Here is a 72,089-nt window from a genome sequence, read left to right as displayed (position 1 = left end):
AAAGAGGAATTTACAAAAAGGCCTTCTGGGGCCTCACTACCTTCTTAATTAGTCCAAGAAGTTGTCTAAGATTTTTGAAGTGACTCCAAAAATATCCAAGCAGGATATGTCACTCTGGATTTGGTCAGAAAACAGGGTCACTACCAGTATTAAGAAATAAGGAGTTTAACATAGGAATTCAAGTCTGCAGCTAGAAAAGAAGGAAACAGTCACTGACAACCTTACAGGCACGGAGGAGGGGGTTGGGGGGAGCGGGTCTCCCAGGGAAGCCCCAAAACTTGCACCTGCCATCACACCTGCCCAGGGGGAGCTCTGGGGAGACCTGCAAAGCGGCTATCTGTGGTTGCCATAACTTCCTGTGAATGATGGCTTTTGCTTCCACTTCCACCCTCCAAATCTCAAAGTCTCTCTCTATTGTCCAATTCTAACTCAGAACCATCCCTTGAGTCACTTTTACCTTCTAGTTTCTCCTTCTCAGTCTCTTTGAATGGTTCTTCTTCATCTCTCAGAGATCAGTCCCCGGGATGTCCTTTCTTATTTCATCCAGTCTCATGACTTTAAACAGCATCTCTGTTCTGATGATGGACCCAAACATATATCTCCAGCTCAGACCCTGCCCCAAGCTCTTGACTCGTGTCTTCAGGTGCCCTCTTGATTTCTCTGCCCAAATGTCTCATAGCACAAACCAAACCCTTGATTTCCCCTAAGAAAAACGTCTCCCTCAGTCTTCCCCATCGCAATAAATAGCAAGTCTGTGCGGGGGTTTTTCGAGTTGCTTAAATCAAGTCATCTTGATTTTTCTCTTTCATCCTAAATCTAATTCATTGCCAAATCCTAGCAGCCCTATGTTTAAAATATTTTCAAGTACATGTACCATATCTTTCTACCTTTCATTACCTCCACCTCTGTACCCTGTGCAAGCTTCCATCTGGATTTCTGAAATGGTTTCTTTGCCCAACACACCCCAAGTTTATTTCCAATACCATTAAGCAGAGGGATCCAGCTGAAATGTAAGTTAGATCACATCACTCCACTCTCAGGATTCTACAGTAACGCTCCATTTCACTCAGAGTAAAGCCAAATATTTTATAATGTCACATTATCAGAAAGACCTGTCCTGATAACCTTATATAAAATGGCAATCCCATACATACTCTCCTCTATTGACTTCATTTTTCTCCATAGTGCATATCACTGTCTGACTATTATGTAATTACTAGTGGTCCAGTGCACAAAATTCATGCACGGGGGTGGAGGGGTATCCCTCAGCCTGGCCTGCACCCTCTCCAATCTGGGACCCCTCAGGGGATATCCAACTGCCAGTTTAGGCTCGATCCTGGATTGGGCCTAAACCGGCAGACAGACATCCCTCCCACAGTCTGGGACGGCTGGCTCCTAACCACTCACCTGCCTGCCTGCCTGATCACCCCTAACCACTCTGCCTGCCGACCTGCTCACCCCCAACTGTCCCCCCTTGCTGGCCTGCTCGCCCCCAACTGCCCTCCCCTCCTGGCCTGATCACCCCTAACTGCCTCTGCCTCAGCCCTGCCACCATGGCTTTGTCCGGAAGGACATCCAGAAGGTCTCCTGGAAGGTCTCCCAGTCTAATTAGCATATTTCTCTTTTATTAGTATAGATTTAATATTCTATGTAGAGCCTGCTATAGACCAAACTGTGTTCCTCCAAATTCATCCATTGAAGTCCTAGCCCCCAATGTGACGATATTTGGAGATGGGAGGTACTTAGGTTGAGATGAGTGTGGGGTCCTCATAATGGGATTCATACTCTTATAAGAAGAGACACCAGCCCGGCTAGTATGGCTCAGTGGTTGAGCATCGACCCATGGTTCAATTTCCGGTGGGGGCACATGCTGGGGTTTCGGGCTCCATCCCTTGTAGGGGGCATTCAAGAGGCAGTGGATCGACCTCTCTCCTTCCTCTCTCTCTCTCTAAAAAATTAATTTAAAAAATATTTTTTGAAAAAAAAGGAAGAAGAAGAAACACCAGAGAGTTTGCTTTTTCTCTCCACCATGTGAGGTCCTGGCTTTAACACTAAGGCAATGCTTTCCTCGTTCCCTGAGAAGAAGGGCTGTCTACAAGCCAGAAACCTCATCAGGAACCAAACCTGCCGGTACCTTGATCTTGAATTTCCCAATCTCCAGAACTCTGAGGCTAGCTGATAACTACAAAAAGAAGTGGGAATAAGCATTCTATCCCAATTGCGTGCATCTAATTTGCAAATGACAATTTAAGCAACCCATCTTAAATATTCTGTAACATTCAGAAAACACAAGTACAAATTCTGCCTCTCTGGTTTTCTCCTGGTTGAAGGGAGTGGTCATCTGTTTGAGAAAGCCTCATAGCATATCTATCCTGCCACAGGCTTCATCTGGTGAACAGCATTTAGGGATTCAGAAAGCACAGCATTAAATTCCACTCCCCACCCAAACCACAAAAATGTGTTCCTTTCTTAAAAACTATTGCAGGGCTAACTCTCAGTATAAGGGCCAACCAACACACTTGAGGTCCTGACTTTGAAACCAAGGCAGTCCTTTCTTCATTCTCCAAGGCGGAGTACATGTTGTTACAGAAACATAATTCATGATGTGAATTAGCTTTTGATAGTCATTCATCCGGTTCCACCAACACAGAAAGCTCAAAGCCACTCACACACGTTTCCTTCAACTGCTGAAATGAGAGTCCTTTCCAAGCCATAAATAGTAATTGTCTCTGAAAACCAAAGCCAAATGGGCCAGAAATGAGAAGCAGTTTGTAAATCCTGAGTTTGGACCTACCAGAGCCAATTACTCTAACAGGGGCGATTTTGGTGTCTTTATTTGAACGATTGAGATAGCCTGCTTACGGCAAGGTAAATGAATTGATGTGCTCTGACTGTGTAATTGAAGAAAAGCCTGTTGGATCACAAATTCACCCAGTGATTACTTGAGGATTCCTCTGAGAAGGTGCTTACATAATTTCCTTTGTATGGGTTTTCCAGGAGGACATATGTCTCCTATCCAGTGTTCTCGAGACCACAAATGTACCCCATTGATTTTCTCAGTCTACAGTGTGCTGATTTTCAGCCCATAGTGTGTAAGGTAAAAGGAAACAATAACTGTATATAGAAAATATTGATCTGCAACCATTGATTGAAGGCCCCATGTTGTCAAAAGATTAGTTACCTTTAAAAGAAGTACTAAAGGTGACTTTCAACTACTTTTTATTGACTAACACAGACCAGATAAACCCTTCTATTCAAAGCCATAGACTCTTCTCCAGAAGCCGTAATGAATAAACCATTTTATTCCCTTGCTTGTGATCTAAATAATACTGTCTACGTATTTTCCAAGTACATACAGACATATGCATGTGCTGTTACCAAATGTCAGACAGATAGATGGACATAGAGCTTCTCTTTTATAGTAATCAAAGGTATGAATACTGGTTTGTACCATCTTTTCTTATCACAACAAAATAGCTTAGAGATAATTCCATATGAGCACATTACTTTAAAAGGTTGCTTGATATTCTATGGTTGGGGATACTATAATTCATCTAAGCTACCTGTTAGCAATGATCATTTCATTAACTAGTTTTTTGTTACAATAGGCAATGCTGCAACAACAACAAAAAAATCCTCTGAAATAGAAAATACACAATAGTTCCTGCATTAATCAGGATGCATCATCCGCGCGTTACAGCCTCCCTCCTTAATCACCGCTTTCCACCATCTCAGTCCAGAAGTGGCTTCATAGCTCTTAGCCAGAACTAGGATTCAGCTGCTCCCTCCCAACTGAAAAGAGGCTTAAAAATGTAGGTGAATAAAATGAAATATTTGATGAGTGTTATGACTATCTCTTCCACACTTCAATCACATAAATAGAAATAATTTCCTTATTACAGATGAATTCAAAGTTTGCCAATTATTTATGGAAAGCTTCTTAACTCTCAAGTGGTTATATTTAATTCAACAAATATTTATATCATTCCTACTTCATGCTGAGTGCAAGAACATGGTAGGCATTTGATACATGTTTGCTAAATAAACAAAGGAATGAACCCTAATTATACTAGTAATTGCTGCCATTTCTCCCAGAGCAATCCAACAACTAGAAATGGGTAGAAAGAGCAAATAAGAAAAGACTTCTGTCTTCCCTCCTAGTCACTTGGCTTGAGCCCAAATTACCTAACTTCCGGTTTGAGTTCAAATCTTGACCGGCCGGAGAACCAGGAATCTTAGTGAGCTGTAAACTATGATCATTGCCCAATTCAAAATTCTCATTGTTTCAAGCTCAGTCTACAAGCCTCGGATGGCACTTAAACATTTCAGCCTACAGCTCGCATTTGCATTTTGTGCAAATATTATGCAGGGGTAAAAGAAGAGAATTCGATGCAGCCCAATCCAATGGCTAATTAGCAACACCTGCACCGAGGCACTCTTCAAATCTTGCTGGTAGGTTACCGGTTGCATTAAAGGATAAGTGATTATGCCTGTCAAATGATGACAGGACTTGCTTCGTTTTTTCAGTGCATGTATAAATTAAAAGCCATATTTTTAAATATCCCACATTTTAAAATGACATTGCTAGTTTTGATTTTCAGTTAACAGATTTCAAACGTCAGTGACAGAATTATAATTCAATTCCTATAAAATTAGAAAGTTGTATTTACATGCACAAGCATATCCATTTAATCATCAGCATCAGAGTACCTTCTCTACTTGGTTTGATGTTCATCATTTTATCCCTATGCCTAGCAGAACACCCAGGATGGGTAGATACTCAATACGTATTTGCTGAAATAATTCAATTTCTGCCTCAATGTTGATGACTCCCAAATCTCTCTAGCTCCAGGCTGCTATTCACTAAATATCTTTCAATATGTCACCATTCTAAAGACAGCACACGCTCTACTACAATAAACATTTACATTATTTTCTAAATGTACAGTCATTCAAATCAAGGTTAAAAAATGCAGTGTTCCTTGCCCACAAATGAGAAAAATCTTTCTTCCTCTAGTCCTGGGGGGCAGTGTCATCGTGGGAAATGGGCATTAGCCCAGCAGTCCTAGCCTGGGACCACAGAGAGTCCTGTGGAAATCCAGGAATCCCCTAAGATTCACACAAAATTAGTGTCATGTGGATTTTCTCTCCCTCTGGGAAGGAGCAGGGTGGCTGCAGGCTGACGTGTGTCTGCAGCATTGACACGACGGCAACCCCAGGTACAGTAGAACCTCTTTGTGTGTCAATGTGGTGACAGTGGTGGTTGTTCCAGATCCACATGAATGGTGTCCGTGTAGGATCTGTGGCAGGTGCTATAAGACTTAGTGTGTCACCCGGCCGGTGTGGCTCAGTAGTTGAGCATCGACCTATGAACCAGGAGGTCAGGGTTCAATTCCCGGTCAGGGAACATGTCCGGGTTGCGGGCTCGATCCCCAGTGTGAGTGTGCAATAGGAAGCCATCGATGATTCTCTCTCATCATTGATGTTTCTATCTTTCTCCCTCTCCCTTCCTTTCTGAAATGAATAAAAAATATATTTTTTAAAAAGTGTGCAGTCAGGGCTGGCCACATAATTTGCAGGACCAGGACAAAATGAAAATGTGTATCCCCTCATTCAAAACTTACCTAGATGAGGGAGGTGTAGGGGGAGTAATGGGGGGATAAGGACAGATATGTAACACCGTAATCAATAAAGAAATTTAAAAAAAAAAAAAAGAAGGTACCCACCCGAGAAAAAAAACAAAACTTACCTAGAATTTCAAAATGCTGACAGCGGGAACTAAAGCAAGTGTGGGCCCTTCTGAGCCCAGGGCCCCATGCAACTGCCCAGGTTCCAGGCCCACGGAGCAGGCGCTGGGCAGTGGCAACATGGTGATGATGGTGGCTGCTATGAGTCCACGTTTGTTATGTCAGCAGGTATCAGGCACTGCTGCTGCAGGACCAAGTTTGTAGGGTTGATGTGGTGGCAGCAGAGGTTTCAACAGCACTGAATCCCAGAAACAGCAGTGCCAGCGGTAGCTTCTAGTGTTTGAGTCCTCACATGAACTTCCACGGGGTGGGCTTGGCATTTTTCCCTGGCTGACGAATGTCATTCCTGGTCCTACAGCAGTCCCAGGGACTCAATGGGCTACCAAGATCTCAAGAACATAAAGCCTCCCCACCTATTTCAAAACCACATTTGCTTCTGTAGCTTATCACAAAGAACTCCAACTGATTTGTGGCCTATGTGCATTTCCTGGGAAGGGAGCTATGCCTTTTACCAGTCTTTCCCAGGGGCTCTCTGCCTTAGACACAAGCCTAATTGAGTCTCAATCCCAACTCTGACTGTCCCATGCCTCATGACGTACTTTCCTCTTCTATAAAGCAGGAGTAATAAAATCTACTTTGCAGTATTGTCATGAGGAATAGGCAATAATGCAGAGGACTGCCTGTCATTCATGTACTTAAGTTTAATCCCCATTTGTAGACTCCCTCAAATTATAAATAAAACTTAAGTTTCACTTTAAGAAATGCGGTTGTAAGGTGAGTTAATAAACAAGGATTGGGGACGACTTAGATGTGTTTAATATTTGTAAAAAAAAATCAAGTATTCTATGTTTACTAGGGATGTTTTGAAAACATAAATCAAATCTACAGAAAACTGAGATAAGATAGAGGATTCTATAACAATACAGGGAAAGACAATGGAAAAGCTGGATGTAAGGATTAAATGCCATTGTAGTTTAAGATCAACACAGGTGCTGCATTCCTGGGACTGACAGGCCAAGGGAAGGCCCTGTGTCCAATATTTCTGAATTTCAGGATGGCATCTGGCAGGGCTTCACGCTATTTCATGGTGCCCTGTGGACATGAAGAGATGAGAGGTGTGTGCTGGGAGTGACTGAGCACAGGGGGCCCATAACCGATTAAATGACCACAGCCTAAAACACACATTATGGATTGAGGGAGCAGGGTTTCAGAGTTTACATCATGGGACAATTTCCTTGGTCCTGTACACAGGCTTACTGTTACTTGGTGAAGCCAATTAGCTCATCTAGTTATTTATTCGAAAATAATAATTAAATAAATAAATGTATATACTATATGCTATATATACTATAGGCACTGAAGATAACGGCTGAAAAAATATATATTCCTACATTCGAGGATCTTATAGATTAGTGAGCCAAAGAAACCAAGACTAGACCATGAATATTGTGGTTTGATAAATGCTAGGACTGAGTAGTATGGCAGCTCAGAAGTGAGCTAACTTGCCCAGTAGTAAGAGTCCTCGAAATGTCAGTCGAACCTTGAAGAATAAGAAAGAGTTTGCAGATTTACAAAAGAAAGAAAAAAGAAAAAAGAGGAAAGAGGGGATAAATGGTGATGGATGGAGACTTGACTTGGGGTGGTGAACACACAATACAATGTACAGATGGTGTGTCGTGGAATTGTACACCTGAAACCCATATAAAGTGTCACGGAACAATACGTGCCATGACCCACCTTGAGATAAAGCGTGGACTGTTCCAAGAATTATATTTCTGGCTGTGTGTATGGAGCAGAGTGTGTGAGGTGGGAGCAATGAGAGGTGAGAATGGAGGTGACATAAAGTGGTTGAGAGGATCACTAGTGACACTGTATTATGTAAGAACCCATAAAGATCCTGGTAAGCCAAATGATGGGCTAAATACAAGAAATTTAATAGGGAGAAGTGCAAGCTTCCAGATCTAACTACCGAAGAACAGGGTGGAGCATGTGAAAAAGACAATCGGATTTTAGTTGATTACAGGATCAATATGATTCAAATGAGTAAGGGGGTAACCCATAAAACAAGCTTCTTCTAAATTCAAGTCCTAAAAGGGAGACGTCAGAGTCGGACTTCGTGGTGCAGTGCTCGCCATAAATTTTGTGTCATTGTATTTACCTTCAAATGTCCAAAGCGCTTTAGATATGGAAGAAGCATCAGACTTGTCCTGGGAGGCCTCAGAGGACAGACTGGGCCTGGGGAAGTGAGAGCACATGTTCACTCGGGAGAAGAAGAAGCCTCCACTTGTCAAAACCGACACAGACTCACTCACACGTGTGGTGGGGAGTTATTGTGTCGAAACATGTTCAAGCAGAGGCTTGTCTGTCTGTGATCATTTGGATAAATGTCTCCAAAGACCTTCATCCCGCTCTGACGAGGTGAGAAGGTAAAAAATGAATAAGCAATGCCTGCCTTCTAGGCACTCCCAACAATACCATGCCCTACATTCAGAGGTATATGCAAATTAACAAGCATATTAAAATTATACTTTCACTTGAAACTGTTCTATTTTTGAGAGGTTATTTCCCCTAAATATTAGCTTTTACACCTTCTTGTGTATAAAAAGAAATCTATATCACCAAAATATCTTGTATTCCATTGTGATTTACAACATAACATAAGCAAAACCACACTCTGACCGTAAAGATTAAAAAGCTATTCTCCGGGTGGGCCACCCTGGGAACCCATCCAATAATCCAGGCTCCACGCTTTCTGTGAAATAGACTCGGATTTTGCCCCCAGCTGTATAATATAGAACCCTGTAGACAATATTTTTAAATTTACCATTAAAAGTCTAAGAACGTTTTCCAGACCCTACAGAAAACTACTCTTTGAGACGATGGGAGTCACTTTTTTCATAGCACTAAACTGAAAAAGGCATGGTAGGTCAAAGTCTTTATACTCAGAGAACACACCTACTAATTTATTTCCACTTCTATATGAGAATGAACCACAGCAGTGGTGACCTACAATTTCTTACAGACAGATTTATCCTGAAAAGATGCAAAATGGCCTTTCTACTCAGCATGCAGTATCTACTCTTCTACTGGGAGACCTTCATTTTGGATGCATATTTTCTTCAGGTCATGGATATTCTTTGCAACATTCACTTGACTTTGACCACCAATTTGACAATTTAGCCTCTATTGCAGAAAGTAGTCTCCAGTTTAGAAATATAGTCTTAAATAGAAAACTAGTAGATTAGTCAAAGCAAGGCAATTTTTATCTATTTTAGAATCTTTATAGACTGTTAAGAATAGAAAATAGTTTTCCAACCTTCTCTTTTATATCAGGGAATTAGAGAAGTAGGGGAGGGAAGAAATAAAGCACAACAATATTTAATATTTCTCATGAATGGAGTGAGAAGCAAAAACATAGTTTTCAAAACAAATGATATCCACACTTCAGAAATTAGACAAAGTATCATCTATAGGGTTTGGAAGTTTTACTCTGTCATGCTGAATCTATGAAATGTCTTTAATTCTATATCATATAAATCATCAAACACTATTAAAATGAAATATAATTTGAAATTAATGATGCAACGAATTTATTTCGGTTATCATTTAATCAAACTACTTTCATAATTTAGCGATTCACCTTGGCTTCTTAGAAACTAATGAAGTACTAGTAACTTACCAAATGATGGGGGGATGGACTTTTGGATCTGCTCTTTACCACATGACTACCGCTATAACCTTGGACAAGTCACTTCACCGCCCTGGGCCCAAGTTCTCATCTGAAAATACGCAAAATAATACCTGCAGCATAGATTACATTCATCTATATGGCAAATACTTCTCAAGTGCTCACAAGGATCTAGTCTCATAGATACTAGAAATTCAATGAAAAACCATGTAGGGTCCCTATTCTTATGAATTTACATTTTAGTGGAATAGGAAAATAAGACAGCACACAAATAATTACATGTCATGATGACCACATCTAATATTCGGACTCTGATCCTACCTCCCTCTGATCACCAACTCTGCACCCAATTCCAACATGGGGAAGGGGGTTTCTCCACACCACCAAGAAATTCTCCAATACCAACTGGGTGTCCTACAGTTCAACTCAGTTCTGATACGATCTACCCTGAGATAGCATCCGATCCCACAGGTTAAGGATTCAGTCCTACATGACCACCCCTCCCTCTTCAGATGCCAATCAAAAACCCAGGTTGTCATTTGTGCTGTCAGCAGCTATGGACTGGAGGTTCCAATGACCCCCTCATGGGTTCCATTAGTTTGCTAGAGCAGCTCACAGAACTTAGAGAAACATTTCACTTACTACATGACTGGTTATTATAAAAGGATGTAACTCAGGAGCAGCCAGCTGGAAGAGATGCCTGGGCAAAGCGTGGGGAAAGGGCGCAGACCTTCCACGCCCTGTCTAGGTATGCCACTCTTTCCAAATCTCCACACGTTCACCAACACAGAAGCTCTTTGAACCACATCCTTTTGGGTTTTTATGGAGACTTCATCTCAAAGGCATAATTAATTAAATCTTTGGAGATCCGCAAGTGATTCTACCTTCAGCCCCTCTCCCCTCCCCAGATGTCAAGGGGAGTGGGAATGAAAGTTCAAACCTCTAACCCCTGATTGGTTCTCCTAGCAGCCAGCCTCATCCTTAGGTAGGGTCCAAATGTCACCTCATTAACATAACAAAAGACACTTTTTAACACTCTCAACGCTTAGGAAATTCCAAGGGTTTTAGGAGCTCAATTGGGATATATATATATATATACACACATTTATTTATTAAATATATATATTTTACTAGGGGCCCAGTGCATGAATTTGTGCACCTTGAAAGGAACTGTGGGCTGCGAGGCTGCAGTGGGTACAGGGGCAGGTCTCCGTCCATCCTCCACGCCCCGCCCAGCCCCTCCTGCCATGCACCCGGTCCCCTGTCTGCCAGCAGCCCTGCTCCAGCTGCTGCTGCTCCCATGCACTGATGGCGCCAGCCCCCCTTACATGCACTGACATTGCCAAGTGATCAGGACTGGTGCCCAGTGCCAGCAAGGGGTGTGAGCAGCAGTTCCAGTGCTGGCTGCAGGTGCAAGCGCCAGGGACCACAGTGCTCGGGAGCAAAGAATTTTCAGTAACCACCAGAGGCTCACCCCAATGACAGCAACAAGCACCCTGCCTTGGTCTGGCACCCCTACTCACCTGCTCCACCATCCCGCTGCGGCCAGCACCCGCCCACCATGTTCCACACTCTACAACCTGCTGCCAACGCCCCCCTATGTTCCGCGTGCACCCCTTGGTGGTCAGCGCACATCATAGTGACCGGTTGTTTGGTCACTATGTGCCATTCGGTCTATTTGCATATTAGCCTTTTATTATATAGGATTATAAATCACAATATCACACCACTATATAGGATACACACAGGGTAAATACAGAGACTAACAGGGTCCTATTTATATAGAGTGATTAGTGTTACAGTAAAGATAACAATAAAGTAGAATCACAGATATAAAGCACTTGGCACAGAACACCGGTCCCCAGTTGGCGCAAACACGTGGATTCAGAGGAGCTCTACACTCCACCACGGAAAGGTCAGATTTCACCTGGAATAAGGAGAGAGAGAACTACATAACCAGAGAAGAGAGACCATGGGGAGACAAAGAAACAGCCCGCATATGAAAGAAAAGCAGGCATCACCAGAAAAGGAAGTGAACGAAATGGAGACAAAAAACCTGCCAGAGAAAGAATTCAGAGAAATAGTCATAAGGTGGCTGGAAAGAATGGAAGACAAATTCGACAATATGAATAAGAACCAAGAGGAAATGAAGAAGAACCAAGAAGAAATGAAAAATGACATCGCTGCTGTAAAGAACTCAGTAGAAAGCATCAAGAGTAGACTAGAAGAAGCAGAGGACCGCATCAGTGAGCTAGAAGACAAGGTAGGAAAAAATACCCAAGTAGACCAGCTTCTAGAAAAAAAAATTAAAAAGCAGGAGGAGAGCCTAAGGGAACTTTGGGACAACACGAAACAAAACAAAATCCACATAATAGGGTTCCAGAAGGAAAGGAAGCTGAGCAAGGGATAGAAAACCTGTTTCAAGAAATAATGACAGAAAACTTCCCTGATATAGGGAAGAAAAAACCCACACAAATCCAAGAAGCTCACAGTGTCCCAAGCAAAATGAACCCCAAAAGACCGATGCCAAGGCACATTATAATTAAATTGGCAAACACCAACGACAAAGTAAGAATCTTAAAAGCGGCAAGAGAGAGACAGAAAGTTACCTACAAAGGAACCCCCATCAGACTAGCAACTGATTTCTCAACAGAAACTCATCAGGCCAGAAGGGAATGGAATGAAATATACAAAGTCATGCAAAGGAAGGGTCTGAATCCAAGAATACTGTACCCAACAAGGCTATCAATCAAAATTGAAGGTGAAATCAGGAGCGTCGCAGACAAAAAAGTACTAAGGGAATTTATTACCACCAACCCAGCAATGCAAGAAATGCTAAAGGGTCTGCTGTAAAAAAAAAAAAAAAAGAAATAGGAAGCGAAGAAGGAACACAGGGGTAAAGAATAGGAATGGCGACAAATAAGTACCTATCAATAATAACTTTAAATGTAAATGGATTAAATGCCCCAATCAAAAGACATAGGGTAATGGATTAGATAAGAAAACAAGACCCATATATCTGCTGTCTACAAGAAACCCACCTCAGAAAAAAAGACACACACAGACTGAGGGTGAAGGGATGGAAAAAGGTTTTCCAGGCAAATGGAACTGAAAAAAAAAGCTGGGGTAGCAATACTTATATCTGACAAATTAGATCTCAAAGTGAAGGACATAACAAGAGATAAGGAAGGCCACTTCATAATACTAAAGGGAGCAATACAAGAAGAAATAACTCTGGTAAACATATATGCACCCGATACAGGAGCACCCAAATACATAAAAAAAACTCCTGGAGGATATCAAGGGAGAGATTGACAGCAATACAATCATAGTGGGAGACTTTAATACCCCACTATCACCATTGGACAAATCCTCTAAACAAAAAATCAGCAAAGAAACAACAATCCTAAAAGACTCACTAGACCAGATGGAATTAATTGACATCTTCAGAACATTTCACCCCAAAGCCACAGAATATACATTCTTCTAAAGTGCACATGGGTCTTTTTCAAAGATAGACCATATGTTGGGACATAGGCAAAGTCTCTTCAAATTCAAGAAGATAGAAATCATATCAAGCATCTTCTCAGACCACAGTGGCATAAAACTGGAAATCAACTACAATAAAAACAACCCAAAGAAATCAAACACATGGAGACTAAACAGCATGCTATTAAACAATGACTGGGTTACCAGAGCAATCAAGGAAGAAATAAAAAACACCATGGCAACAAATGACAATGAAAACACAACAATCCAAAATCTATGGGACACAGCGAAAGCAGTCTTGAGAGGGAAGTTCATAGCTCTACAAGCCTACTGCAAAAAACAAGAAACAATGCTAATAAATTACCTAACCCTACAACTCAAAGAGTTAGAAAAAGAGCAACAAGAAAAGCCCAGTGTAAGCAGAAGGAATGAAATAATAAGGATCAGAGCGGAGATAAATGACATAGAGACCAAAGAAACAATACAAAAGATCAACAAAACCAAGAGCTGGTTCTTTGAAAGGATAAACAAGATTGATGAACCTCTAGCCAGGCTCACCAAGAAGCAAAGAGAGAGGACCCAAATAAACAAAATCAGAAATGAAAGAGGTGAAATAACAACAGATCCCGCCGAAATACAAAGGATTGTTAAAAAATACTACGAACAACTCTTTTCCAACAAACTGGACAACCTGGAGGAAATGGACATATTCCTAGAAAAATATAACCTTCCAAAACGCAATCAGGAAGAATCTAAACAGCTCAACATGCCAGTAACTATGGAAGAAATTGAAGCAGTCATCAAAAAGCTTCCGGCAAACAAAAGCCCGGGGCCAGACGGCTTCACAGGAGAGTTTTACCAAACATTCAAAGAAGAACTAAAGAAGAGCTATCCTCCTCAGACTATTCCAAAAAATTCAAGAGGAAGGAACACTTCCAAGCTCCTTCTATGAAGCCAGCATCACCCTAATACCAAAACCAGATAAAGACAACACAATGAAGGAGAATTACAGGCCAATATCCCTCATGAACGTAGATGCCAAAATCCTCAACAAAATTCTAGCAAATCAGATCCAGCAATACATCAAAAAGATCATACACCATGACCAAGTAGAATTTATCCCAGGAATGCAAGGATGGTACAATATCCACAAATCAATAAATGTGATACATCACATAAACAAATTGAGAGATAAAAATCACATAGTCATATCAACTGAAAAAGCATTTGACAAAATCCAACACCCTTTCTTGATAAAAACTCTCAACAAGGTGGGAATAGAAGGATCATACCTCAACATAATAAAAGCTATATATGATAAACCCACAGCTAACACCATACTCAATGGGCAAAAACTAAAACCATTTCCCCTAAGAACAGGAACAAGACAGGGATGCCCACTCTCACCACTCCTGTTTGACATAGTACTGGATGTATTAGCCATTGCAATTAGACAAGAAGAAGAAATAAAAGGCATCCAAATTGGAAAAGAAGAAGTAAAGCTGTCCTTATTTGCAGATGACATGATATTGTACATAAAAAACCCGAAAGACTCCATCAAAAAACTAACAGACTTAATAAATGAGTTCGGCAATGTAGCAGGATACAAAATTAACGCCAAGAAATCTATGGCATTTCTATACACCAATAGTGAACTTACAGAAAGAGAGACTAAAAAAGCAATCCCATTTACCATCGCACAAAAAAAAATTAAGATACTTAGGAATAAACTTAACCAAGGAGGTAAAAGACCTATATGCGGAAAACTACAGGACACTGAAAAAAGAGATAGAGGAAGATGTAAACAGATGGAAGAACATACCATGTTCATGGATGGGTAGAATCAACATCATCAAAATGTCCATACTACCCAAAGCAATCTATAGATTCAATGCACTCCCCATTAAAATACCAATGGCATATTTCACAGACCTAGAAAGAACTCTCTAAAAATTCATCTGGAATAAAAAAAGACCCCGAATAGCCACAGCAATTCTGAGAAAGAAGAATAAAGTAAGAGGGATCTCAATACCAGATTTCAAGCTGTATTACAAAGCCACTGTCCTCAAAACAGCCTGGTACTGGCACAAGAACAGACATATAGATCAATGGAATAGAATAGAGAATCCAGATATCGACCCAAACCACTATGCACAATTATATTTGACAAAGGAGGCATGAACATTCAATGGAGTCAAGACAGTCTCTTCAATAAATGGTGTTGGGAAAATTGGACAGATACATGCAAAAAAATGAAACTAGATCAGCAACTTACACCATACCCAAAAATAAACTCAAAATGGATACAGGACTTAAATATAAGACGGGAAACCATAAAATTACTAGAGGAATCCTCAGGCAGCAAAATCTCAGACATATGCCGAAAGAACTTCTTCACTGATCCTGCCCCTAGGACAATGGAAGCCATAAAGAAAATAAACAAATGGGACTACATCAAAATAAAAAGTTTTTTCACAGCAAAAGAAACCATCAACAAAACAACAAGAAACACCACTCTATGGGAGAACATATTTGCAAATGTTATCACTGATAAAGGTTTAATCTCCAACATCTACAGGCAGCTTATACAACTTAATGAAAGGAAGATAAATGATCCAATAAAAAAATGGGCAATGGACCTAAATAGAATCTTTTCGAAAGAAGACAGAAGGAAGGCCAAGAGACACATGAAAACATGCTCAAAGTCATTAATTATCCAAGAGATGCAAATCAAAATGACAATTCGGTACCATCTCACACCTGTCAGAATGGCTATCATCAACAAATCAACAAATGACAAGTATTGGCGAGGATGCGGAGAAAAAGGAACCCTCGTGCACTGCTGGTGGGAATGCAGACTGGTGCAGCCACTGTGGAAAACAGTATGGAGTTTCCTCAAAAAACTGAAAAGGGAACTCCCATTTGACCCAGTAATCCCACTCCTAGGAATATATCCTAAGAAACTAGAAACACCAGTCAGAAAGGATATATGCACCCCTATGTTCATAGCAGCACAATTTACAATAGCTAAGATTTGGAAACAGCCTAGGTGCCCGTCAGCAGATGACTGGATCAGAAAACTATGGTACATCTACACAATGGAATACTATGCTGCCATAAAAAAGAAGGAATTACTACCATTTGTAGGCACCTGGATGGAATTAGAGAACATTATGCTAAGTGAAATAAGCCAGTCAATGAAAGAAAAATACCACATGATCTCACTCATTTGTGGATAATAAAAAACATTATAAACTGATGAACAAAAAGATAGATACAGAGGCAGTAAAGCATCAAACAGACTGTCAAATTACAGCGGGAAGGTTAGGGAGAAGTGGGGGAAATAAGAGATCAATTGAAGGACTTATATGCATGCATATAAGAGTAACCAACGGATGCAAAACATTGGGGGGTGAGGGCATGTATGGGAGTGGGGTGGGGGGGGCAATGGTAATATATGTACACATATAATACCTTAATAAAAATATATATGGGAAAAAAATAAAATAATAAAATAATAAAAAAGTAAATAAATAAAGCACTTGGCACATGAAAGACATTCAATAAACAGTAGGTTTTATTATTACATTGCTCCAGAACAAAGGCAAAGAATCTCTCTCAAAAAATCAATAAAACATATTTGTAAACAAATAAATAAACATTTGTATGTACGTATGTATGTATGTAAAGGAAATTTCCAAGGGTCAAGACTAAAAAACAAGTGATAACCCACAGTTTTAGACTGACACCAAAAAACAGTTGGCCTCAAAGTGATTTTTATTTTCCATTATCTAAAGGCTTGGGTTTTAATGGTTGCCTGGGGACAGGAAACAAGGCTTTGAACTTGCCAAAGGTAGGGATTTGGAATTGAAGTTCCACATGAATTGCTCACCCTCAGTAAAAAGAAGTCTAGAAAAAGGCTGTCCATCAGCAAAGGGGGAACACACAGAGATCTGTATGCCTTGGCACAGAGCCAGGGTGTTTGAAATGAAAATTCCCCCTCTTCCCCCAGATACACAAGAACAGGCCTACCCTTATGCACTTGGGATTTAAATTCAGTCTCTGACTTTGGAAACTTTAAAACAATAAATTAACATATAAATTTCAGGCAAACATGCTCTCATAATCCAAAATTACAAAACAAACCACCATAAGCAAAAGTCAGCAGAAAGAAAAAATTAGGCTCTCAATGACTTCAGCTATTGGAAATACCATTTAGAGAATAGAAAATGAGAATAAGTAAAATAAGAAAATGACCCATAAGTAAAAATTGAGAAGAGATTACACTGATGATGGGGTAGATCACACACACAAAAGTTAATTGGAAATAAAAATTAAACTAAAAAAATTGGGGAGCAGGTGACTATAATAATGTACAAAATTGTCTGGAGGATCTCTGAAATTGAGACAAATATTCCAAATTATAACAAAATGAAATTTATACATCACAATTCTTAGAAAGTTTCAAGACTAAAGATAAACTGCTGGAATAGTCTCTTTCTCAGTGAAAGGAATAACATATATGAAAATAATTCTCTGCTTTGTAAGTCATATTAGATAGAAGTAGCATATATTTTTATGCTTAACTAGAGGCCTGGTGCATGACATTCATGCACTGGTGGGGAGGAGGGGGTCTCTCAGCCCAGCCTGCGCCCTCTTGCAGTCCGGGAGCCCTCGGGGTATATCCGACTGCCGTGGAGGTGGGAGAGGCTCCTGCCACCACTGCTGCACTCGCCAGCTGTGAGCCCAGCTTCTGGCTGAGCAGCGCTCCCCTTGTGGGAGCACACTGACCACCAGGGGGCAGCTCCTGCATTGAGCGTCTGCCCTCTGGTAGTCAGTGCGCGTCATAGCAACCAGTCATTCTGCCGTTTGGTTCATTTGCATATTAGCCTTTTATTATATAGGATAACTAGAAGCCTGGTGCACAAAATTCGTGCACAGGGTGGGGGGGCCCTCAGCCCAGCCTGCACCCTCTCCAATCTGGGACCCCTTGAGGGATGTCCGATGCCCTCTCACAATCCAGGACTGCTGGCTCCCAACCGTTCACCTGCCTGCCAGCCTGATCACCCCCTAACCACTCCCCTGCCAGCCTGATCGATGCCTAATTGCTCCCCTGCCAGCCCGATTACCCCTAACAGCCCTCCCCTGCTGTCCTGGTCACCCCTAACTGCCCTCCCCTGCCGGCCAGGTTGCCCCCAATTGCCCTCCCCTGCAGGCCTGGTCCCCCACAACTGTCCTCCCCTGCAGGCCTGGTCATCCCCAACTGCCCTCCTCTGCTGGCCCGGTCACCCCTAACTGCCCTCCCCTGCAGGCCTGATCGCCCCCAACTGCCCTCCCCTGCAGGCCTGGTTGCCCCCAACTGCCCTCCCCTACAGGCCTGGTCACCCCCAACTGCCCTCCTCTGTTGGCTCGGTCACCCCTAATTGCCCTCCCTTTCAGGCCTGGTCCCTCCCAACTGCCCTCCCCTGCTGGCCTGATTGCCCACAACTGCTCTCCCCTGCCAGCCATCTTGTGGCAGCCATCTTGGGTCCACATGGGGGTGGCCATCTTGTGTGTTGGACTGATGGTCAATTTGCATATTACCTCTTTATTATATAGGATTATTGGATGACAGAAAGCCCAGTGTACAGTACAGACCAAACAAACACAATCAAGATTTTAGAAAGAGCTTCTTTTCATCGGCATGGAAGCAGATAGAGCAGAAATTATGGGAATTTCTTAATGTCTATACCAATATGACACTTCTGAGGCATATTTGTAACTTTCAGATTGCTCCTTCTGTGACCCGATGAAAAACCAATAACAGGACACCAATTGCATGTTCCAGGTTTAAGAGGGATGACCCCAGTATAATAAAATAAGGGATAAGTCATATGTTTTGGAACTGGCAGATGCTCTGACAATAATGCTGATGTATCCAGGGAGGCAACAAGGTCTTGCAGGATGATTCTTCCTTAGGTCAGCACTGCCTAATTACGAATAATTGAATATGGGCACTGCTTGTGAGGCTCTCATCATTTGTCTTGTTAAAAATAACTCCAAAACCCACCCACACTTGCATTAATTCACTGGGAGTTATTGAAAGAGAAGTAAAATGGTTCAGCAGGCTAATCAGAAGGGCTGGGCGAGTGGACCTGACAGCAATACAATCAATTGCATACCATGGCCCAGCTCTGTTAGTGTAATATGTTATTTATATGTCAGTTGATCCTTTTGCCTTGTTTTCTTCACAGTGGAGCTGGAAAACATGTGCAGCTCAGACCTACATAGCATTCTGCTCATCTCAGCAACCCAGAGTGAACACCAGTGTCAAAATATTGGCCCCAGCACAGCCGGTGTGTCGCAGTTGTTGAGTGTTGATCTATGAACCAGGCGGTCATGGTTCAATTCCCGGTCAGGGGACATGCCCAGGTTGCAGGCTCCATCTCCAGTGTAGGGTGTGCAGGAGGTAGCTGATCAATGATTCTCTCTCATCATTGATGTTTCTATCTCTCTCTCCCTCTCCCTTCCTCTCTGAAATCAATAAAAATATTTTTTTTAAAGAAAAAGTATCTGTTTACATGACAACATTGAGTAACAACCCATCCTTATCCACTTGTTAAACAGGAGCCATAGTAGGAATGAATGGGACTCAGCCTGGTTGGCATCAATATGAGAACCTTCTCTTCACAATATGCAAGAGAAAGTACCCAATTTATTCCCTGGGACAATTAACACCTCTCTGAAAATATTATTATTTTTAAATGAGACAGAATAATGATAAATTTTCAGACTTTTGACCACCTTCACATTTCGTCATTGATTCTTTTCTCATCCTGGAAAAATGGATATATAAATCTTAATTCTACAAAGGGAGAGACTGACATAACAGGCCCCAAAGTGATTTCCACTTTCCATTATCTAAAGGCTTGGGTTTTAATGGCTGCTTGGTTCAGCTGGTTGGGTGTCATCCAGTGTGTGAGATAGTTGCCAGTTCAATTCTCTGCCAAAGGCACATGCCCCAGTTTCTAGCTATATCCCAGACTGGGGGTGGCAGGAGGCAGCAGGAGGCAGCTGATTAACGTTGCACTCTCACATTCGTGTTTCTCTCTCTCCCCCTTCTTCTCTCTCTAAAAAGTTCATGAAAATTAAAAAGAAACTTATAATAAAAATTTTATATTTAATGTTTTCTAAAACCATATATATATATATATATATATATAAAAGGCTAATATGCTAAGTATCCCTCCACCCATCCAACCAGTTGCTATGACACAAACTGACCACCAGGGGGAAGATGCTCAATGCAGGAGCTGCCAAGCTGCAGTGACTTGGCAGCAGCAGTTCTCAGGTGACACACCCTGAAACCAGAGAGGAGGGAGCCCGATTCCTCATGGAGCCAGGTGATTCCAACTTCAGCCGTGGGTTATGTGGCTGTTGGGGCACTGTCAGCCCCAAATCTGGTTTACTGCACACTTGCATTTGCATTCCACACCCTGCATGACAGCAACTTTGCAAAGTGCCCTCTTGCACTCCACGACCCCTCAGGTAATGTCGGAGAGCCAGTTTCGGCCCGATCCCTGAAGGCCAGGCTGAGGGACTCCACTTGCCGGAGGGACCCTGCTCACTCTACCAACGCCCTTCGAGCCATGGCGCCACCCCAGGTGCAACCAGCCAGGGAGGGACCTCGGGAGGTTGGCTCCAGGGCATGTCCTGCCTGCCTCGCCCAGTCCCACCCCGCCGGCCACCTTCTAATTAATTTCCTTTCAATGTGCACAAATCCGTGTACTGAGCCACTAGTTCCAAATAAAGATCAAAGGTATTTGTGGTCATATACAAATCTATTTGGTTAGTCTTGGGTGGGAAAGTGGTTACCAGGGCTTTTTTTGTGTTTTTTGTTTTGGTTTGGTTTTTTAATATATTTTTATTGATTTCAGAGTGGGAGAAAGAGACAGAAACATCAATGATGAGAGAGAATCATCGATCAGCTGCCTCCTGCATGCCCCACAATAGGATCAAGCCCGCAACGCAGGCATGTGCCCTTGACTGGAATCGAACCTGGGACCCTTCAGTCCGCAGGCCAGTGCTCTACCCACTGAGCCAAACCAGCTAGAGTGCCAGGGCTTTTTTTTTGTTTTGCAGGAGAGGTTGTGTTCTGTAGACAAGTGGGCACATGTTTGAAATAATCTATGTAAATGTCAGAAAATAATTTTACAGATGATACTTGTTAAGTATCTTTGCCTCAGACAAATAACATACTGTCTTTCTGTTTCCGCCTATGTAAAGTGGGGATAGTACTATCTAACTCCTAGAACTATTAAAAGATTTCATGAGATGATAAATAAATATAAAGCAAAAACATCATACTTATTAAAGCTCTGTATTAGGAAAGGCTTAGCTCCTTGAATAAACTCATGTGTGGGGTAGAGCAAGGAGCATCCTAGCAGATAGAGCTTAAAGCTGCCAGAGTTTAGCTAAATGCGTCTCCTACATGTAATTAAAAGTCACTAAAAACGTACAGGAAGTAAAGTGAGAAGCACAGATAGAAAAGAGAATTTAAACTCTTTCTGTTAAAAACAACAAATTGCTGAATTAAACAGTGAATTGAACTAGCTTGTACCTTTGCTTCCTCCACAATGACATATCACAAGAGACATAAACCCACATGGACAAAGGGCAAAGAAAACAGGCGAGGAGAATGAAAGCAGCAACAAAAAAACTGAAAGCAAATGAACAAGAAGTTCTGACTTTTTTTTTCTTCTTTCTGAAATGTAAGCAGGCAATGGGAAAAGCCCAGAAATAAACTATCTGAATCAAAGAATCCTGGAGAAATATCAAGAACTGAGTACAAAGTGCAAAGTAGGAGAACTTGTAGACCCCACAAGTTCAAATTAGCTGAAGCTGTTAGACCTCACCACCACCCTACCACCACCTCCACCTTCAAGTCCTTGTTTCTTACACAATGGCGGAAGCCTGGAGGTTAACTGGCTACAGAGTTTGAACAAAAAGGCTCTAAGACTCTGAATTTGGGTACATCAGGCTCAACTGATGGTGAGAGGCACATAACCAAAAACAACGGGGGAAGGATGAATTAGTCAAAGGCAACAGTCCTCTTCCCCCACTTACCAGCTAAATCAGGCTCTAACTACGTAAGTGAGAGTTCCTTTCTGAGAAGCCCAATCAGGCCAAGAAAAAGGATCTATCTTGAATGAATCAGGAGTTCCTAGTGAAACAGCACAGATTACCCTATAGCCGTGGTCGGCAAACTGCGGCTCGCGAGCCACATGCGGCTCTTTGGCCCCTTGAGTGTGGCTCTTCCACAAAATACCATGGCCTGGGCGAGTCTATTTTGAAGAAGTGGTGTTAGAAGAAGTTTAAGTTTAAAAAATTTGGCTCTCAAAAGAAATTTCAATCGTTGTACTGTTGATATTTGGCTCTGTTGACTAATGAGTTTGCCGACCACTGGCTACAGTAAAGCCCATCAGCTGATAAACCCCAACCACCCACAGAGCTTCCACTCAACTCCTAGGGCCTCATATTAAGTATGATAAAGAGAGTCAAGGAACACCAGACATTAGGAAGTTTCCACCTGACATGAAAGACCAAAAGAAAGCATAAAATGAAACTTTGTGACTGAGATAATGCAAAAATCATTCATGTTCTTGGGGTGATAAAACAGTGCATCTTTGAAACAAAACCAAGATGCTATTAAAAGGAACATTCAGAGGGCAAACAACTGTTCTTGGATACTAAAAATATGAGAAACAAAATAGAAGTGTGGAAGATGAGTTAAACATAAAAAATAGGAGAAAAAGAACCAGATTATTAGGGAACTAAACCAGGCCATACAATGGCTGAAAAATGGGTGTTTCAAAAAGGAAGACAAAAGGCACAAAGGAAATACTCAAGATAATTTCCTTCAAGGAATGAAGTACCAAAGGTACAAATCAAAATATGTAAGTACCCAGCACACTGAAGGGAAAAAGGGTCACACTGAAGTGCATCACCATGAATTTCCAGAACTCCATAACTTCCCCAGCAGAATAAAACAAAAAGAACCCCAGGAAAAAAGAGATCATTTTCAAGAAAGAAAATCAGGCCACACACAAGAGCTCAAGAATCAGAGTTCCATCAGATAGCTCAACAACAACGTGATGGTTAACTGTTTATGTACACAGTTACTGGGCCAAGGGGTCTCCAAGATTAAACATTTTTGCCAGGTGTGTCTGTGAGGGTGCTTCTGGATGAGATAGCACTTCAATTGGACTCAGTAGACTGCCCTCCCCAATGTCTCCTTGCATCATCCAAGCCACTGAGATCCTGAATAGAACAAAAGGTGGAGGAAGGAGGAATTTGCCTTTTTATCCCTGCCTTACTGCTTGAGCTGGAACATCTCATCTTACCTTCTGCACACGGACTGGGATTTTTTTGCCCCCAGCTTTATTGAGGTATAATTGTATATATTTTATGTGCACAACATGATGTTTTGATACACATATACATTGTGAAATGGTTACCACAATCAAGCTAACATATTCATTATCTCAGTTACCATTTCGTGTGTGTAGTAAGAACACTTCAGATCTACTCTCTTAGCAAATTTCAAGTATACAGTATTTCTAACTATAGTCATCATGCTGTACATTAGACCTGCAGAATTTACTTTTTTTTTTAATATATTTTATTGATTTTTCACAGAGAGGAAGGGAGAGGGATAGAGAGCTAGAAACATCGATGAGAGAGAAACATCGATCAGCTGCCTCCTGCACACCCCCTACTGGTGATGTGCCCGCAACCAAGGTACATGCCGTTGACCGGAATCGAACCCAGGACCCTTCAGTCCACAGGCCGACGCTCTATCCACTGAGCCAAACCGGTTTCAGCAGAATTTACTTTTTTAAATTTTTATTTTTAACTTGAGAGAGAAACACTGACTTGTTGTTCCACTTATTTATGCATTTATTGGTTGGTTCTTGTATGTGCCCTGACTGGGTATGAAATCTGCAACCATGGTATATTGGGACAGTGCTCTAACCAACCCGTCCAGGGTGAATTTACTCTACTGATAACTAGAATTTTGTACTCTCTAACCAACATCTCCCCATTTCCTCTAGCCTCTGGTAACCACCATTCTATTCTATGCTTTTGTAAGTTAAACTTTTTAGATTCCACATATAAATGAGATCATGCAGTATTTGTCTTTCAGTGATTTTTCCATGTTGTCACAAGTGGCAGGATTTCCTTCTTTTTACAACTCAATAATATTCCATTATATATATACTAGAGGCCCGATGCACAAAATTCGTGCAAGAGTAGGCCTTCCTTCCCCCAGCTGCCGGCACCGGCTTCCCTCTGGCACCTGGGACCCGGGCTTCCCTCACAGCCCTGTCTTCATCAGGAAGGTTGTCTGGTCTAAGTAGCATATTATGCTTTTATTATTATAGATTATATATATATATATATATATATGGCAGCTCCTTTATCCATTCATCCATCCACAGACACTTAGGCTGTTTCCATGTCTTAGCTATTGTGAATAATGCTACAAAGAACATGGGAATGCAAGTATTGCTTTGAGATACTGATTTCATTTTAGATTGGGATTTACACTATCATTTCCACTGGTTCTCAGGCCTTTGGACTTGGAGTGACTTACAGCACCAGTTTCCTGGATCTCCAGCTTGTGGCCAACTGATCATGGACTATTCAGTCTCCATAATTGCATAAACCAATTCCTTATTTTATATAGATATAAATATATCCACTCCCTCTCCCCCAGAGAAACCTAATACAAACAATATAGGAAATTAAAAAAATAGACCAATGTTTTGCAAATTTGAAAAACAAATTGCTCAGAGTTCTATAAACAGCCAAATTATTCAATAGGGCAAATACAGACTAAAACATTTTCAGATGTGCAAAGTGTCTCAGTGATTGTTTTCCCTTAATATGTATTCTTTTCTTCTTCAGCAGCAGTTGACATGACAAATTTTATCTGGGCCCATGTGAAGAACATGTAAAAATATCCCAACCTCCACTGCAGCTAGAGAGTCCATGACTAGGTTCTGAGCCAAAGGAATGTAATCTGTGATACTCCCCAAAAGTTGTATGAAAGCTGAGACAGGCTCTTTTCCTTCTAGTTCTTCCTCCCTGCTATCTGAAAGTAGACATGCTAAATGGAAGCAGAAATACATTCTTGTACCACTGGAAGAAGCCCTTTACTGGAAATAACGAAGGAGCAGGCAAGAGAAAGATTGAGTCCCTGAGCACAGTGGGAACTCCAAATTAGACTTGACAGCCACATTGATGTGAAAGAGAAATGAGCTTCTATCTTTAAGTCACCATTATTTTGAATTTCTGTCACTTGTCAATTCTCATCCTAGGTAATCTTACCTAATACACAAGTTTATGAAGGTTTTCTTTGCAGGTTACTAAATTCTATACATATGGATATAAAACATGGTATTTATTTATTGCATTATTCAAATCCTCTGAATACATGATTATTTTTGGTCTTGATGTGCAAATTCAGAAAGAAGTTTATTAAAGATTGACAAAATGATAGTGGCTTTAAAAATACCTTATTTGTGGGAGATTTTGCTATATGTAAACTTCTATGTTTGATATATAAGAATTATTATGTCTTTTGGTAGATTACTGTACAAAACTGTTTAAAATATTACCCCCTACTTTTCCAACCCAAAATTAAGAAATCAGTATTTTAAACATTTTGCTGGTTTTCCTCTTAAGGCCTTCTTCTTTTTTGGCATCTTAAGGAGTTGTTCTTCCTGTTTTCTCCATGTCTGATCATACACAGTGGGAGGAGGTCCAAATTGCCTCTCTGCAGCTCTATTTCCATGCTCTTTTGCATAGCTGATTATATTCAGTTTGAATTTTGCAGAGTAAGACAGTTGCTTACCGGTATTTATCTTTTTATTTTTGACATCTTTATGGGCTCAGAACACTCAGCTTCCTGTTGCATCTGAGCACTTTCCACCTACACCTCCAATTACACATCAACAGACGTCAGTAACAATAAGGTTCGTGATTGGAGGACACCTGTTTGACAAGGTATGGGCAGCTACACACTCACAGGGCTCCCTCCTCGGCTGACTTCCAAAGAGGCCCCTTGGATTTTCAGTCTTACGATTTTAGAAAAAAAGTAACATCTTATACATGGAAAAGTATGGTACCATGGGCTCTGCTCCTCTCCCCCCGCCCCCCCGTGCCCACCCAGCACCTCCTCCTGGCACAGATATGGCCTCAGGTGCTACCCCTACAGCTATGAAGATTGGAATCATTGGTGGAACAGGCCTGGATGATCCAGAAATCTTAGAAGAAAGAACCAAGAAATATGTGGATACTTCATTTGGCAAGCCTTCTGATGCCTTAATTTTGGGGAAGACAGAAAATGCTGATTGCGTCCTCCTTGCAAGGCATGGGAGGCAGCATACTATCATGCCTTCAAAAGTCAACTATCAGGCGACCATCTGGGCTCTGAAGGAGGGTTGTACTCCTGTCATAGAGACCACAGCTTGCGGTTCCTTGAGGGAAGAGATTCAGCTGGGTGATATTGTCATTATTCACCAGTTCATCAACAGGACCACCATGAGGCCTCAGACCTTCCATGATGGGAGTCACTCCTGTGCCAGAGGAGTATGCTATATCCCAGTGGCTGAGCCATTCTGCCCCCAAACCAGAGGTCCTCATAGTGACTGCTAAGAAGCTAGGATTCTGGTACCACTCCAAAGGGACAGTGCTCACAATTGAAGGACTTTTAGTTCAGACAGAAAGCTTCGTGTTTTGTACCGGGGGTGGGGGGAAGAGGGGGTGAGAGGTGAGGGGAGTGGGGTGGGTATTATCAACATGACCACAGTTCCAGAGGTGGTTCTCACTAAGGAGGCTGGACTTAGCTATGCAAGTGTTTATGGCCATGGCAACAGATTAGGATTGCTGGAAGGAGAAAGTAGTTTCAGTGGACCAGGTTTTAAAGACCCTGAAAGAAAAATGCCAATAAAGCCAAAAGTTTGCCCCTTACTGCCATACCTCAGATAGGTTCCATGGAATGGTCAGAAACCTTCCACAACCTGAAGAATATGGTCCAGTTCTCTGTTTTATTACCAAGACATTAAAATATAGCATGTTGCCCAGAAGATAAGACTTTCTAATTCTAATCATTTGGGGAATTCCTGCTTAACTTGAAATGTGGGGAAGCTTTCATGCTTTTGCTCACTAAGAACATGTGATAAGACCATGCCAACATGAAGGATGCCTTCTGAAAGACACACACTGCTTCAAAACACAAGGAAAGCAAATGACCAGTAAACATGTGGAAAATTCCTACCCTTTAGAAAAAGGACAAGACACCATTCACCCTTCCCCCATTAAATTCAAAACAATAAAGGGTGGGAGGTGACAGTTTCCCATATTGCCAAGGAATATGAAGACAAAAAAGTAAAATAATAAAAATATTACTTTGTCCCATTTTAAACTTTGCATCTTGATTTTACTTTTTCTAAGAGTACATTTTCTTTGGGTGTGTTTTTATTATTCTATGCCTTTCCCCATTCCTTTACTAGTATTTTCCTTATACACTTTGCCTAGGAATTGCAGGATAAACCTGAAGGCTAATTCTTTCAAGGGATGCTAGGCCTGACTGGGAAATTCTTCATTCAGCCTCATGGTAAGCGTTTAGAAATATGTTGGGATTATTCTGCCCCTGCTGTGAGTGGCACCTGACTTATTGTGCTAAACCTTTCTGTGTCAACAATTTAATTTTCAACTATCTTTTCTGGTCCTTTCTAATTTATCAGATTTTTAATGGCAACCTTCTGATCTTCAACTTGTTTTTTTAGGCCCAACTCTCTTTTTATCATTTCATTTTGAGGTTTACCATAAGGAACTCATGACCTTATTAATAAGTTATTCCACAGTACGAAGCACTTAGGAAAATCTATTCCTTAGGAGACAGCTACTGGACTCGTAGTTATCAAGCATCCTAACCCTAAACATTTCAAAGCTGTTTATGATTTCTAGAATAACTCAGACACATCATTTGGAGAAATGAAACATTTATTGAGATGGGTTTTTTTTAGTAACAGCAACACAGTTTCTCAAGAAAAAGATGAGTTGAACTCACCCAAAACAAACCGAAGCAACTTTCCATTATTCTCAGGTAATAGTGGCATCTATAATCTTATATTCCCCTTTAATAAATGTCAAGATACATAAAAAACTTGGAGGAAGACATCCAAATTATTCTAAAATCACAATATTTTAAGGTAAAAAGCAGTTTAAGGGTGGTAATCTCTGCATATCACAGTACACCAGATGCCTTCTGCAGCTTTACAAACATTCTACTCAAATTATTAAAACATTTATGCAAAATGCTTGTAAAAAAATGGGAACATCTGCAACTGTTCCCAGTGTTTGATTTCGGGAACAGGTGCAAAGCATCTCCTTCATAGATCTTCTGTTATAGCACCCATCAAAAACCATTGGTCCAGCTCTCAAATAACGAATACGAAGCATGTGTGTTCTGCTAAATTTTGAATAAATGATGTATTCTACAGCTATACTACAAGCCCTGAATTATTTTAGCACAACATTCCAATATTCCCTGAAGAGATTTTATACAAAAGTTGAAAATAGCTATTTTCCATCATAGTCAAAGTCAATTTACTTTTTACGCATCATACACGGTTGCATTGTGTTCAATTTTTACACGCAGTTGCTATGGTGTTGTGTGTGTGAATATGCTCACATATTCAGATTATGCATATACTAAACATAATCAATGGCTCCACATCAGTTAAGTTTCATATCAAAATGTCTGACCACAGATGCTCCAAATACCACTCACAGTATTAGTAGTGAGAGAAATTTTTCATTTTTTCTTCATATATTTTCAATGGCTCTCTGTTTTAAAACTGAGTCTACAGATAATTCTAAAGAAATAAATCCCATTAGACACTTGAATTGTTGATTGATGAGGTGACGATACATATTTTCCATTTAAAAATAAGTGTGACATTGATTTATAATCAACTTTAAATTGCCTAGTCCAATATGCTATTTCATGTTCTCCTCGTGATTCTATTGCTAGAGAGTTGATTTAACATCATATTCCTTTTCAGTTTTATAAAAGAACGTTCTTGTACCACCTTTTAGAGTTGTCTTAAGTTTATGTAACTTTATAAGTTAGTTTTAAAAAATCTAGTTTCATGTTCAATGAATTAAGAAACAATAAACATCAGAACAGTTCAGCCAGAATTTAATAGGCAAACAAGGGTTGCTTTGGCAGTGTATAAAAAGGTAACTGTTACATACAAATCATTCCTTAATCTACTTTTATTAAATATTAAAAGGCGGTTGTTTTAAGACACTTAAAATTACATTTAATAAATGGATAACTCACCCCACACCTGACATATTGCTCCACTACTTTTCTTCTTAATTTACTCTAAGGAACCAAAAAAGCTATTAAAAAAAACCAGATCCATGGTCATTCTAAACACCTCAAAGAGGTTCTGACTACTACTAAGGACACTCAGCACCACCGTCTTACTTAATAGTACAATATAAACTGCTGAAAAAGACAGTGAGTACTATCTCTTAAGGTTTTTCCCTTTAATGTATTTCTGCTATCTCCTGTTCTCTTGAATCCATTCATACCGGTTCAACTGAAAATATGCCTATTGAGGAATCAATAGATGTGACTGTTTAAGCTGCCACTCAAGGGAGGGCAGTGATTCCCAAACCTGGCTTCCTATCAGCATCATCTTGGAAAAATGATGCAGTAAGTTCCTGGGCCCCTTCACACCTAATGAAACCATCCCTCCACCCTAGCCTCTCCGGTGACTCTGTGTTGTGGTCTTGCATAATCCAACATTCAGGATGACTAAAGGACAATGTTAAGGGAAGATGCTTGTCATTGTGTTTCCACAGGCCCTACCTCATAAAACTGGGATCCAGAAAATGAAAATAATGTTCAATCACTGGCTCTAAATAAGTGAGTAGAGTGACTGGGAAACAACTCTAGCATCAACAAATCTAACAAGGGAGCCATGCTGCCTCCTCCATGAAGCAGCACCTCCTGACCCTGAGGGCCCAGCACTGCACTGGAGGAAGGCGAGCGGGCAGCGGCACAGGGTGGGGGCTACAACTCCGCCAGTGACTGTTTCCACACCACTTCTCTCCATCGCTCCATCTCGATTCTCCATCGCTCCATCTCGATACTCATTCCATCTTTTCTTACTCTGCCTTTTGCCATTCTCACTCTCATTCCCATCTTTCCTCCCTTTTCTCACTTCCTCTCTTTTCCTTCTTTTTTTGATCATTCACTTATATCATTCTTTTCTCTGCTTTCTCTTCCTTAAAAACTCTTCCTTACCTAATATAAGCAAATTAATACTGGAGATACAATGATGTCAGAAACCATTCAGCTGAAGGGGACGATTGGGCAAAGCAGAACTTCCACAGTAACGCTGATTGATGTACATGACAGACGCCATGCAGAACGTTTCCAAATCCATTATCTCTTGAGTCCCAAAACTTCCTAACTCAGGACTGCTGGCTCTCATGAGTTTGGAAGGGCATATTGATTACTTGCAAACCCAAGGCACAGAGAAGGTTAAACAATAAACCTGGAATCCCTTAACCAGGAAGAGAACACAGACCTAGTTCACAGTCTGATTTTCTTCCCATTACACCACTAACATCTGACTAGAGGCAGATGAGAGAGCAACAGTAAGCAGTAATACTACTTCAGGCTCTAAAGCATCCAAGGGAACTGGGTTACCTAACACATTCTGAACTATTCTTCATGTGGGGCGGATGTATTTTTAAAAATATATTTTTATTGATTTCAGATAGGAAGTGAGAGGGAGAGATAGAAACATCGATGAGAGAGAATCACTGATCAGCTGCCTCCCACACGCCCCCTACTGGGGATCGAGCCCACAAACCGGGCATGTGCCCTTGACTGGAATCGAACCTGGGACCCTTCAGTCTACAGGCCGACGCCCTATCCACTGAGCCAAACCAGCCAGGACTCTATTTTCTTAAAATGTAAATCACAATATATATTTCTAAAAGTTTTCCATATATTTTTAAGATAACTACTTCATGCACATGAAGTGTGACTATATTTTAGTCAATCCACTTTGGTAATACTGTAGCCCAGAGATAGTTCTGAGGTCAGAATTGTTCTAACATATAGACTCAAAAAATATACAATGTAATTTATATAAACTGCATAGGTATACTATTTTATAAAAAGAAATATAATATTCTCTAAGTTGGTCTATAATTTAACCTCATTAATGCTGAGAGCTGCATTTCTTGAGAATCCTCAAGGAAAAAGTTACCTTACCTAAAGATAAACTCAGAAAACTCATTTTAATATTTTTATGGACTTTCTGTGATATTCTAAGTTTTAGGTAAAATAGTCCATAAGTGGAAAGTTTTCACCATAAACCAATTTATGGTAAAATGTCCAATTAGGCCAGATCTGGATAAACCAGATGAAGAATCTTCCAACTGATGGACAATGTAGAATGTGTGACAGTGTAAATAAGCCACATGTGTGAGACCAGAGTATACAGCCCAGCTGGATTAAACTATGACCACACTCTACATGGTCCCAATCATATCAGAGTCCACGGGGCTGAGATTCTCTGTTCACTGAGGAAATTAAACCTAAGGAACTTGTGTGGAATATAACTCATACGCTGTCAATCACCCCAAGTACTTCGTCTAATATTTCAGAATCACGATTATAATCCACCAACTGTGCTAAGAATTATGATATCCTAATTTCAACCTTCAAGTTGGCAAAATGATTTCCAGTGGTTCCCAAACAGGCTGACATCAAAATCACCTGAGGTGTTTATTAAAAATAGAATCATAATGTGACTTATTTTTGCACCCTGATTCTAACACTGGAGACAAGCAGGGGAATCTGCTTAAGGACTGGAGATGCATTTAATATGGAGGAAGTATGATGTCATTGTAGTTACTGAACTGTTCACGGTGGTGAATCACATGCTGTCTGGGATTTTCTTTAAGATCCTTTAGAAAAAAAGAAAAAGGATAGATGATGCAAATATGGCAAGATATTGAGAAGTGCTTGATCCGGACAAACAGCACCACTGTATTCTTCTCTCTACTTCTGTGTAATTTTTAAATCTCTTCATTAAAAAAAAAAAAGTTTGCAGACCCCAATCCTAGACACAGTGGGCCAGAAAGGGTAAGCCCCAGAATCCATTCTCAACAAACTCTCCCCAAGAGTCTAATGCAGCCAGGCAGGCAATGGTCTTATTTGGGGGCTGTTAACAACAACCTTCTATATACCCTCCAAACTTAGACAGAGGTCAAGAACACTGAGAAGTAATATTTTTTGTATTTTCAAGATTAAAAAAAAATAACTGTCTTAAGTGATGTTCAAAAAGGGAAGCTATTCACATTGACCCAAACTACTTTCCTGTAGTCAGAGGTAACGGTTTTCTTAACCCAATCATCCATGATAGTTGTTTAAATTAAGGCTCTATATATTTGCTTCTTCAAAAATATCTTGCAAAGCTATTTTGAGGTAGAAGAAAAAAGTTAAATGACCACTTTCTCCTGCTCTGCTGTAACTAAAATTACTGTTCACAGAAGTACAGAGCTTATGCATTTTGGTCTATCACATAGTTTACCATTTAGGTTTTCATTTTATTATCATTTCTTTTTCTGCTTCCAGAATGCCCAGTAAAGCTGAAATTCTTCATTTAAAATGATAAAAAACATTTTTTCAAAATATTTAACGATCTTAGATCTGAGTTTGGCAAGACACGTTAAAAATAAACACATGAAAATACTATATTTCACAAGCATACACACAGACTAAAACACAATTTTCACTGTTTTCCTTCTTTCTTATACAGCGCCATTTTAAACGTGCAGTTTACTTGTAATCTAAAAATAATTTTAAAAGTGATTGTCACAAAAAAGATTTTAAAACAGAGATGAAATCTATGAAGGCACACATGGATTGTCAATGGTTACATCACATTTCTTTAGAAACAGAATCTTTTCTGCTCCTGTAAACGTTTTTCTCACACATTTAAAGTGAGGTTAGTGCTGACAAAGTTATTGCTATACTCACAGTTTGCAACCCACTGTGTATGAGGTACATCTTCTCCATTCATACACCCCGTTCCTTCTACTATTCTTACTCACTTGAGCTTAGGAGTCAACCAAAGTCTACAGGCTACAAACAATTTAGTATTTTCATCAATACTGGAATGACAGCAAATAACATCACAAAACATCAGAGATGAAAAATGTCTTCTTACTGGAGTCCAAGACTTTAATTTATTCTTCATTAAATGAATATATTGCTCATTTAACTTCCTCAGGAAAAAGAAATTATTCTGAAGATGAATAATTCTTTCCTGAACACTTCATCCAAGACTATTACTTCACGTTTCCTCTAATATTTTGTTGGTTTAATTCATTTGACTTAGTAGTCTCCAAGAATCACCTTTCCTTGGGTGGTCTATCATAGCGGTCTTGAATGCTTTTGGTTAGCTGTTTGATAAATATTTTGTAAATTTTCCCGCAGTATGTATGCACTGTCTTTTGCAATTCCAGTTCTAAAGGTTTTAATAAGGAATGGATGTGGTCATCTTCAAAAGAACACTAGAGAAAGAAAATAAAAAGACAAATATAAATATGTAATTAATTCTAAATAACTTCTTCAATCAATTTAATATTGACAACCTCCATTTAAAGTCTCATAAAAAATGCCCTGGCCAGTGTGGCTCAGTTGGTTGAGCACTGTCCCATGCACTGAAAGGTCGCCGGTTCCATTCCTGATCGGGGCACATGCCCAGGTTGCCAGCTCAGTGTGTGGTCAGGGTGTGTACGGGAGACAACCATCGATATTTCTCTCACATAAATGCTTCTCTCTCCCCCGCTCTTCCCTCACTCTCTAAATTCAATAAAAACATAATTTAAAATAAACAAAGTCTCTCAAAAGCATTTTCTCAACAAATATTTTCAGTGAAATAAACAGAACTATGGTCTCACATTCTGGAGGAGGAGAAAGTAATGGTAATCACTGGGGCATCAGGGAGAGCTTTCCACAGGACACTGGAGTTCTCTCATGTTCAGGGACAGAGACTACCCAGGGATTCTAACTACTGTGAGATGACAACCACAAGCTCGGAGAGAAACGAACAAAAGCCCCAAATCCCTCCGATGCAAACACAGCCCGAAGTCACTGCATTCTTCCAGTCACGCAATGCGAAGGGCCCGTAGAGCTGTGCAGTACACAGCTGGCATCTAGGTGTTCCCACGTGTGCCTAACCTGGCTGCAGGCCTCTCCCCACACCGCAGGCTGTGCCTGGCTCGTCTTCACCTTCCCGTTTCTGCCTGGTCCTCATCCTCCCAGCTCAGTTCAAGTGTCAGCTCCTCTGAGAAACCTCTCCTGACAGTTAATCACTCCCTCCCTCGTCACTGGCACAACACTCAGTACACAGACTTTCAGGAAGGTCGTGCTCCGTATATAAGACTGCAGACTGAAAGGCAGCAAATAGCGAGACTATGATGACCACAAGTAAATAATTCAAGGCATTTTCAGAGGACAAGACATTTTTTTAAAATATGGCAGAATGGCAGTTCAATCCAGCAAATGCTGGGTACAGCATGGCTCTGAGAAGACAGTGTAGGAGTAAGCACTCAGCTCTCTTGCTGAGATAGTTATGCAAATATAAGCAGGGTGTGTGAAGTAAATCAAACTTAACACAGAAATACCAAGAAATATAATAATTCAGGATGATAAACATTAAGCAGAAAATACCTTACAGAGCAATAAAATACTTTGTTCCCATTTTGAATTTGCAATTTTTAATCTTAATATTTTTATTCACTCAACAACTAATATTTAAGAAATATATATGGACTGTAAAAATTGATTTGCTGGCAGATATAGCCATGCATTTAGAATTTAAAAATGATACACATTCTTTATAATTCATATTGTTCACTGTATTCGATAGCTATGACTAAGTGTCTGTCTAAAACTTGCATAAATACCTTTGTCTGAATGCAATTCTTTTAAAAATTACACTTCTCACTGAATTATAGATAAGAGAAGATAAAAACACTAACCAAAAGCACCATAAAGGGTTGATTAACTTCATTAAGTTGAAAAACATAAAATCATTAATTCAGTATTTGAAATAATCTTAAAAAATTTATTTTAAAAAAATCAAGTGTAGTTAATCAGCTTTAAAACCAACTCAACATTTTAAAGGTACATATTTATAAAAGATAAAAGATCATATAAATTAGAAAGATTTAATTCTCTAATAATGCATTTTTAATGCTCAAAGGAAACAAAGAAATCACATTTTTGTAAGTATGTATTTCTTTTCTATCCTGCAAAGTCTCAGATCCTCCAAAAGTCCTTTTGTTCATTTTTATCACCATTTGACAATCCATGAAAAAACATCATTAAAATACGATATTGATTTCTGAATACTGCATTAAATGAACATCAACACTAAATTTTATAATTCTCCAATGAGTGTAGCTCAGTGGATTACAGTTAAGTATTTTTTTTCTCATTCCTATTGATGAGGCTGTACTAGACCAGAGGTTTGCAGTCACCAGCAATTAATAAGACTTAGAATCCAGCGCCCACACCTAAGCCAAACTAGTACTCCCATGATTCATTTATGTCTTGTCTTCATATCCATATAAGATTAGGCACAGTCTAGCCTGACAGCAGAACTACATGAGATGAGTGGTCACATATACTTCTCCCTAAGTATCAGTGAATTAGCTGCATGCATGAGTGATACAACTCATTAAACAAAACCATAAATTCAACCTTCATCTGGATTTGCCCCAAGACTTGGTCCCCAACATATTCAGACCTGGTTCCATGCATCACCCTAGAGATATGTGAAGTATAATCACCTTCCCTTGTAAAACCACCTTAATTACACAAAAGGGGACTGTCAGAACAAGAAAAAAGAGAGAGAAAAGATTATCTGGGGCAGGGATAGGAGAGGGGGAGTATAATTTCCACCCAAAACTCTATAAAAACAAATGCTTAAACAAGAAAACCCCATTTACAAAGGCAACGAAGAAGATAAAATACTTAAGCATAAACTCAAGATATGTTTAAAATCTATATGCAGAAAACTACTAAACAATCCTGAGACACAAACAGAAAGACAGCCCTTGTTCTTAAGATGTCTCAACACCATCAAAATCTCAGCAGCTCCCAATAAAAATGACAAGATTTTTATGTAGTTAAAAGTGTTGGTATTTGTGGGAAAATAAATATACAAGATCTAGGAACACACTGAGGACAGGCTATGAAGAAAAAGTGACCCAACCAGATAATAAAACACAGCACAAAGTCTTTTAAGTAAAATAGTGTGGCACTGGGGCACAAATGAACAGATCAATGGAATAAAACAGAAATGAGCCAAAACCGGTTTGGCTCAGTGGATAGAGCGTCGGCCTGCGGACTCAAGGGTCCCAGGTTCGATTCCGGTCAAGGGCATGTACCTTGGTTGCGGGCACATCCCCAGTAGGGGGCGTGCAAGAGGCAGCTGATCGATGTTTCTCTCTCATCGATGTTTCTAACTCTCTATCCCTCTCCCTTCCTCTCTTCCTCTCTGTAAAAAATCAATAAAATATATTTAAAAAAAAAAAAAAAAAACAGAAATGAAAATGCAACTTTAGTATATGATAAAATCAGTATCTCAAATCTTTGCGTTAAAGATAAGACTTTTAGCCCTGGTCAGTGTGACTCAGTAGACAGTTGGCTCTCGCTGAAGGGTCTCTGGTTCAATTCCTGGTCAAGGGCATGTACCTGGGTTGCAGGTTCCCCACCATGGTTGGGGCACATGTGGGGGCAACCAACTGATGTGGCTCTCTCACATTGATGTTTCTCTCTCTCCTCTCTACCCCTCTCCCCTCCTTCCACTCTCTTTAAAATCAATGGAAAAAATATCCTTCAGCGAAGACTGGCAAACAAACAAACAAAAAAGATAGACTTTTAAATAAATGGTGTTTGGACAACAAGACTGCCATTTGGAAAAAGATCAAATGCAATCCATTCCTCACCTAATACAAAGGACTAAATTCCAAACTAAGCAAAGGACTAAATTTAATAAATAAAACAATACATAGGTGAATATTTCTATAACCTAAGTGTAATTAGGAAAAGGCTTTCTAATTTTGACTTTTTAAAAAAAGGTTGATAAACATGATTAAACAAAGTTAAAAACAAACAAACAGACTGAATAGCAAAAAATGCCATAAATGAAGTAAATTGGGAGAAAATATTTACAACAGAAATCACAGATTATGTACTAATGTCCCTAATATACAAAGAACTTACTATTGTCAGGGAGATGGTAAAGACTCTGCAAATATGCAAAAAATGAATGAATTAATTATATACTTTAAATGGGTGAACTTTGTGGTATATAAAATGTGTATCAATAAAGTTACTTTAGCCCTAATTGGTTTGGCTCAGTGGATAGAGCGTCAGCCTGCAGACTGAAGGGTCCCAGGTTCGATTCCGGTCAAGGGCACGTACCTTAGTTGCGGTCACATCCCCAATAGGGGGTGTGCAGGAGGCAACTGATTGATGTTTCTCTCTCATTGATGTTTCTAACTCTCTATTCCTCTCCCTTCCTCTCTGTAAAAAATCAATAAAATATATTTAAAAAAATAAAGTTACTTTAAAAACACTATAAATAGGTCAACTATTTGAAAGAAAATTCACCAAAAGAGATAAAATGGCTCTTTGAGATATAAAAAGATGTTCACCTTACTCATAAGAGAAATACAAATTAAAACTAAACTAAGATTCCATTTCTCACTCACATGAAAGGCAAACTTTTATTTTAGTTTTTTTAGTTAATTCTCACCTGAGGACATTTTCCCACTGATTTTAGAGAGAATGGAAGAGAGAGGGAAAGAGAGAAACATCAATGTGAGAGAAACATATTGACTGGTTGCCTCCTGCATGGGCTGGGGAGGAACCTGCAACTAAGGTATGTGCCCTTGACTGGAATCAAACCCAGGACCCTTTGGTCCACAAGCCAACACTCCACTGAGCCAAACTGGCTACGGCTGAAAGGCAAAATTTTAAAAGTTTGATAACACACTCCACTGAGGAGGATGTGGGGAACAGGCCTCCTATAAATTGTGGGTAATCCCCATGCAGGGGAAATAAGCAGTATCTTCAATCCAATAATCCCACTTCCAGGAATGTACCCTGAAGGTACATCTCCCGACAACACAAACGTACATATGGCACGGTTATGCATTGCTGCATTATTTATAATTCAAAATATTGGAAAACAAAACATTCAAACACAAGAGGTGAGTTGAATAAACGCTGGTACATATACAAAATGGAATATTATACAGCTATAAAAAAGAATGAGAAAGATACATATAAATACATGTATTTACAGAATATTTTAATGAAAAAAGCAAAGAGCAAAAAATATATAAACAAAAAAAGGTATGCTACCTTTTGTTTAGTAAAGGGAATTATAACACATACACACATCTGCTCATGTGTTTAAGAAGGACAAACCAGAAGATAATGAAACTGGCAACTGATGGAGTGGAGGAAAGAGATGGGGAATATACTTTTTGAAGTATATTAATCTTCCACATATCAGATTAAAGTTAAATTAACAAAGATGAGAGGGGAAACGTAACACTAAAAGCATACTGAACAATGAACCCAATTGTATTTGAAATGAGTAAAATTAACTCACTGAAAGAGAGGATAAAAGAACTAATCCAAGTAACTTCTGAACACAGTAATTGAGCACACACCCTCGTCCAGGGGCAGGGGTGGGGAAGATAAAGGACTGGAAACAATCCTGAACAGGTTGTTTTTTTGTGAAGAGGGAAGCAGAGACATAGCATTTTTCAAATTATTTTAGATGTATTGTAGGATTAAGTTAAATGAACAAATGTTTTATGTTAGGAGCCAGGATTCTAACTGTAGAAGAAGATAAAACACAGAAACATAGAGTAGGAAAAAGCAAGGAAGGGCCTTGGGGGGATGGAACTGGAGGCATTGGTGTAGGCACCTGATCATAAGGGAGTGTGTGTGGGTTTACATTTTCTAGCTCTGTTACTGAAAGGGCTAAGAAGACACCCTTGAAGCAATAAGGATACCTAGCACCCAGAGCCCACCAAAAGGAACCAGAGCACCTTTGTCAGATAGTTAATTTCAGGGCTACAGCAGGGAAGGTATATCAAGATGAGCCTGGAATAATTTGTTGGGGCAAATAATGAGGTACTAAAAATAATGATGGGAATATGTCAAAAGGGCACAGGAGGTAGCCAAAAGGGACTCCTAGAGTCAAATTTGGAACAACATAAATAAAAGGGAAAACGCATTATAAATAATTGGGAAAAAACACACACTAATTTCATACTAAGTGTGTGTAAAGATCAATAAACAGGAAAAAGCTGTATGTGGAAGGAGTGCCAGAGTTGGACAATCACCAATTTGTAACTACCATAATAAAGATTGGTTTGGGCAAGAACCAACAATGGCTACTAAATTTACTATGGACATTTTGATGAGCAGGGTATTCACATGATTTTAAAGAGTCTCCCCAAAAACTGCTTGCAAGAGGAAAAATAACTATACAGTGCATAAACTGAACAACATTTTGACTGAGTGGTTAAAATCAACGTCACCAATAAGAGGCAGGCAGACAGAGGTGACTGAATGTGACACCCTGAGAAGAACACAACTCCACTTAAAAAGTAACCTGACCAGGAGGGCATACCCTGAACCTAATCATAAAGAAACATCAGGCAAGCCAATATGAAGAACATTCCAATAAGGAATTAAGGGGCTCTATTCCTCCCAAAATGCCAATGCCATAACAGACAAAAAAAGATTGAAAACCTGTTCTAGATCAAGGAAGAGTAAAGCTCATGGATGGTAGGTTAAAGTATTGTATCAATATTTTATTTCCTGAGTTTGACCTCTGTCCTGTCGGTTGGTCATAAGAAAATACCTTTGTTCTAAGTGAAAACACACATAAGTTTTTAGGGACAAAAGCACATGATTCAGAAAACAATGATATAAAGAGAACCAATGATAAAGCAAATGGGGTAAAATATTAACAGCATATCCATATCCTTCAGTAAAGGATATAGCAATTTTTTTGTACTATTCTTGCAAGTTCTCCATAAGCTTGCAAGTATTTCCACATAAAAACATTTTAAAATGCTTACATTTCTCAGTGCTTCATAAATAGCTCTAAATGCTGGCTGCTTATCATCATGGTAAACACCTCTGTTCCCATGAAGAATGAAGATTCCTTCTTCCTCTGCTTCTTGGCAATTGCTTCCATATATACAATGATCTGGTCGATAATTCCATTGACACGGAAAAACAAAAAGACTTTCTACGTGAAGAAAAGACAAAACAATTAAGTAAATAGCCCTAATCCCACAGAATTAACATTTTGCAAAAATTTTAGTTTAAAACTACAGTCCTTACAGAATAAAATTTAAAATAGTAAAAAATACGTTTGGCATTTAGATCTCCTCCTACTAAATCAATATTCAAGAAAAGTTTTACTCTGTCTTTAACATAAATAGTAATAATTATTAATATAAAGCCAAAATCAAATAAATGCACTTCATTTTGACTAAATAATACCTGTAATGTTTTTATAAATCCAAAGGATTAAAGAAATTAAATGATTACCTGGGTTATGAAAAAATATGATATTCAACAGATCTTGATCACCCCACGTGATATTCAGTTTGTATTTCTTGAGCAATGGCATAAGTATGTCTCCCCATCGCATCCGTACAGTTGTCATATCATTCTGTTGGTAAACACAGTAAAAAGGTCCTCAAGCTTCCAGGCTCAAAATGGTGACATGACGACAGTTCCCCATTCTTCCCTTAGCAATCATTACAGATCAGGAAGAAACAGCAACTTCTTTTGTTACAAAACCCAGTGACCCAGTGACGCCAATGTAAACCTTAACGTGAGTAAGGCTGCCCAGCTGGAGCGGGAAAGAACAAAAGAAGCTATCTGAAGCTGCACGTAGAACTGAGAATACTAATAAAGCTGGGAAGGAGATGGAAAGAGAAAGCAGGCAATGGTCTGACTGTAACCTCATCTGAAAATGCAGACCACTTTAGTACCTATGCCATATGTCTAGACAAAGTACCTCTGTCTATGTCTATGTCATAGAGTTATTGAGGATTAAACGTGTTACTATATAATTAAAAAATACCTGGAACAGTACCTGACACATGGTACACATGCAGTTAGCTATTACTATTGTTGCCATGATCGCTATTATTCTTAGACTGATTGCTAATCTTTTGTAACTGGCATTTCAGAGAGATCATTCAAAATTGATATCAAAAATAGATACTGAATTTCATCAGTTGCCTTTCAGCCTCATAGCTCATTATTTTAAAACACGAAATTCGTGCACGGGGCGGGGGGGGGAGTGGGGGGAGGGGAGTGTGTGTCCCTCAGCCCAGCCTGCATCCTCTCCAATCTGGGATCCCTCTCACAATCCAGGACTGCTGGCTCCCAACCGCTCGCCTGCCTGCCTGCCTGATTGCCCCTAACCACTTCTGCCTGCCAGCCTGAACACCCCGTAACCACTCCCCTGCCAGCCTGATCGATGCCTAACTACTCCCCAGCCGGCCAGATTGCCCCTAACTGCCCTCCCCTGCAGGCCTGGTCCCCCACAACTGTCCTCCCCTGCAGGCCTGCTCGCCCCAACTGCCCTCCCCTGCAGGCCTGGGTCCCCCACAACTGCCCTCCCTTGCAGGCCTGATCACCCCCAACTGCCCTCCCCTGCAGGCCTGATCGCCCACAACTGCTCTCCCCTGCCAGCCATCTTGTGGCAGCCGTCTTGTGTCCACATGGGGATGGCCATCTTTGACCACATGGGGGAGGCCCTCTTGTGTGTTGGAGTGATGGTCAATTTGCATACTGCTCTTTTATTAGATAGGATGAAGTCAAATACCTGAGGAAACAACAGAATTGAAAGAGGGCTCTGGACCACAGAATCTGGAATGTGAAGGGATGGAGTTGAATTGTAAGCTTCTTATACTTCTGTGACTCTCTTAAACTCTCCAGACTTAACCCAGTATTTCTCAAAGTGCAGTTTGCATCATGCCAATCAGTGAATTTTTTATGACCTCTATAAGACTAAGTACAAATATTAAAAGTGAGGTTTAGAAACTTTTATAGAATTTAACAGAATTATATCTATTTAATCTTATATTTTAGTAACATTTTATATATTTTTAAAAAAAACATGTTTTTATTGATTTCAGAAAGAGGGAGAAGGAGACAGAAACATCAGTGATGAGAGAATCATTGATCAGCTGCCTCCTGCATGCCCCCTACTGGGAATCGAGCCTGCAACACAGGCATGTGACCTGACTGGGAATCAAACCGTGACCTCCTGGTTCTTGGGTCAACACTCAACTACTGAGCAACAACAGCCAGGCTTATTTACATCATTTTTAGAAAAATACTGGCTCATGACAGATTGCAAGTTAAAAAAATTTTTTGATCCTTCTCCAAAGTTTGAAAAATATTGTTGTAAACTATTCTAGGATATATATAAACTTAGTGGAGGTATAAACAATCTATCCTTGAAGAAAGAGAAAGAAAAGCTAGAATTCCTGGGGGAAAAAACCAAAACATTTAAACTAAATATGATCTGCTCAAATTGTTTACCTTTGTGTGAAGTTTGTCAGAATGTAGTAATCACAGTAATAAAGGAATCTAAAGTCCCTCCCAAAATAATCTGGAAAATGACGGAAACTAATTTTACTTAAGGAAATAAGAAAATACTTTATTGAAAAAATTACTGTGAAATAAGTCACTGAGCAGGTCAACAAAATATTCTTAGGATCTGAAAAGGAAAATATAAATTGCACGAGGATAAAGGCCAGCAACACCTTCAATAGGCAGGGACTGGTGGGCCCATTGTACCAGGCCATGTTCAACTCTTCACTGGGTTCAATCTATTCAAATATAGACAGATAGATAGATTTAAACACACACACACACACACACACACACACACACACACACATCTATTCAAAGAAAAATCAATGAAAGATATACTATAAGGCCCAGTGCAGTCTTAGAGGGGAGAGTGAAGATCAAAGAGGGAAAAAACCTTTATGACTTAAAAATGCCACTAGGAAAATACTGGACAAGAAACAACAACACTAATATTATTTGCTGATGACATAACTAGAATATTCAAGACAACCAATGAAAAAACAATGAAAAATCAAGTCAACAGAATTAGAAAAATGGCCTAAGGATATGGACAAACACCATTACAAAGGAGGAAAAATAAATGACTAAAAATTATAATAAGATTTTTATCCACACTGGTAGCAGAGTCAGAAAAACACAAATTAAAATATATGAGATATTTTTCAGCCATATAATTTCAAGTTCATACTAGTACATATAAAAAATAAAATCCTATCATCCATTCTCTACAATACCACACTCACATTAAATATAAATGTGACAGACTGCATGTACTGAGAAAAGGCAATTATATCTTTAATGCTAAAAAAGAAAAGTGAAGCTATAGAATAGGACCCTACATATAAGTGTTAATATACATGTGTATCAGTTTCAAATTCCGTTTTTTAAGAAGTCTGAAGAATATGGTACATTGCAAAGTTTGTCATTTTGGCAAAGAAATGAAATTGGGGCCCTGGCCAGTTTGGTTCAGTGGATACAGCATCGGCCTGCAGACTGAAGGGTCCCAGGTTCGATTCCGGCCAGGGGCATGTATCTTGGTTGTGAGCACATCCCTAGCAGGAGGTATGCAGGAGTCTGCTGACCGATGTTTCTCTCTCATCGATGTTTCTAACTCTCTATCCCTCTCCCTTCCTCTCTACAAAAATCAATAAAATTAAAAAAAAAAAGAAAAGAAATGAAACTGGGGAAAGCAGTGTGCAAAGGGGGAACTTGTTTTTTGACTCTACATACAATGAATTGTTTAAATTTTTATAAACATGATTGAGCCTGGCCGGTGTGGCTCAGTAGCTAAGCATCAACCCATGAACCAGGAGGTCACGGTTGGATTTCCAGGTCAGGGCACATGCCTGGGTTGCTGGCTTGATCCCCAGTAGAGCGCGTGCAGAAAGCAACCAATTGATCGCTCCTCATTGATGTTTCTATCTCTATCCCTCTCCCTCCCTCTCTCTTTAAAATCAATAAAAAGATATATTTTTAAAAAATTTAGTTTTGTAATTTAAAAAACAGTAGTTGGCAAAAGTAGGTTTACCGTTGTATGTAAAACAAGTTTATTCTTGTATTATTATTTATCAATTATCGTAGTATTTTCCATACGAACAACTATAGACCTACTTTTACCAACCTCATACATAGTTTTAATTTACTGAAGTTAGCAAACCTACTACCAAAATACACATGTATTATATTAAGATCAATTACTTTCCCTTTTAGAATTATGTATGAATTTTGAAAATACATAGGCTCATTAACATTATCAGTCTACCTTATAATATAAAACTGACAGGTGGCTATTCATATTATATTCCAGCAATGCTAGAAACTGAAACATTAATTTCCCCAAATTAGTTACTCCACTAATCTCTGAAAAGTTCTATCCCTTTTGGTAAGATGTTCATTGATATTCTGTTCTCATAAGGTATAATATATATATTACAATAAAAATCCTCTTTATTGGTGCAATGGGGTCCACCAGTCCCTGTCACATTTTTCAAATATGTAAAAACCACCATCATGTCTACCTCATAGTAAGTGTTCTCTTTTCATGCAGGTAAGAATTATGGGATAGCACTCACAGATCTGTATGAAACAGTCTGTAAAGTTATTACAAATAATTCAGAGCTATGAAATTTAAGACCTGTGCCAGGAAAAATCAAGATAATGTTTGCTACAGATATAGCCTGGGAAGCAACCCAGAAAACAAAGAAAGATTATAAAAAAGGGAATTAAAAACTCAATAAATTTTGTAGAAGCATCCAGCAACCATAAATGTAATAATATTTGAAAACAAAGCAAATTTGTATTGTTCTCACTGAGCAAGAGTAGGGTTGTTTGGAACATAGAGAGGTATAAAGCAAACTGTACCTACTAAATTAATGTATAATGCCTCTCATATTTTTCCTCATTAAATAGTCATTAATACACAAAAGAAAGCTAAAGTTTGAAAGTTTAGCAATTACTTCAACTTCCATATCTACATCTCCAGCTGGTTTAGAACATGCCACAGACAAAAATAAAAGGGGAGTGGGAGAAACTGTTAAAGTATTTAAGAATGACATTTAAATAAGTAAAAAATAATCATAGATTTGAAGTAGATAGCTGTATTTTGAAATTTTTAAAAAACTGAATAATGGTGTTACACTAAATTATCTCTAAGGTTCTTTGCAACACTAAGTTTCTCATAATTCTGTGAATTTCAAATGAAGGGTTACTGAGAAGTCACATTATTCCTTAGCAGATAATCTTACAGCACCATCTTCTGGCATAATATTACTATGCACAGAAAAGGAAGAAAACTCATAGTTTGAAATCTTATTTAGAAAAATTTATGGTATGTGAAATTTTAAAACTCAAGATATATTAATAAATTGGGTAACTAAAGAAAGATGTTCACTTTTAAGCAAGAACACAGGTCACACCAGCCTCATTCGTTCATTCAATTGTGAGAGACAAAGGTAAAATGAAATCAAGATTTCAGAAAGGTTCAGAAAATGGAAAAGATTTATTAAAAAAAAAAAGAACACACACCTAGATTTACTAGTACTAGATTTACAGAATGATGGGTATAAACTGTCTGTCCTAAGACTGAAATGTCAGGATGTGGCAGGAGGGTGGCTACAAGCATCACTGCTGCCTATACCCAAAATAAGAGGGAGGTTTAAATCAGACACGTAGAAAGGAGTATTAAATAATGATGTAAATTCTGTTCTATCAGAAGCCATAAGAAAAAAATCTCACAAATATAGGTAAAAAACATACATATATACTCATATCAGATATGACTTAATATCTCTTAATGTTTATTTCTGTCCTAACTAGATGTAAAGGGATAAACAGTAAGTCTATATGGGTGTTACAGAGGTCACTGTTTTTAGCATTTAAGTGCTTACTTTGTGGCATACTCTGTACACTTACTGTGTGTTAGCCACTGTTCTAACTAATTTCATCCTCTCAAAAGCCTATGACATAGGTACTGTGTTACCTTGCCATCCTCATTTCACAGATGAAGAAACTAAACCCTATAGATGTTCAAAACTTACCCAAGGTTCTAGCGTTTGAACCAAGCCAGCAGGCACCAGAGTCTTAAGCTCTTAACTGCAACTCTGTGTTCCCCCAAGATGTCTCACACTTTAAATTCAAATATTCTACGGCTGCACAACTACAGAACAACTGCTGCTGCCTGGAATAACAACCTAAGAAGGTGATGTTCGCTACAGTGCGTTAGTTCACTTCATTGTAATGCCATCTCGCTTAAGCAATGCTCTAATAAACAGAATACTAAGAACACGCATTTCTTCAAATATTTTAGATAAATGGAAATATTCTGAATAGTTCAATCTAGTTTTTAACAAAGCAAAATTAAATTGGAAACCAAACACTTCAGAGGGAAAATAACCAACTACCTATTATCAGGGACTTACCTTGAAATACTTCCTTCTTATTCTAGTCATATTCATCAACATAACTCCAGAGTTTACTCCAGTTTTTCCATAGTATGGATGTCTGGCAAAGCGATTATACCATCCTATTCGAGGCTCTTCATGTTCTGGTGCCATTGCAGCAATTTGTGTGGAATTAAATTTCTTGAGTAAAGACCAAATGTCATCAACGGGCCGTAAAAAAAGGATATCAGTGTCGACATACAATAGTGAGTCAACTTCTTTCAGGATTAACTATAAGGAGAGATATTTGAATCATTAACTATAATTCTATTTATTTAGTATAAAACATAAAAGAAAATTTAATTATCAAAGAAGTACTTAAGAGATAAGCTAATTTACATTAACTTTTAAAGAAATTTTTCCTGGATCAGTCATTTTTTTGCAACAGCATGTTAAAGATACTATGCTAATTTTTATATTAACTTTTAGAGAAGAAACACTATCAAAACAAATAAAGAACAAAAACTAACAATAAGAATAATATAAAAGAATATGCTCAGAGATTAGGGAGAAATCTTAATTAAAGAACATTAACTTAGGTGAATTTCTATCTCAAATCTTAATTTCTTGAGATAAATATAGAAATAAACCAATATAAATAAAGATATGGCCCTAGCCAGTTTGGCTCAGTGGATAGAGCATCCGCCTGCGGACTGAAGGGTCCTAGGTTTGATTCCAGCCAAGGGCACATGCCTGGGTTCTGGGCTTGATCCCCAGGAGGGGATGTGCAGGAGGCAGCCGATCAATGGTTCTCTCTCATCATTGATGTTTCTATCTATCTTTCTCCCTTCCTCTCTGAAATCAATAAAAATGTATTTTTAAAAAATATATATGAATTTGTTCCCTTGCCCTGCAACACTAATGGCTGGCACCTTTACATCATTTTGGTCTCAACTAGCAAACGGTAGAGCCAAAATTGAAACCCAGACCACTTAGCTTAAGTTCATGCTCTTATTTCTGTGCTTACTGTTCGCCAACAAAGCAAAGAAAATGTGCACACTCTTAGAGTAAAAACAAGACTTGTCTTGCAAGACAGATCAGCTATGCTGCTACTTCCTGAGAAATGTTAAATCTCCAACGTATCTTCTACAGGGATTTCCAAAGGCAATTTCTGTTTTTTATTTCTGCCTTACCCATGAATTTTAGAATATGACTCCTACAAATTTAAATTTATTGCCTATCCAGTGTATCAGTAAGACACGATAATTAGGTTAAGTTAAACCTTTTTATAGTTAAGAATATAATGAAAATAAGAGCTTGATCTTCATTCTGCTCCTTTTCAAAGATGCTACCTCCTCCTAGAGCTCAGGTTAAGCAATTACCTTAATGAGCAGCTAGGAGGTTGAAAACACCCAATTCCCCCCACCAGCTGGTTTAATATCAGGCTGAAAAAAATCTGATGGTTGACTGGAGTGCCTGAATAAAGCCCCCAATTAAAAGAGTATGTGTACATGTGTCTGTAGGTCTGTCTGTCTCTCTGTTGTGGGGTCAAAAATGAGGGCAACTGGTTTTATATCAACATTCTGCTTCTGTACCACGATACAATGTGTGTTTACAGATTACTGGATTGTTGCAGACTAGGAAGACTGCCTAAAACTCCAAATTCACTGCCAACTGGAAATCAGACATAACGTTAAATAATAACCACATCATTCTTTTTGGTGGAAGAAGTTGACAGAGCCTATATTAGTTCTTTTCATCCATTTTAAAGGAAGAAAAACTCAGTAAAAAGAAGTTTATCACTTAGAAAAATAAAGCATCAATCTATTAAAATCTGAATATTTTAGATTTAAAAAATTATAATCAGGGTTTATCGCCAGACAACATTACCAAAAAACAGTCCCACTGCAAAATTGTTCCCATCTCCCTGTGAGTTCACATGCCTTACATTGTCTTTGTGTTAAAATATTAGTTAGAAAAGGTAAATTGACTTGGTATAAGACAAAAATGGTTACTTAATGATGCCATCTACTTCCCAAATTATAATGAAATCTGCAACTTGAAGGTAACACTACCACTGCATTTCTGCTGGCAACAGATGACCTCAATTTCTTCTTAGAGATATAACAGTTTAAAGCACTAGATAAATTAAAATGCAAGAAATTGTGTTTCAATAGAAATTATTTACTGGTACAGTTTTCATTTTAACAGAGGTATTTATTGTAGCTATTATTCTATGGAAATGTTTTTTATTCCTTGTTTTTGTTCAAAGGAAAAGTCATACTGTGTGTGTAATGATTTAAATGCAACTCTTCATTAATTCATGTGTGTAAAAGCAAGAGTCAAAAATCAAACAAAACACTGGGGGAAAAACTTACTGGCAAGAACAATCTCTGGGAAGCACACGGTTTAAAGAGCTTTTTCCACTCCACTGCATTCTCACTCGGAAAATTTATTGGGTATAATGAATAATTAAATGTTTGTAAAAATGACCAGCTGTCGAGCTGAAAAATATAAAAAAATAAGAACTCAGTTTCATTATTTTTCACTTTTAATTTTCTCTGTAAGATCATATATCAACAGATTATTTTTAAAAAAACTAAAAACTAAGATATTACACATTTTATGTTGGACACAGTTAAGACAAAGTCAGAGTCTTCTTTCTCACCATTTTTATTCATTCAGAATTTTAAAATAATAATAATATGCTAGAGAGAATCCACCACAAAGATCTGAGGCACAATAAAAGTTATAAGGAAATCAATCACAAAACCAGAACGTTGAAAGAGCCTTGTAAATTGTTGATCTCCTTCAACTTTACCTGATATATAAATCTTCTCAATCTCTAAACAAATTAAACTGAGAAAAACAAAGCACTGATTTTATTGCATCATTTTCTATTATATCATACTACAGGCCTGGTGCACAAAATTTGTGCATGGGGGGGGGGTCCCTCAGCCCGGCCTACATCCTCTCCAATCTGGGACCCCTTCGAGGGATATCCAGGCCTAAACAGATCCCACAGGGATTGGGCCTAAATTGGCAACTGGACATCCATCTCGCAATCTGGGATCGCTGGCTCCTAATTGCTCACCTGCCTGCTGACCTGATCCCCTAACTGCTCTCCCTTGCTGGCCTGATGCCCCTAACTGCTCTTCCCTGCCGGCCTGACCCCCTAACTGCTCTCCCCTGCTGGCCTGATCCCCCTAACTGCTCTCCCCTGCTGGCCTGATCACCCCTAACCGCCTCTGCCTCAGCCCTGCCACCATGGCTTTGTCTGGAAGGTCATCCAGAAGACACCCAGTCTAATTAGCATATTACCCTTTTATTAATATAGATAATATATTTACAAAGTCAGACCAATATGAAACTGATTAGAAAGTATTTGTCTATTTATGTGCTTTTAATATGCATAGATATTCCTGATAATGAAATGTTCTGATAAATATATATCCAAGGCCAACTTCTAAAAAAAAGATTACAAAAGGCAAAACAGACCTAAAAATCCATAATGAACACATTTACTCTTTAGCATCCTGAATGCATTGCAAGACACCGTATTGTTTCAAATTCTGCTTAAGTATTACCTATCATTGTTGCTTCAACAAAATTGTTGACTCAAATTTCCTACATTCACAATTTATAAGGAGGGGGTACTAAGTAGTTTATGTAACAAGCTAAAAATGTTCTCTTTTTGAATGACTGTTTACAAGTAATTTTTTTTTTTAAATCCTCACCCAAGGATGTGTTTAATTGATTTTAGAGAGACGAAGGAAGAGAGACAGAAACATCATTCAGTTGCCCCCTTTACGTGCCCCAACCAGGGATTAAACCCGCAATGTAGGGATGTGTCATCTCAACGTGAGAAATGGTTGCTGCTTTAAAGCAGGGGTGGGGAACGTCCAGCCCTCGCGCCATGCAAGTCCCACGAAATCATTTGGTCTGGCCCTGCCAAGGCATTAGGGGTGAGTTAATTAAATGTTTGACCAAATATAGCAGGCTAATTTTAAAGCTGATAATTTTACACGGCCCACGAATGATGTTATAAATATCCAAATGGGCCTTGGCAGAAAAAAAGGTTCCCCGCCAAGCAGTACGCCATTAAATATTTAACTCTATAGACTTAAGTCTCAAATACTTACTATGCCTTTGAAACTATCATGTAGTTGATCTTCAGCAAAAATATGGAACTGAAGAGGTTTGATGCTGAAAATGATCGCTGACTTCAACATGGTTATAGTTTCTTCCAGTCGTTCACCACAGGCAACTACAGCTAGGTGCATCCTCTCAACGGGCTGTACTTTCAGACCATATCTAATTGAAAAGAAAACCACATTTTCAAACAGTTTTAGTATAAAGTTAACATATTAACTACACGGCATTTTGACCATGTTAAAAAACTGAAGTACGAAACTTCTATTTAAAAGGCAAAGAAAAATCAAATTACAAAACAGTACAATGGTGAATCAATCATACAGTTCTATACTCTCAATCAGCCTTTCTTGGCCAACATTCCTCACTAGGAACCATAAAATATTAAAACACACACACAACTACTTACTTTCTCAAGTCTCCCAAGAGTGATACATAATTAAAACCATTCTAGATGCACAAAAGAGAAGTTAATTCATTACTCACACTGAATGCATTATCGCATTAGGGCTTAATTCTCTCAAGGAACCTCCCCAATTGAAAAGGAGAGCATCAATTTTTAAAGCTTTTTTATTTTAAAAAAATCACAAACACACATAAAAGTAGAGAGACTACACAGAAGTTCCCCATGTGCCCATCTCCCAGCTGCAACAATTACCATCCAACATTATTATTTCATCTAAAACCCCTGCCCACGCCCCCTTCACTAACCAATGAATCATTCTGAAGCAAACACAGACAGAAATTCACCCACAAATATTTCAATATTATATCCAATCTTCACCCATGTGACTACAAGAAGTTTTCTTCACCTAACTTTTGTCACTGACATACCTTCAGTCCCCTTTACCAAGTAATCAGTGAGTAGTAAAAATTTCTGAGGTGGTCTAAAACATACAAGTCAAACTCTAGGATTGCATCTTGGAAGGAAAGACTCCCTACACCACAGTTATTGGCCTAGGGGCTATGTTAGACCCTACTACTTCTAACACAGAGCAGCAATGTAACCTTTATAACCTACCAGTACCTAAAGAATAGAACTAAGTATGTGTGACTGTATTGTTATTAAATAAAATAACATACTTATAAAATAAAGATCCATCTGTAATTATGACATAAAACAATCTTTTTGGAACTGACAGCTAAAGTAATCTAAGAATGGAAGATAACAGAAGACAAAACTAGTAACACATTAAAGTATTATAAAGTACAAACAATCCACACTAAAAATGTACAAACTTGATTTTTAACTCAATTTTTGCTTACAGAGATCATTTCTGGAAAATGTGTAAGAATTAGGAATTATAGTATTTAATATTACCAGTTGTATGTATACATAACTGAGATTTGCAGTAGCGGGGATGAGAAATTAATTATTTCTCTTAAATTTACAAGCTAAAATTACTGTAGTAATATTCTTTAGCATAGGACTTTGGAATCCTGGAGTATTCACCCACATGTTAGAGTGGTCCCAAACTGTTTTCTGAGGAAATGCTTGATCTTGCTCATGGGTAATCAGTCCCTCAACCAACCAGGCTATTAGAGAACAGAAAATCATATTAAATAACATTAAATACAAGCAACTGACTATATAAAACATATTTGGAGAAGTTGCTACATATAAAATGGTGTTCTTACAAGATTTTTACTATTCCAGAAGTAGTGGTGATATTCTTCAGCAAATTCATACATCTTAATGTTAAAATGACATTCAACATTTGGAATTTTTCACAGTAGTAGTATAGAAAATTAAGTCTGAGTCCTGTTTTTGCTGTGATCTATCCCTTCCTAATAACAAGCCTGTTTTGCTAAAGGCCTGGAGATATTTAAAACAGCGGTAGAAACTGCTGCTTTTCTGGTCTAACTGGGTTCTTTGGGCCTGAAAATGGGTTCATTGCTCTTACATTGGGATATCTCACATACACAATTACTGGTAACTGGCTGTTAGCCTTTATTCGGAAGAGCAGAAAGCTCTTCAGCCAAATTACTTGTCTCCTAGAAAAAATAGGGACTGTTTCCTTCCCTGGGCCCTCTACTGGGAGGCTGAGACCTAAGACCATCGGAAAACACGGATATTTACATGACGATTCATTAACAGTAGCAAAATTACAGTTACGAAGTAGCAACGAAAATAATTTTATGGTTGGGGGTCACCACAACATGAGGAACTGTGTTAAAGGGTCGCGGCATTAGAAAGGTTGAGAACCAATGCTATAGATGGATATGCTTTTTTTAAGAGAAAAAAAATAACCTTCCCCAGATAAGTTATAAAGTTAAATGTCATTTAAATGGTGTTAAGTGGAGAAGTTACATATAAAATGGTATTCTTGCAAGAATTATTTTTACTATTCCAGAAGCAGTGGTGATATTCATCAAAGTATTAAGATCATCATTAAATTAAAACATAATATTAGGTACAGACTTTGCTTTTAAAATTTAGATTGATCTGCCAGGAAAGGGTTTTATGAATGGTTTGAGGTGGGGACAGTCACATAATTTTGCACATGGCTATTCCACTGTGCAAGCACCAGCTATTAGTTCCCAGTTTATCCTTTCCCCACCCACCTGGCCTGCTGTGCCACTTCTTTCACATACTGGTGTTAGCATAAGCTTAAGTCTTTTTAAAGCTCTGTTCTTTCCCATGGACAGCAACAGAAAGCAGCAATACCGCCCCCCTTGTCTGCATTCTCTACCTGCCCCCACTTCTCTGTTGAGGCCCTCAGTTTGTAATATTAAAACCCTAGCAGAGGGAAGACTAGGTATCCATGCTTTCTATACGTATAATAAGGGGGTGGGTGGGAACCTCGTTCATCTCAAAGCACAATGACACAATAAAAGACAAAGCAGTGAAGACATACAACAATTCCACAGAGCTCTAATTATCTAATCTTTCTAGCAAATGCCTCCAGACCCCACTTCTCCATGGTATAAAGGCCCTCATTAAAGCACCAAGACTTGAGAATCTATAATGGGCTCTGATTGCTTAATTGGCCCCAACTAGATCCTGCCCCAAAGCTAAAAGCCACGAGATTTTTTAAGTAAGCCATAATAGTCATGTGTTGCACAGAATTCTTTACATACAAAGACAAGAAGTATAACAAACATTTTTAAGAAAAATAAGTTAAATGTTCAAGAAAAAAATAATCCCTCTAAAATCAGTCCCAGGGACTCCTCCTCCCAGGCATTGTAGCAAGGGTTATTTTAGTCACACTGCCAATACTCCTTCCACCAATTTCTATGGAAGGAGTACCATCAAATTGCATTTGCTTTGCCGTTGAGTCCTTTTTTAGTGAAAGCATTATATACAGTACAGACTCAACACCTAAACTACGACAAGACAAAACATACTTTAACATGTCTCTGTCCACCACCGTGTCCCTAGACCCCAAGGACAGGAAATAATTGCAATTGGAAGAAATCTAATGTAAGCTTCTACTCTACAGGAAGGAGAAACTAAAACCATCTAGAAGTAACAGGGAAACAGCCATTCAAGTAATTTTGGTGACAACTGAATGGCATAATCTCATCAAGCTCTGTGAAAGTATGCTATATTTTAATCAGTGTAACTAAGAAAAAAAGGCCTATGGATTAAAGAAATGTTATCCAAAAGGACATTTTTAAGTCAAACCTATTTTCCACAGATGTGTGATTAGAAGAAAGTCTTCACATAATTCAAAGATAACACTTGAGGGTTCCCAAGGCTAAATTTAGCATAGCTGAGCATGAACAGGAATTATGAGAGTGATGCATGATAACACATTAGATTTAAAAAATGAATCCGTGAGTCTACAATGACACCAAATAAAGGGATAAGGGGGAGGTGGAACTCTTTAAAGAAGAATGCCAACCAATAAATGTAGAAAGAATAACAGAACTATGAAAATCACTAGTTTGCAATCACCATAATAGACTATGGGCCCAGTGCACGGATTCGTGCATGGGTGGGGTCTCTTAGCCTGGCCTGTGCCCTCTCGCAATCTGGGACCCTGAGGGATGTAGCAGTGCTGAAGCAGCAGGCAGCTCCGCTGCTGTTCATCCTGGCCCCGCTGCTCCTGCCGCCACCACCGCCGCAGCTGCACTCACCAGCCGTGAGCCCAGCTTCTGGCTGAGCAGAACCCCCGCTGTGGGAGCCCACTGACCACCAGGGGGCAGCTCCTGCATTGAGCATCTGCCCCCTGATGGTAAGTGCACATCACAGCGACCGGTCAACCAGTTGTTCCGGTCATTCAGTCGTAATGGTCCCTTAGGTTTTTATATATATAGATGGATGATTTGAACAAGAATAACCAATGGATGTTAAAACCACGTATCAAAGTATTATCCCCACACATTACAAAGGGGATAAAGATACTTTTACAAGTTTAGAAAGTAATATCAACACCTTAATCACATGGTCCAAGTTAACCAATAATATTATTTAAACTTATGACCTCATAGGCCTCCTGAGAGCAGGCCCAAAGAGGAGTACAGTGTCTATGACGAGTATTCCTGCCCAAAACCCTGAAACTAATAATGAGACAGACAAATCTAAATAAAGGGATATTCTACAAAACAAAACACAGCACAAATATCAAATCATGAAGGATACCATCCCTGCCCAAAAGGCTGAGGTACTATTCTAGAGGGAAGGAGACTTTTAAAGAGATCTAATAACTGAATGCAATATACAACCCTTGAGTGTATCCTGAATGAGGGAGGAAAGACATAAAGTTCATTAACAGAAAAATAAGGAAATATTAATATGAATATATATTCTGTCAGTGTTAAACAACCTGAAGTAACAATTTTATTACGCTTATACTGGAGAATGTTCTTGTTCTTAGGAGCTGCAAGCTGAACACATGTAACTAGGCGGGTGTAACAGGGTTGCAGCTGTCTCTCAAATGGTTCAGCCAAAAAAAAAAAAAAAAAGCTGGCAAAACGTAATGTTAATTAATAATAGATAAATAGCTAGGTGAAGGGTAGGTAGTGTGCTTGCTATCCTATTCTTATAACCTTTGTAGATTTGAAACTAATGGAAGTAAAATGCTGAGAGGGAGAAATCAGAAAAAAATACTATTTAAAGAATATTTTACATGAGAAATTCTAATCTGTTAACAGATTTCTAAGCCTCAGGATTAGATTTATTTTACTGCTATAAGAGGATCACAATACAGTTGACCCTTGAACAATGTGGGAGTTAGGGGCACTGACCTCCATGCAGTCAAAAATCTGCATATAACTTTTAACTCCCCCCAAATTTAACTACTAATAGCCTAAACAGTTGATTAACATATATTTTGTATGTATTACATACTGTATTCTTACAATAAAATAAGATAAAGAAAATCATAAGAGAACATACAATTACAATATAGTAAGCATTTACTGAAAAAAATCTGCACAGAAGTGGACCTGCACAGTTTAACCCCATGTTGTTAAAGGGTCAAATGTAATTTTTCTTCGATTTTTATTTAAACAGCATGAAAAGCTTCCAGTGTGTTCTTCTAGGCTTTTATTAAACTATGTTCTCGCTATAAAGAAAAATAATATATAATATTTAGACTAGGAATTAGTACGATGATTAAATATGTAAAGTGAATCTAAACAATTACCCAAATGAAAAAATTACTGTCATGAACCAACCATTAAAAACCTGCAGTTAACACAATGGAAAACTATTTTCAGAAACACTAATGATAATTTCCTTAATATATAGCTTAAAAATGTTTTTCCTCTTACTATAAAAAAAAAAAAAAAGTTGTGCCCTGACCGGTTTGACTCAGTGGATAGAGCGTCGGTCTGTGGACTGAAGGGTCCCGGGTTCAGTTCCAGTCAAGGGCATGTACCTTGGTTGCGGGCACATCCCCAGTAGGGGGTGTGCAGGAGGCAGCTGATCGATGTTTCTCTCTCATCGATGTTTCTAACTCTCTATCCCTCTCCCTTCCTCTCTGTAAAAAATCAATAAAATATATTAAAAATAAAAAAAAAAGGTTGTGCCAAATTATCAAACTAGACAAAGCTCCTTTAAAGAGTTGTATATAAATCACTTTTGAAACAAAATACAATACTTAAAAAGACTCTTCAGGACATTATACAAGCATAAAAAAGGAAATCTAAAAATTCTACATTAAAAGCCCTGGCCGATGTGGCTCAGTTGGTTAGGCATTATCCCGTGCTGCAAAAGACTGCTGGCTCGATCCCTGGCTGAGGGCACATGCTCAGATTGTGGGCTCGATCCCTGGTTGGGGGCACGTGCTGAGATTGTGGGCTCGATCCCTGGTTGGGGGCACGTGCTGAGATTGTGGGCTCGATCCCTGGTTGGGGCATGCAGGAGGCAGCCAATCAATGTTATGCTTCCATACTGATGTTCCTCTCTTTCTCCCTCTCCCTTCCTCTCTCTTTAAAAAAATAAAATCAATAAACTATTCTTTTAAAAAAATTTTAAATTCTATATTAAATGTAACTATTAATTGCTAAAACCTAATTTTAAACAACCTATAAAAGAAGTTAAAAAATAAAATTACCTGTAAAAATATATTTCTTAAAATGAACATGTGATCACTCAAGAGAAGACAGATAACATTAAATTCACCTATAACCACAGACTCCATGAACTGAAAATTGATTCCCACCATAAAGAAAAAGATTAAGTATTTTAAAAACTCAACTCTTAGAAAAATTAGTACATTAAAACAGTATTTATAATAATACTAAATTAAGAGGTTGCAAAATAAAAAGATAACTAAAAATTAAAAATGCAACAAATTAGGAAGATATTTGTAATCCATGGCAAAAGCAGAACACATAATTCTGAGTTCATAAAATAAGCAATGAAAACTCAATAGGTAAAATATCAATACAGAAAAAATTAAAAAGCTAAATATGGAAATATATTCAACAAATAATCAACAAAATATAAATCAGTAACAAGCCATCATTTTACCCTAGTGTGTGGTAAAATTATAATTCCCAGTAATGCTTAAGGTTATGGTGACACCACTACATTCACACAATCCTGGTGCAGGCTTAAATCTATATAATTTTTAGAACATAATATAAAGCTTCATTCTTTGTAATGAATATGTGAACTCTTTTCATACGCCAGACATTGGGGATAAGTAGGAAAGCCACAATTCTTACCTCACACAAATTTACAACCTTTGGTGAGAAGACAGAATTTTAAAAGATTTAATCAGAAATAATGGTAACTGCTTAAAATAGGAAAAAATTGAGATTGCTCAAGAAGCTTACTACACAAACATGCAGGCTAGTCTGAAAATGCTGAGGAATCATTAGTTATTTACTGGCTGCCAAGCACCAGTAAAAAAATAAAAAAATAAAAAATCAGTAAACTATTCTATAAAAAAATAAAAATTCTACATTAAATATAAGTATTAATTGCTGAAATATAATTTACATGATGAATATGATGTGCTATCTATCTGTAAAGTCAACAGTCTACAAGTAGATTCAGAACCACAACCGATGAAATAGGTTAAGTAATACAGAAGACACAGAGAAGGCAGGAGCAGTGGGCAGGGAAGGGAGATCACTCTAGCTGGATAAGAAGCGATGAGCATGACAGATAAGGCAACAGGAAGGAAGAGGCCGTCAGAAGCAACTGTGAAAGGAAAAGGGTAGAAGTGTCACTGTGGACTGACATGTGAAAGTCAGTTGTAAACCAAGATTCAATAGCTAGATAAGAAGTGATGAGCATGGTAGATAAGGCAACAGGAAGGAGGCCATCAGGAGCAACTGTGAAAGGAGACCAGTAGAAGAGTCACTGTGGACTGACAGATGAAAGTCAGTGGTACACCAAGATACAATCTACAGATGAGGGAAAGTGGGAGGAGCTAGACCACGAGTTCAGGTCTGAACAAGAGTGTCTGAGGATCTGAATTGGCAAGGTAAAATAACCAACACGCAGCTGGAAATACAGTCGTGGAGCTCAGAAAAGAGATCTGGACTAGAGACACCAGTTAAACAGATTATCCTCAGTGGGGAGAGGAAAGAGCAGAGTTCTAAGGAACTTCGATGTTTACGAGTCAGGAATAGAGAAAGGAGTCCAGATCAAAGAGTTGAGGACACTGGTCTCCGAAGCCAGAGACTGGGAGAGTTGAAAGTAAGAAAGAGGAAGTGGTCACCAGTGTCAAATGGACAAGTAACGTGAGATGAGGCCCAGAAGAACAGTACAGAGCTGGGGTGACTTCAATGAGAGACAGGCACCGCTCATAGGGGACTGAGGAGTGAAGGGTTGGTTGGTTTACAGAAGTAAGCCAGTAGACACACTTAAGTTTGCTGGTAACGGGAAAGAGAATAAATAAGAGACACTTTTCGTTTTTATGTTATTCTATGTTCATTGTATAATAAACTGGGAGAAAATAATCCTCCCAGATAAACTTTGATCAAAATAAAATTATATAAAGAACTAGAGGCCCGATGCACTAAAATTCATGCAAGAGACCAGGGCTTCTCTCCTCAGGCAGCTGGCAGGCACCCGGGACCCGGGCTGGCTTCCCTCCGGCCCCGGCTTCATCTGGAAGGACATCCGGAACGATGTCCGGGGAGATGTCCAGTCTAATTAGCATATTACCCTTTTGTTATTATAGATTAGTATAGATTCAAAGCGGGGACCGGCCTGGGAAGAAGAAAAAGGTGAAAGCTAGGTGCCCACTGGTGCCAGGCAAAATATGAGACCTAAGGGTACAGTAAAAGGGGATTTCAAAGAAGCTTTTCCTCTTTTAAGGAAGGAGGTGGGGCAGACAAGGCAACCTAGTGGAGTCAGGGAAAAGGGGGGTATTATTTAGAACAAATACTGAAATGGAGGGAGGGAAGGATGTGGCTATTATGTGGCATTTTGGCTTGGCTATGTGTTTGAAGAGAATGAGTTAAGTGTGAGGGATCCTAAGTTCTAAGTAAGAAACAAAATGGTTACCGATATATACTATGGATTCAATATTACAAGTAGAGAGTATAACAGGGAATTGTAACTTTTAAAACCTCAAATTCAGGAGAGTAACAAGCTCAAGGGTTTACATTATATATTCATTCACATGTAATTACTTCCAGGGACTGGAGACGCCAAAGCAAAAGGAATAATAAACAGAGGCTCCGGGATTCAGACCAGGTCCACTTCCCTGGGCTACTCTTGCAGTTGAGGAGGAGGATTATTCCTCATGCCTTATGATTATAACTTACAAAAGAGTCTGTGTTCTATAGATCAGAGTATACGGAAGTTTTCAAACTTAACAAGCTTCTAGAGTGAGGAAATTTATGACACAAGGCTGAAAACAGCAAGGTGACGCTTGTCAAGGCTCTATTCATTAGCAGACTTTTATAAAAATAAAAAATATGAAGCCCCAATTCTCCAACATTATGATCAAGCTGAGGGTAAGATTAACTTTCAAAAGGATAAGATCATTTTTTAAAGTTTGAATAATCTGACTTGACCATCGATATTAGAATTTCAATCTTTCCATAGCAATGAGACATAATTAAAATATCTGATTTCAACGATTCCCTCCCAGTAGTTCATGAAACACATAATGTATTGGGAATGTAAGAATTGTAAAAGACATACTATTACATTTTAAAATGTGTATGAGTTCTTCCCACCTAGACTACTTCACCTCCTGTCCTTGAGCCTATTCACCTTGCAGTAGCTCCCTCCAGGAAGCACTCCCTGATGCCTTAAGATGATCCCACCTGATGGATGACTCACCTGTTTCTCCCATCATCATAGCTATAATACATCACCCTCTGCAATCTCAGATTTACTAGCTCCAGTCAGAAGGCAAGCTGCAAAAAGATGAAGCCACTTTAACTAGACTCACAGTCTGGTTCTCAGCATGCAGCACTTGTGCCTGGCAAACTGAATGAGTAAAATGTAAATGTCTCACAAGACACAGTAAAAGTAGGTGACTCTCAAATTTTACCTTTGGGAAGAGCGTTTCAGGCTACCGTCTCTCTCTCCTGTCACTATCTCAGGAAGATAGGCTGATGTCTCATTCAATACTTGCTTCTTTCATTGAAAGTTAGGGCAGGAAAGGGACCCGAGAGGTCAGCCAATCCAGTGCCTTCCTTATCCAGAGAAGTGAATAAGGCCAAACTATTCAGGAATTTAAAAGATCAATAAACAATGCCATATCATTTGCTCCTTTATTAAATCCTGATCTTTATCCTCCCACTCCCCAATATTCAATCTCTGCTAATAACCAAAACAACCCTTGCCGAGGTGTCCCCATCCACTACAAAATGTTTGTTTAGTATACTAACTTTAAATTAAATAAATGTCATGTATATCTATATAACTCTGTAAATATCAGTGGAAGTCTATCTTAAACCATCTATTTATCACTTTATCACTCGTTACCTAAAATGAGATCATAAATTCTACTAAGAACAATGGTTTATCATAATAACATCTAAAAAGATTAGAGCATTTTATATGCATTCATAGCAATAACTACAAAGTAGGGAAAAAAAACAGAAAATAAATCATTTACTTGTATGATGATATATTACAGGGGGAAAAAACATTTTTACATCCTATTTATTATAAAAAATGCATCTACTATCTAATCTTACCTACACTGACTGATGTGCCAATTAAATATTAAGTGCCTACCTAAAAGCCGCTTCCCAAAAGCAGTTCATTCCACAAACATCAGAGGGCAGCATCCAATAGGGATTCCAGTAACACAGAGAGAAATCTTTACACCTAACAGAGTAAGACAGAAATAGAGTCCTAAGTGAGTATATCAGTTTAAAACTAACAAGGAATTTACCCCAAAACATAACTTACTGTTCTATTTTACAGCAATAAAACCGTAAATCCAATTTTGCAAATTCAATATTGCTACAGTAATTTGAGGATTTTTGAAAATTGACTTCTCCATTACTTAGGGTACCATTATTTTAAATAGAACTTTAAAACCTTAGGGTGGAATATACAACAGATTGGAAACCAGTTTCCTAGTCAGGAACTCTCCTAATATATTAAAATCCCCTCCTTAGACAACACAGAAAATACAAGAGTACATCTAAAATTTTCCTTCCACCCTGGCTGGTTTGGCTCAGTGGTTGGAACGTCAGCCCATGGACCAAAGGGTCTCTGGTTCTATTCCCAAAGTTATGTACCTTGGTTGCAGGGGTGTGGGAGGCAGTGAAGCATTGTGTCTCTCTCACATCGATGTGTCTCTCACATCTACGTTTCTCTCCCCCTCCCCCACCTCTCTCTAAAATAATCAGTGGAAAGAATATCCTCCGGTGAGAAGAAAATAAAATTAAAATTTCCTTCATGGACTGCACATACTCCCCTTAGAATAAAATCCATTTTAGCCAAACAAAGTATTTCTTTATCCTGAAGCAAAATTAAAATGCCACAAATGCTGATAAAAAGGCAAGAGGAGCTTTAAATGTTTTCAAATTAATCCTCAATCAAAGCTTCTTGTATGGTGTTTCAAACTGAAAAAATATGAAATCATGGCTCAGTTTCATTATCTACATTATGTCAGTTTTTGCTCTATTATACACGCTCAAATGGAGGCTTGAATGTGTTCTTTCTCCTCCAATTGCAGGTTGGAGCAAAAAACAAAACAATGCTTCATGTTACAAAAAGCATGTTTTTCATCATTATTCCTTTTCAGAACAGTCTAGTTTGAAATCACTACAGTGGAGGCCTGGGTATTAAATTAACCAAGTATGAACTCAGGGTGAGGTACTAAACCAGGTCACCTCATATCCCATCACCCTGAAGCTTTGTTTTCTCTCCACGGATTCGATTATAAGTTACTGTTCTACAAGGAAAGGTTTATGTAATTTCAGATTCGCAAAGATCTCTGATCATACCTCTCACAAGTGCCAATGCCTCACACCAGACCTATTAAATCAATCTCCAAGAACAGGGTCAAGACACTGGTTTTTAAAATGCTGCCTAAGTAATTCTGTACACTACTGCATAAAACTACAAAGTCTAAATTTTAAAATCAATGGGAAAAAGTTACATTGCAATCTGATTTTCCTTTAAAGGGACACCCTTTTCAAACATAACATGTTACATACCTTAATTTAGGTGGTTGATAAATCAGAAAAAAATGGAACTGTGTGCAGACCAGTAAAACATACAAGTTGATCAGGAAACATGTTTGTCCCCTCCCAGGCATGGTTATGGTTATGGTTAAGACTTGCATTTCATACTAGACACAGGCTCAGCAGTGGTGGTAAGAGTTCTTTTCAGATGCAAGTGTTTTCACATCCCTTTAAGCCTCACAACAAACCTTTTCAAACAGATATCTCCATCCTTCAGATTCAGATATCATCACTGCTTTCTTTCAACAAATTTATTGATAATCCTAAAGTGCACCTTTGTTCCAAGAAGGAAATAACTAATCTGGTTATTCCATCTCTCCATGTCAAACCTTACAACAGTAGAAAATGGATAATAAACTCTCAAAGAAAATTACTCCCTAATTAAATTTTTCTATAAAAGTTACTGCTTAAAATTACATAATACCATTTTTTGCTTCAACTTAAAATCCTCAATCCCTCGGCCCTAGGCAACCACAAAATCTATTTTCTGTCTCCATAGATTTTGCCTATTACTGGCATTTCACAAAAATGGAATCATATAATATGTGACCTTTTGAGTCTGATTTCATTCACTAGCATAATATTTTCAAGCATTTATCATACACTTCATTACTTTTTATAGCCAAACTATATTCCATTTTATGGATGGATATACACATTTTGTTTATTCATCAGGTGATAAGACATTTGGGTTGTTTCCCAATTTTTTACTATTATACATAATGCTGCTGTTATGACTATTCATGCAGTTTTTCTGTGAGCATATGTTTGCAATTCTCTTGAAAGTACACTTAAAGGTGGAATTGCCAGATCATGTAATCACTGTCAAGTGATTAATGCAGATGAAGCTACGCGTAAAAGTTAAGTTTTAGGTAAGTTTCTTGACTATAACTTAATCTCAGGAAACACAGTTTATAAAAGAATGTTTTTCTGCCTTTCTTTAATGGGAATGTAAAACGTAAGAACTAGTGAGTACACATGCTTTTTTAAAAATCATAAAACACTGAGATGCTGCTAGCAAAAGGTGGCATAATTTAAAGTGTCTTACCTCCCAAATTTACATTCTCTTATGAAAAATTGATTTTAAAAATTAAGATACAGAGTAGAAACTCATTACATACAGTAACTGTTACTGTAAGCAATAAATTAAGAAAAGCAACTAATTTGGAGACAGATAGCACTTGTAGTTTCAGGCCAGAAAAAAATAATAAAGCTTAAAAATACTGGAAAAGTCAAAGTAGTTATCCAAGTTCTGGTTATTAATTGCTTTTTCTTTTATTCCTTAAAGCTATTAGAAATGGATACTAGATATACAACATTCGAAAGGTAGTATTTCTATTAAATACTTTTAATGGAGCAAAACTGTAAGCTAAGTGGGTATGTCTTCAGTAAACAGTGATATAAAAAAATCAGACAAGTCCATAAATGCAGTATTTTCACTGTGGATCAAATTGAAATAAAATTTTTCTGTGGCTCATCCTCAACTTTCTTATGGCTTAAAGTTTCTAGCTCTAGATGGCTTGTCCATAAGCAAACTGATCAGGGATAGCACAAAGGATCTTTGTGGTGATAAAACAGTTCTGCATCCTGATTGTGTGGTGGTTACATGAATTAACATCTGTAATAAAATTACACAAAACTGCACATACAAATGAGTGCATGTAAAACTGGTGATACCTAAAAACTGAAGTATGGGTTATTCAATGTCAAATTTTGGGGTTATATTATTATATTATATTGATACATATATAGTCCAGATATAGTAGTATATAAGATTTCATGTACATAGAGTGGTATGTAAGGTTTTACTACTGAGGGAAAGTGAGTGAACATGAGGTATCTCAGCCACTTCCTGTGGACCTACACATCAAAAGTTTAAAAAAATAAAGCTGTCCAAAAATAAAATTCCCCAAAATTTCAGTACTTGAAAAATGTTACAAAAAGTGAGACATTTCATGCTGTAGATTCAAGTGAGCATTTAACACAATGCTCACCACAATATCAGTTCTCAAATTTAAAGTTTTCTTTAAAAAGTTAAATCTGATCATGGAAAGTCTTTTATACTTTTTAATTAAACTGAAAAAAGTTATTTTTCTTTTCAAAATGTCTATGAGGCTTTAGTGAAAACCATGCACAACTTACAGAGTCAGGGATAAGTTCAGGCATATCCAGCATGATAATGTGGAAGCTTGAATGAGGTGCCACAAGCCAACAGTGCAACTGCAAGGCACGGATCAGCCGTGGCAAAGGAGCCCATGCCCATGAGACTGACACAGCACCATTCTTTAAAGAGCAGAGCCTGGGTCACTCATCTTCAACTAAAACTTGTCTCCAGACAACTTCAATTCACTTTTAGCTTCTTTTTCCTTAAATCTCTAATTTCATGAATACACAGGATGTGGGAAAAGGATTGCTTACATATAAATGGCACTAAACAATATTAATCTATATATATAAAAACCTAAGTGACCGTTCGACCATTCGACCAGTAGCTATGACATGCACTGACCACCTGCAGGGATTGGGCTGAAATTGGCAGTCCGACATCCCCCGAGGGGTCCCAGATTGCAAGAGGGCACAGGCCAGGCCGAGGGACCCCACCGGTGCACGAATCCATGCACTGGGCCTCTAATATTAGATAACCATTTCTAAAATAAGTTAGCATCACATTGTACCCCCCCCCCCAAAAAAGAAATGCTGGATTAAAGACTTAAATGTAAAAAAGTTTTGGAGAGGGGGACCCTCTTGTTAGAAATGACAAAAGTAAAAACAATAAAGGAGAAAAACTGTCTATCTGAATACATAAGAGTTTTAAGCTCCACATGGTATACAAACTGAAAAAAAATAATAATTTAACATGGGGGGGAGTACTTTCAACAGGTATGGCTGATAATAATCTTAATGTTTTAAAATAGGATTTCTAAATCAAAAGTACACATTTCTCATTAGCCTAATCACTTTCCCCTGCAAAAGCACAGAACAATATTTTAATTAATTATTAGCTAGGTTTGTGCTAAACACTTTACACCTATGTGAAATACGATCTTCAGTGCACTAAAATTACAAGGTGCAGAGAATTTCTTTTATACAAGTTGTCTCTACATTAACAAAGTGGAGAATTATAGTCAATATTACTGTAATAAGTATATATGGTGCCAGGAGGGTAACAGACTTATCAAGGCACCACTTCGTAAATTATGTGTCTAACCACTATGCTGTACACCTGAAATCAGCATTAAAAAAATATTGAATGTCAACTATAATTGAAAAAAAAAACTTTTTTAAAGCAGAGTTTAAGGTGACTTTAGTAATTCAACCTTCATTGGTCACTTCCCCAGCTCCTCTCTTCTTAAAAAATAACTTTTACTTCTAACTGATGAGGAAATGTGTCAAGGTTAACAGAGCCTGTAATTGACAAAGCTGAAATATGTGTCTCCAAAACCCTTATACTTGCCACTCTAAATTCTCCATGAAACCTACTAGTGTTCCCAGGACCCGCAGAAATAACAACTCGATGGCCTATCCAGATCTGAAAATCAGTCACACAAAGGGCATGGACAGTCCAGAAATGGTATCACTGAAAAGCTTAGTGTTTGTTGATTCCCTATGGCCAATATGTTATATAGTCACACCAGGATGGATCTTGAAAATCCCTGTCAAGATTCATCAGTGAAATGCGAGAATTTAATCACCCTGAATAGCTCAAGTCGCAAAATGCCACATAACTCCTTCACAGAAGTACTGAGGGCTGGCTATAGTAACTGCTTTCGGTTGAATAACTTAATATAGTTTGTCCCATACTGAAGAGTTTCTCTAGGACATTAGTCAACAGAGCGGCAAACCGCAGCTCGCGAGCCGCATGTGGCTCGCAAGCCGCAGTTTACCGACCACTGCTCTAGGAGGAAGAACCACCCACCCACCATTCTTCCCCTCCTTTGAGGCACCCACCACTCCTCTCCAACACCAAACATGGGATTCTCTCCACCACAGGGATGTGCAAGCAACACAGAGCCAGAGCCAGACGATCAGAGGGCCCCATTCCCGGCATCGCTGACTGGTCCACGGTGGACATGTGAAGAGAGCAAAAGCAATGAGTGAGTGCCTTTCCCTAGAATTTTCTACTTGAGATTAGAGAAGAAGCATCGCAAGGAGCACTCCATGAACCAGGCCTGTCTGCAGTGGAAGAGAATGAGAGCCCCCAGTCCTTGAGGTCCCTGAAGATGCCTGGGCATTTTTCCTTCAGTGTTGTTTCTTCCAGCAGCCCATATAAGCCTATAAATATCTATTTTTGCTTAAGTAAGTTTTATTGGATTTTAATCACTGACAACTGAGAATCCTGACTATTACAAATTAAGTAAGGTGAGTATCTAATAAAAGAGAAACATGCAAATTACCATCACTTCGCTACGCTAAACAGCCAATCAGAGTGAGTATGCAAATTAACCTAAAAACATGGCAGCAGCCCCACCCCCCGCCGCTCCGGGCCTGTGGGGGTCGGAGAAGTCTGGCGCCAGCGCCTGAGGCTGGCTACAGCCAGGGAGACCAAGAAGCCACCTGGCCTGTGATCCCAGGCCGCAGCCAGCAGCAGAAGCCTCACGTCCGCCCGCCCCACGTCCTAGGGGAGACAGAGAAACCGGGCCCCAGCACCTGAGGCTGGGTGCGGCCCAGGAGACAAAGAAGCCACCTGCCCCATGATCCCAGGCCGCAGCCAGTCAGAGAAGTCACCACACTGCCTCCCAGGGAAGACGGAGAAGCCGCCCGCCTGTGGTCCAGGTGCCAGCACCTGTGGCTGGCTACAGCCTGGTAGACGGAGAAGCCGCCCACCCCACAGTCCTGGGCACCAGTACCTGCTGCTGGCTGTGGCCCGGGAGACGAAGAAGCCACCCACCCCGCAATCCTGGGCACCAGCCCTGCGCTGCAGCCGGCCTGGGCACCTATGGCTGACCAGAGGGAGGGAAGCCCGCATCCCAGTTCTGGATTGTGAGAGGGATATCCAACTGCCGGTTATCCCAAGGGGTCCCAGATTGGAGAGGGTGCAGGCTGGGCTGAGGGACACCCCCCACCCCCGTGCACGAATTTCATGCACCAGGCCACTAGTCCTATATAATAAAAGCCTAATATGCAAACTGACCAAACGGCGGAACAACCGGTCACTATGACGCGCACTGACCACCAGGGGGCAGATGCTCAATGCAGGAGCTGCCCCCAGCCCACAGGCCCCAGGCCAGCCAAGGCAGGTGCCAACAGGGCCCCCCAATTGCCCCGTTCGTCGCCCCACAGAGGGAGGTGACTGGCAGCGGCAGGAGGTGGGGCTGGCTGGTGAGCAGGCAGTGGCGGGGTCATTGGGGGGCGGGGCCGGCCAGCAAGCAGACAGCACCGCCCCCCGATTGCCTCCAAGGCAGGTGCCAGCAGGGCTCCCCCCCCCCCCATTGCCCCACTGGTCACCCTGCAAAGGGAGGTGACAGGAGGCAGTGGTGGGGGATGGGGCCAGTGAGCGGGCAGCACCAGGTTGGCCAAGGTGGGTGCCAGTGCGGGCCCTCAATCGCCCCGCTGGCCGCCCCACAGATAGGCCCTGATCGCCAGCCAGGCCTAGGGACCCTACCCATGCATGAATTTCATGCAGTGGGCCTCTAGTTATCTACATATTACAGGTGAGAAAACTGAAGCAGAGAGGCGGTCAAGGTTTCACAGCAAACAGAGCCAGAATGAGAACACAGGCTTCTCTGACTCTAAGACCTTTGCATTTTCTAAATACCAAAATAATAGATTCAAATGGAATGCACTAATCAAAATAGATTTCACTAAAAAACTGTACCTATCATTTTTGTTTTCACTCTGAGTACTTGGAAAGACCTAAGTATCTTGTTGTCATGGAATTCCGTGCAACCAATATTTTCTCTAAGAGCTGACCAATGGACCCTGCTGTGTATCAACCTAGATCCCATGTATTAAATGAAAGAAAGAAATGATGGTCTTCATCTTTCAGGTAAGAGAGCCTCAAAAAAGGTAAGAAGACAATGATAATCAAGTCCTACAGAAAAAGGGACGATTTTGTTTGCCTCATAGCCCCATTCTCCACTGAAGAAACACTACAGACTGGGTTCTTATCACAGCAGCTTCACAGAAAGAGCACTTGGAGAGCAATTAAAGGATATATAATTTTTAATCCTGGTCCGATCCAATGACCGATGGAACCTTGGTCAAATGATTTAAACACAGGAAGAGAGGTGACGGATGCCTACTCCATATCCTACATTAGTCAAAGAAGTTGCCTGAAGTCTATGAGAAATCCAAAAAGATGTTGTAAGTGATAATATCTAAAATTAAGAGTCCTGATGTTTTAGGAATTCTCCTAACCTTATCAAAGCATAGGGTATAAACATGACAACACAGCTTTCCCACGTTGTCCCTCTGCCCAAACTTCTTATGGATGAATGTGTGGTGGAATGCTTTTCATCAGTTTTACAAAGACTTTAGTTCTTTTTAGTTACACCTTCAGTTTTAACTTAGACGTTTGCCCCATTTAAAATGAGGAGTTCTGCTGCTCAGGGGACTGTCATGTCCAGCTTTTTGGTTGCCTCTACTCTGACACATCAAAATTACGATTTCAGTGATGGTTCTACAAAACAAAAATTTGTTATAATGGAGGTGCTTATTCTCTAAACGGCAAATAAAGATGGTTAAAATTAGCTGATTAAGCAAATACAATTTATAAAAATCTGCCACAAAATAAAGTCTATGTGACAAAGCACTGAAAATGAATGTCACTCTATCAAACTGAAATGCTAATACCATCGTATTATTTCAGTCAATGGTTTGATTAAAATGTTGCTTCTACATAATTCTAGCCAATACAAAAATAATTTCGTTTCCACCATTTACAATGCTTCACAGTATTATAAACCGCTGCTTTTCACGAGTATTTTTCATGACCTCATCCTGGTCTTCAAGTCACTGCCTCTCCCAAGACAGATAACTTGAGTTCACAAACCTGGCTCTGGAAGTAGTTCTGCTTTTATGAATAGAGCGCTGATGTCCTAGGAATTCGCCTGACTGTAATCAAATCAGAGGGCAAAAACATGACCATTTCCATGCTCCTCTGCCCAAATGTCCCTTTCATTTGGGGAATGGTCATCAACTCTCAAAAGAAGATTAAACAGCCCACGTCTCGCGGCGCCCCGTCCTCCTTCCAATGCCATACTTTCGATATCAAGGCGGCCTTTGCCTCTCACGAAGGGAAGGCTCCAGGGAAGGCTCCGGTCCTTCCCAGAGAGGTGCCCACACACATAAAGAGTCTGTCCTCGGAAGTGGAAACGCTCGGACTTTGTTAAGCATTCATAATGCGTTGCATTCTTTTCTCCACTTAAATCGCCAAGTCGACTCCAACTCTGGCAGTGATTTGTGTAAACCCACCTAAATCATTCTGCTGCTTTTTAAATACCAATTTTTAAAGGAGACCTCTACCCCACCTCACCAAAGACGTGGGCATGTTAAGTATCGCTCATCTTTTCTAACTTGCTGTATGTAAGTTTCAGAACAGACTGTTTCCTAAGGAAAAATCCAATCAGCCTAAGTGCTCTGTCCAGATTTAACTAACTGATTGGTAATGACAAATTTAAACGTTAACACACAAAAATTAGACTCCCCATTCAGGAGGGGGTAAAAAAAACAACAACAATACAATTGAACTAGGGCGACAGCCTGTTTAAGATCTCAACCTGAACTCCATGGAAACAAGAGGGAATTCCGACTCGTCCTACAGCAAGAAGGCTTTTGTGAGGCTCCTCTTATTTTCAAAGAACCCTTTTTAAAAAACCAACTGCCAATTAAAAGTTGAAAATTAATTTCTTCTACATTAAAGGGCGCAGAAGGAATGGGTCGAGGCAAACACAGAAGTGTGGGGCGCTCGTAGGCTGGAGCGGTGCCGGGCGCCCCGAGGTGGAGGGAAATGGGGGAAAGGGGGTCGGAGACCGCGGCCAAGGAGCGGGCGGCGCGGGACGGACCCGCGCGCAGACCCGGCCAGGCCGACCCCCGCGCCCAGCGACCGCTCGCCCCCCACCCGCCTCGGCTCCCGCCACACGGGACACGACCCGTACCTGTGCGACCCGCCGGGGTGCGCTGCCGTGGCCAAGCTGCCCGCCCCTCTCGCGGCGCCCCGTCCTCCGCCCGCGAGCCAGGAAGCCACTCGGGCCTGCGGCTTCCCGCCGCCGCCGCCCGCGCCTTCCTCCGGGGACAGGGCGAGCTGGCTGAAGGCGTAGAGGAGCGAGCAGAACCCGCAGGCCAGGCACAGCACCGCGATGCGCAGGTAGCGCCGCATCGTGCCGGCCCTCGCCTCCTCGCCTCCTCGCCGCCGCCGCCGCGCCCGCCCGCGAATTAGAGCGGAGGGAGCGGCACCGCGCAGCCGCGGGCGCAACAAGTTCCTCCGCCGCGGCCGCGAGCCACCCGCCCTCTACCCCCGCCGGCGCAGCCTCCGCGCCTCCGCGCGCTCCTCCCCGAAGGGCGGGCCGCGGCCGGACGCGCCGGCGCACTGAGCGCAAGAGGGCTGGGCGCGCTCGTCCCGGCTCCCGGAGGCGCCGGTCCCCCGGGGCGTGGGGAGACGCCCACCCGGGAGTCCCGGGCTCTGAACTGCGCTGGAGACGTGTGGCGAAATGAACAGGCGTTGGAGACAGCTGACCCAAATCCAGTGGACGGTTCTCTACTGGGTAGCTCGTGATATTAAGCAACCTAAGTTCTATGAGCCTATTTTTTCGTCTCTAAATGGAGAGAAAATTCTCCTCACGGGGAGGTTGTAAAGACTAAATTGCTCAACGCACATAAAACGCCCTTCCCTTAGAAGGCACATGACTAAGCAGTTTCCAATTCCCTCATCCTCAGCAGGGACTTCCCCACACTCTAAGTTTGTGTAAGACTGTATTAGAGCCATTTCACCCAGGTCCCTCCTTATCTTGTAATACTGTTGGGAATGCTTATTTTTCCCTCCCAAGTGTTGGGCAGCAAGAAGGGCACCAGATGTTAGACCAGTGGGGTCAGACGGGACCTGGGTTCGGCAACCTCAATACTTTAGTCTTGCTAAGAAAGAATTCAGAGCCAAGACTCAAACTATAAGAGAACATTTCTTTGTAAAATCATAGAGATGGAAGTGATTCATAGAAGAAATGGGTTTAGGAAACAAGTTATAGGGCCCTTGGAGCTTACAAGTGAGGAAGGCAATGGTAAGGTGTGTGGGGGTGGGAGAGGAGGTTGGGATA

At 39.7% G+C, this 72,089-nt stretch overlaps 1 protein-coding gene and 1 pseudogene across 3 annotated transcripts; one reads left to right on the top strand and one right to left on the bottom strand.

The window, feature by feature from the left end:
- Positions 1 to 26,160: 26,160 nt before the first annotated feature.
- On the top strand, positions 26,161 to 27,035 carry LOC308244871 (S-methyl-5'-thioadenosine phosphorylase-like; annotated as a pseudogene). The gene has a single exon. The product of its transcript is annotated as an S-methyl-5'-thioadenosine phosphorylase-like (transcript).
- A 3,201-nt stretch (positions 27,036 to 30,236) lies between these two features.
- GXYLT1 (glucoside xylosyltransferase 1) lies at positions 30,237 to 71,310 on the bottom strand. 2 transcript variants are annotated; one of them, XM_080662077.1, is made up of 8 exons: positions 70,938 to 71,310; positions 61,379 to 61,471; positions 50,760 to 50,931; positions 48,996 to 49,121; positions 46,657 to 46,908; positions 40,673 to 40,796; positions 40,195 to 40,367; positions 30,237 to 33,585 (listed from the first exon to the last, which is right to left on the bottom strand). In XM_080662077.1, exons 1-8 carry the CDS (start codon positions 71,156 to 71,158, stop codon positions 33,424 to 33,426), a joined length of 1,323 nt encoding a protein of 440 aa, XP_080518203.1. In that variant the 5' UTR covers positions 71,159 to 71,310; the 3' UTR covers positions 30,237 to 33,423. The 2 variants fall into 2 exon arrangements, with proteins under 2 accessions (XP_080518203.1, XP_080518204.1); XM_080662078.1 differs by lacking the exon at positions 61,379 to 61,471 and having other exon boundaries at positions 70,938 to 71,286.
- Positions 71,311 to 72,089: the final 779 nt, after the last annotated feature.

The sequence above is a fragment of the Plecotus auritus genome (genome assembly GCF_963455305.1).
Source record: "Plecotus auritus genome assembly, chromosome: 3".
Taxonomy (NCBI): Eukaryota; Metazoa; Chordata; class Mammalia; order Chiroptera; family Vespertilionidae; genus Plecotus; species Plecotus auritus.
The sequence above is the reverse complement of the archived record's forward strand: the minus strand, read 5'-3'. Positions and strand labels throughout refer to the sequence as shown.

What these genes read in the sequence shown, in the direction of transcription:
- GXYLT1 (XM_080662077.1), bottom strand. Translation starts at nt 71,158, where the DNA reads ATGCGGCGCTACCTGCGCATCGCGGTGCTGTGCCTGGCCTGCGGGTTC. An exon ending in ATGATAGTTTCAAAGGCATA is followed by an intron (nt 49,122 to 50,759) that starts GTAAGTATTTGA and finishes TATATTTTTCAG; the next exon opens with CTCGACAGCTGGTCATTTTT. An exon ending in CATATTTTTTCATAACCCAG is followed by an intron (nt 40,368 to 40,672) that starts GTAATCATTTAA and finishes TTCTTCACGTAG; the next exon opens with AAAGTCTTTTTGTTTTTCCG.